This window comes from Toxorhynchites rutilus, chromosome 3, assembly GCF_029784135.1.
Source record: "Toxorhynchites rutilus septentrionalis strain SRP chromosome 3, ASM2978413v1, whole genome shotgun sequence".
Lineage (NCBI taxonomy): Eukaryota > Metazoa > Arthropoda > Insecta > Diptera > Culicidae > Toxorhynchites > Toxorhynchites rutilus.
In genome coordinates, this window is record NC_073746.1 from 263923774 (window position 1) to 263995187 (window position 71414).

The 71414-nt window shown below is 40.0% G+C and overlaps 7 protein-coding genes across 7 annotated transcripts in view; 5 read left to right on the top strand and 2 right to left on the bottom strand.

Moving 5' to 3' along the window:
• The first annotated feature begins 11922 nt into the window (after positions 1-11922).
• Positions 11923-13152, top strand: LOC129779575 (astacin-like). The gene is made up of 5 exons (XM_055787134.1): positions 11923-12067; positions 12124-12312; positions 12373-12690; positions 12754-12896; positions 12964-13152. The coding sequence occupies exons 1-5, from the start codon at positions 11923-11925 to the stop codon at positions 13057-13059; spliced, it is 891 nt and encodes a 296-aa protein (XP_055643109.1). The 3' UTR covers positions 13060-13152.
• Positions 13153-15642: 2490 nt separating this feature from the next.
• Positions 15643-16873, top strand: LOC129779872 (astacin-like). Its single transcript, XM_055787615.1, has 5 exons — positions 15643-15787; positions 15844-16032; positions 16093-16410; positions 16474-16616; positions 16684-16873. The coding sequence occupies exons 1-5, from the start codon at positions 15643-15645 to the stop codon at positions 16777-16779; spliced, it is 891 nt and encodes a 296-aa protein (XP_055643590.1). The 3' UTR covers positions 16780-16873.
• Positions 16874-27870: 10997 nt separating this feature from the next.
• On the top strand, positions 27871-29100 carry LOC129779391 (astacin-like). Its single transcript, XM_055786830.1, has 5 exons — positions 27871-28015; positions 28072-28260; positions 28321-28638; positions 28702-28844; positions 28912-29100. Exons 1-5 carry the CDS (start codon positions 27871-27873, stop codon positions 29005-29007), a joined length of 891 nt encoding a protein of 296 aa, XP_055642805.1. The 3' UTR covers positions 29008-29100.
• A 2118-nt stretch (positions 29101-31218) lies between these two features.
• Positions 31219-32556, bottom strand: LOC129774186 (uncharacterized). The gene has a single exon (XM_055777888.1). The coding sequence runs from the start codon at positions 32554-32556 to the stop codon at positions 31219-31221; it is 1338 nt and encodes a 445-aa protein (XP_055633863.1).
• A 75-nt stretch (positions 32557-32631) lies between these two features.
• LOC129774187 (uncharacterized) lies at positions 32632-35013 on the bottom strand. Its single transcript, XM_055777889.1, has one exon. It carries the CDS (start codon positions 35011-35013, stop codon positions 32632-32634), a length of 2382 nt encoding a protein of 793 aa, XP_055633864.1.
• A 17488-nt stretch (positions 35014-52501) lies between these two features.
• LOC129779765 (astacin-like) lies at positions 52502-53731 on the top strand. The gene is made up of 5 exons (XM_055787437.1): positions 52502-52646; positions 52703-52891; positions 52952-53269; positions 53333-53475; positions 53543-53731. Exons 1-5 carry the CDS (start codon positions 52502-52504, stop codon positions 53636-53638), a joined length of 891 nt encoding a protein of 296 aa, XP_055643412.1. The 3' UTR covers positions 53639-53731.
• Positions 53732-71125: 17394 nt separating this feature from the next.
• Positions 71126-71414, top strand: part of LOC129774188 (zinc metalloproteinase nas-4-like) — a 521-nt gene continuing 232 nt past the window's right edge. Inside the window, exons 1-2 of the mRNA XM_055777890.1 lie at positions 71126-71297; positions 71360-71414. The exon at positions 71360-71414 is cut by the window's right edge and continues 91 nt beyond it. Coding sequence (XP_055633865.1) covers positions 71126-71297; positions 71360-71414 — 227 coding nt within the window. The remainder of the gene's footprint in view (positions 71298-71359) is intronic.

Genomic DNA, 71414 nt, shown 5'->3' on the forward strand with positions numbered 1-71414 from the left:
CTCAACTAAATCTATAAATACAGCCATTCCATGCCAAACCGATATAGTGGTTCTCAGATTTTCGTGAAAATTTGTAGTTTTGTTTTTTATCGCAAAACATTTGACCCGTATTTTTTTATTTTTTCATTAGGGTGACCATTTCTATTTTAGGGTTGTCCGAAAAATCAACTTTTATCTCTTTTTTCCAAAAATGACATTTTTCAAAAATTCGAAGCTTTTGAACTACTAGACCGATTCAGATGATCTCGACATATCAAATTGAAGCCAACCACCTTTTTTAAAAAAATACTTCCTGCAGAAAATTCTAATTCTGCTCTCGTTATTATTGATTGTGTTCGTTTTCTATTGTTTTCATAGTCTCGCGACCAAAGGCGGTATATTTTTTTATATATTTTTTGTGAAAAGCTGAGGATTTTCCACATAACATATGTTGAAACCAGAGAGGTGTTTTTTTCGTTTTTGAGTTATGATTTTACAAAGTTAACCGGGGAGTCTGAGACGAGCGACGGTGCGGACTGGTCGTGCTCGTTTGCGCTCCGTGGTTTCTTTTCAAGTTTCAACGGCGTTTCGATTGAAAATGTTTAGCGTTTCGATAAACAGATGCACTAGTCAATATAAAAGTGTGTTTTCTGCATCGATACATTAAACTACAGTGTAATAAAACCCTGGATAGTTGCGTGAAAAGAGTGATCTAAAAGTATTTTGTTCGGCGGAGAGTATTTTTGTTTTGGTCGTGCTCTAAATATGTGTATTCTGTGTGAAGGTATCACCATATGAGAGAGCAGGAAAGAGCTCGGAAAAGTCCCTAAGACTGCCTAGTTGATTTCAGCTTAAGGGCTAAGCCCAATCGGAAATATTCCGTGATCGTAAAAACGTTTCGGAATCAGACGGCTCCAGATTGATCCGTCCGAGCGGAACTTACGATCACTTTTCTATTGGAATATTTCCGTTAACTGTCCTCCTTGATATCCTGAAATATCCTATCCGCAAATATCCTGAACTTCCTTTGCTTATTTTATTGCACTCGTCTGTCAATCTAATATCAATAATATTTGCTAAGCCCATTCATTGGCTTGCTTTAAGCGAGCTATTTTGGGATTTCTCCCGACCTTCGCTATTTGCACAGAGATAAACTCGCTATGGTGCCTAATCTTATTGCGCTCATCGCATATGGTGCGATGAGTTGTTCCCTGCTATATGCTTGTTGGATTCATTCTAACCACACGCTCTATCGTTATGCCATGAATCATGCGCTTAATCATGAACCGTGCGGCGACACATTTAATAAGCGTGAAATGCTAAGATGTTGTGGCAAATGACTATTTGCAAGAGTGACATATTTCTCTTTTGCTGCTGTGTTGGAATCTTAGCCGTTGAAATTAGAAATGTTCCGTATAGTGTGTATTCTGTATTATAGTACGAGATAGAGTGAGAAGAAATGTGTTTTACGAGAGGAACGACTGACAGCTTTTCCGGAGAGGAAATATGAATAAGAGAAGCACAGGGTGTGTTACACGAAGCCAGATAAGTAGAAATTATAACATTTAATATTTAAAATCACCAATCATATGGTTCAATTATCGCGTAACTTTTGGAGGCGACCTGTCTGCTTTGGTCGGTTCTCTTTATTGATTTTCTCTTTTGATAACCACGGCCTCGCTGGCAGATTTTGTGCCATTTCAGTTAGTTTAATAAACGAGATTCCGTTCTACACTCCCGATCGCCGAACCCATCAGAAAAAGCTTTTACTGCTGAGTTATCAACAAAAAAGAATGTAGATGAGGAGAGTCAATCGATGTGGATAGGTTTTTCCCGGAAGTAACCCGAGAATTCATACATATTGAATCGATTATTGTTTTTCTCAACCCGTAATCATGAATCGTTAAAAGTGAGTAAAAAATCATAGATCGCGAAACGTAAAGGTTTTACGTTGATCATCAACAGTGTATTTAAGTACGTAGTACATCGAGTAATTCATAAACTCCTTAATTCCTTAAATACTTCAGTTTACCTAATTCTTAATTTCTTAACTATGCAAATGGAGTTCGTCAAAGAGTACGCACGATGAATTACGGTATATAGTTCCAATCTTATCTGTTTTACTGAAATTCTCTTGGTTACCTTCTTAGGTTTCCCAAAGTTAAATCTACGCCGTCGCGATTGAAATTTTATAAAGAATACGTGTAATGGATTACGATACCTATATTTCTGCTCTTATTAGTGTTACAGAAATTCTCTCGGTTACCTTCTCAAGTTTCCCAATGATAGTTATAATATTTTGCCGATCCAAAGAATATTACAGGTTTTCCTTGTCAGGTTACCTAAAGATATTCTCTGCCGCGTGAATCCTCAGTGAATCCTGATTCTTACCTTTCTCCACTAACAACTATCCCCTCCATGGTAAACGCTAGGGAACCACGCTATAGAGGCGACCCTTCTGGCCTTCGAGCGGCGAATATCATACTAACATTCCTTCCCTTCCCCTGGTGACTGTAAGGACGTGGCCGGCGTCGTTATTGACCATTTAAAGCTCGAATCATCGAAGATTGCACAACGAGAATGATTTGATAGTCCCAAGCGTCATTCTGTGTGTTCTTTGTGCAATTTGGTTGGTTCAGGTCAATCACAGAGAGCAACTACGAATTGTACAGTCTACCCAAGCTCAAGCTATGATTTTTCAAAGTTAACCGATGGATAGCTTTGTTTAACAATACTACCACTTTTCACGAAAATCTGAGAACCACTATATCGGTTTGGAATGGAATGGATGTATATAAAAATGGAGTGTTGTTTGTCTGTCTTTCTGTCTGATTTTTATGGGCTTAGAAACTATTGAAGCGATCAGCGTGAAAATTTGCATGTAAGGGTTTTTGGGACCGGGGAAGTTCTTTAAGATAGTTCGAGTCCCTCCTCTCTCTCTAAGAGGGGGCTGCCATACAAATGAAACACAAATTTCTGCATAACTCGAAAACTAATCAAACAAATACAGGTAAATTTCGATGTAACATACATTTTACTTTCAAAATTGTACGTTGAATCGAAGCATAATAAAGGACCCAGGAACATAGCTTGCTATTACTTTATTGTTGTTGCTGTTTGGGTAAGGTTAGTAAATAATGATGAAAAAGGTCAACTAGACGATGAAGTCTATCTTTCTCATGATGATTTCCTCCATACTGTTGATTAAAGCATGATTAATTTAGAATGCGTAATCACAGAACCAGTTGTATCTCAGGATTGGTAAAAGGTACAAAAAATGTTTCTATATCAAAATACAGTTCACTTTGACACCTTTCTTCAATTCTGCTATTTTTCGTTTGGGCGGAATTGGGGGCAATTTTTTTTTTTATCCAAAATATATATTTTTATTAAGGCTCATATGGCGTCAACCTGACGGGGCCGGGAGTTCAATATTTCGACAATGTTTGCCTTATAACTATGTTAGTAATATGTAACCGATTACTCGCGGTTGGCTCGAGGTTAGTATTACAAGTGTTTTCGTAATTGTGATGTTGCTGTCTTCAATTATCTGTACCTGTGCCCGACACGGGATACTTCCTATTGGGATGCAGCTGACCATTAATCAGCAACGCCCCCCTAGTCTGTACCCCATATCTAGCGTGGTGCGTCTTCTCGAGGAATCCAGGATAGAATGGTCACTAGCCGGCGCAATCATCAGCTCGTGTAGAGTTGTCATGAGCGGTACAACCTTTGGCTTTTGTTGAATCATCAGTGGACTGCACAACCTTTGGCCCGTGTATCTGTAAAGAGTGTGTGTATGTATTGCCGCGACTAAGTAAAAGTTTATAGATCGAATAGGAGGGATACGAAACAGGGACACAACGAAGGAAAAATCATTAAACGTTGACATCGGCGTTCCTGAGGAACAGGTATAGATGAAGCAGAAGATCAGGATCACGGCTACCTAAGATATCCCGGACGGGGATATCCGATTGTCTGCCTTTTGCTCTCAGTGCTCTAGAGAGCTGAGAGCGAGCAGCATGGAACCGGATACACGACCAGACAATATGCTCGATGTCGTGGTAGCCATCGCCACAATCACAAAGATTGTTTGCTGCGAGCCCAATTCGATAGAGATGCGCGTTTAGGTTGTAGTGATTGGACATAAGCCGAGATATCACGCGAATGAAATCACGACCGACATTCAATCCCTTAAACCAAGCTTTCGTCGAAACCTTAGGGATAATCGTGTGTAACCAACGACCGAACTCATCTTCACTCCACATGCGCTGCCAACTAACGAGTGTGTCCTGACGAGGAATGTGAAAAAATTCGTTATAAGTAATTTGCCTTTCAAAAAGTGTGCCTTCTGAAGCGCCCACCTTAGCTAGCGAGTCCGCTTTCTCATTCCCCGGAATCGAACAATGAGAGGGAACCCATGCTAAGGTAATCTTGAATAATTTTTCGACCAAAACACTCAATAGATGTCTTATTCTTGTTAGGAAATAAGATGAGCGTTTATCAACTTTCATTGAGCGGATTGCCTCTATTGAGCTGAGACTGTCTGAAAAAATAAAATAATGGTCGATGGGCAATGTTTCAATTATCCCTAATGCGTAATATATCGCACCCAGTTCAGCGACATACACGGAACAAGGATCTTTGAGTTTGAAAGAGGCACTGGAATTTTCATTGAAGATGCCGAAGCCAGTGGACCCGTTTATGAATGAACCGTCAGTAAAGAACATTTTATCAGATCCAACTTTCCCATATTCTGCCGAAAATATCGGCGGAATAGAATCGGAGCGTAGGTGATCTGGGATTCCATGGATTTTTTGTCGCATGGACAGATCAAAAATGACAGAGGAATTGCAGAAGTAAGGGAAGCAAACTTGGTTGGAGATGCCTGGTGAAGGGTGCACGTCGTGGGTAAGGTACTCATGGTATAAAGACATAAAACTTGACTGAGGAGTCAGTTGGAGTAGATTTTCGAAGTTATCAATCACCAATGGATTCATGATCTTGCAACGGATGAGAAATCTGTAGGATAATTCTGTGAACCGAAAAGTAAGCGGGGGTACTCCTGCCAAAACTTCGAGACTCATCGTATGTGTCGAATGCAAACACCCCATTGCTATACGCAAGCAACGATATTGTATTCTCTCCAGCTTGAGAATATGAATCCTGGCAGCTGATCGGAAGCAAAAACTGCCATATTCTAACACTGATAATATCGTTGTTTTGTATAACTGAATGAGGTCTCCTGGATGGGCACCCCACCATGTTCCGGTTATTGTTTGGAGAAAATTGATTCTTTGCTGGCATTGGGGGCAATTGGGAGGCTTAGGGTCTTTTTCAGTGTAATCGATCCTATTGTCACAGTACCACTGAAGCAAATCTCGACTGTAGTGGCAACTATCAATCTGGCCAAAACTTCACCGGACGTCTCATCAGGCAATCTTTCCTATAAATTTTCGAGTCCATTGTCATGTTTGTGACGAGAGCCTTGGTTTTCAGTCTACAGTTGCAAATCCCTTGCCAAATCAAGAACATCCTGGCAAATTTAGCAGCGAAAACGAACTTAAATTTGCTGGGAACGTCTCAGTGGTCTTATAGCATTTCAGGCCTGGGAGCTGTCCAAAATCCATTTTCACGTACATCCATTAGCCATTAGCAAGCATTTTGCGTACTTCGTCAAAACCATGTAGTACAATTTTTGAGTTGTGTGTGTGACGATGTCGTAGTGCAAGAGTCCCGGGCTTGTGTTGATCATCTCAATACCTTCAACCCCAGCTTCCGATTGTATGTTCCACTAAAACGTGTCCTCTGATACATCGGAACAGGACAGTTGCACGTTCACGAAAACGTTTCAGCACATCATACACGTTTGATTTAGCCACTTTCAGCGATTTCGCGATTTTAGTACCAGACCAGACAGACAGAATTTTTTATGTAAGTGTCTAACATCAAATTTTGACGTAGGACGACGTCTTTCGGAAACATATTGGGGTACAAATTGAAAATCGAAAATCGAGCACATCGTGAAAATTGTCCAATTTCAAACGCTTATTGCTCAGTCATTTCATGATGGATTGATGAAATTTTTGCGTCAATCGATTTCGGCACTCCATAACAATTTTTTATATTGAAGAGAATAATATATGTCATGAAACTAACTATCGAACAATTGAAAAATCTCAACCCCTATCCTAACGGAAATACCCACTTCTGATTGGTCGAAATTGACGACACATGCGGCAGGTCCCTAACAGAGACATCAAAACCAAGCTGCCTGGGGGAAATCGGCATTGCAAATACATGAAAGTAGGGGGAACTTTTGTTCCTACCGAAATGTATTCCCTAACAGAGACCTCAAAATCAAGCTGCCTGAGGGAAATCGGCATTACAAATACATGGAAGTAGAAGGAGTATTTGTTTCTACCGAAATGTATCCCCTAACAGAGGCATCAAAACCAAGCTGCCTGGGAGAAATCAGCATTGCAAATACATGAAAGTGTAGTGTAACTGTAAAACACTTACCAAGAAATAACAGTGAACTGATAACGATAACGATCAGGGATGAAACAAGAGAGGAATCTAACTATTAATAAACGGTTCTATTCTACCTGCTCACGCTAGGCGAACGTCAAAAACGAACGATAAAGAGTAGTGATGTTAGATATTTGCCTACTATGTTATTATTCATAAGTAATCTAATATAAAATGATAGTGAAACCGAAGGGATAATCTAAAGAATCAATTATGATATTAATTTAATAGTCATATCATCAGGACAATAAGCATTTCGAGATATTATTACAAAGTGTCCGAAATATGATTCAGAACGGTACTCCTTCACAATTTTTTTTTTCTAAAAAGTAATGAAAATGTTATTTTCATTCATAATTTTTGTTAGAAAAATGTTTTCATTTCTTTCCTAAAATCGACTAGACAATATGAATACGTGTGAATACGATACTGCTGCTGAACAATTTAATTCCGTATAGTTGAAAAATCTACGGGTTGGGAGTCTCGAAAAAATATGGCGCAGAATGGGTACAGAACCTACGTGCGTTCGTTGGTGCCGAAAAAAGTGATGGAGAACGAGACAGAAAGAGGACATCAATATACACATTCCTCGTTAAAATTAAAAAGGTTTTTTTAAAAGTAATATGTAAATATAATATTTATTAATTTATATTTCTGATGGTTTGCGCTACTATTCCTTACGGAATCCATATTATATTATACAGGCATGTGTCAGTGCGTCTTAAAATTAAAACATGCGTACGTACGTGCGTCTTAAAATTTAAAAGAATATTGCAAGGGCATGTGGAAGTTGTCTACAAATAAAGTTCGTCCTTTATTTAATATTTTTTCCTGAAGTTGAATACGGACGACTTCAGCTAAGCCAACATGTTTTCTTTCGCTGTCAATCTTATTTTGCCTTAAAACTCTAGAATATGCGACCAGTCGATAATATTTCATCATAACAAGGCTCGGCCTCATGTTGCTGTTCGAGTTAAAAACTATTTGGAAAATGACTGATAGGAAATTTTGGTTCACTTGCCTTAAAGCCCAGACCTTGTCTTTTCCGACTACAATTTGTTTCAATAAACGCAAAACGCTTTGAATGGAATACGCCTTACTCCAGACAGGATATCAAAAATGGGCCGGGTGATTTGTAGCTTCAAAAGTAAACGCATCTTTCGCGACGGGATCCGTAACTGGACAGAAAAAAGTTAGCGTTCGGCAATACTTTGAGTAATGTATTAATGCATTTTATTATTCAAATTAATTCGTTTTTCATGCAAAACAACGGAACGAATTAAGTTGGACACCCAATATAAAACTATTAACTTAACAATAGTTCACACTTAGTACAACATACAAAAGGTACCCACTCATCAGCGCATTGGAAGCATTGTTTCAAAGTTGTTGGTTGTTGTATTCATCGCTGCTATTCTCAAAACGTTGTTTCTATCTATTTCGAAAAAATTAATATGATTGGTTTGTTAGCTAATGGCGCTAGCTACGGCGGCAAACCTTTTCCAACTTTTGAACAATGAACTATCTGTTTTCTTCTCGGTCCCCGAATATTCGACCATTCGGTAAACAACCAAGGAAATGTATTGTTGCTCACAATTTGTCTTGTTGCCAGAAGAAATATAAAAAAGACTGTCTCAGCAGTAATTGCTATCAGATTGGAACGATGAACGGCTGGATTCGTTTGGCAATACTAACCGTGCTGCTCTGCGGCATTGTGACTGCTCGGAGAGGACGGTTCCGGGTTCCAATACGGAAAGGGCATAAGCGTGGAGATCGTCATTTTGCCATTCGGCCTCACGATGAAGTTGGTTAGAAAGACAATTTTGAGTTTTTATCATATTTTGAGAGTTCTATATCATTCCAGGTCGTCGTATGCGCTATTATAAACGAAGCGTGAACAAGACATTCCCGTTCGAGCAAGGCATGGGCATCTATTTCCAAGGCGATATTATGCTGAGACCTGAACTGGAAGAGAATGCCATACGTTCAGACAATAATCCGAACGTAAGATGGCCTAATGGTGTTGTTCCATTCAAAATAACTGGAAAGTTCAGTAAGTGTCTAACATCAATAATGGAAACTTTAAAAAATCTAATTATTCCTATTCCTTCAGCTGCTAATGAGATAGCTATCATCAAGAAAGCTTTGAGTAACATTTCTGCTCAAACATGTATCCGTTTCGTTGATTGCCAAAATGGTCAAATATGTTTACCTATCGATAACAGTGCATCTGGTTGTTGGTCGTATGTTGGAAGGAGTGACTATCAACAATATAACAATGTGAATTTGCAGACTCCCGGTTGTATGACAACTGGTACCGTAACCCATGAAATTTTGCATGCTCTTGGACTTTATCACGAGCATATTCGTCCTGATCGTGATGAATATCTCCTAATTGACAGAAGCGCATTGTTACCAGAATACAACACAAGTAAGATTTCTTTTTCTCTTCTACTACGGATATCAGATCATTGATTCATATATCGATTTCCAGCTACTTTCTGGGCTGCCAATTACGAAAAGATGCAATACCCACAGGTTGAATTGTTCGGCCTTTCGTACGACTATGGAAGTGTGATGCATTATTCGAGATATGCAGCAGCAGCCAGCTCCAACAAGCCGGTATTCGTAAATAAAGTACGTACCTGTTGTTTAGCTAAACTTATGGGATGATAATGGTTAACGACGTTTAACATTTTTTCAGAAACCCTGGAACAAAGATTTCGGCAATGAGGTCGGTATGTCAGCAAGTGACATTACAAGGGTCAAGAAGATGTATTGTAACGCTCTGTCTGGATAGACAGCCTTGGATGTTGATCTTATATCCGGCTTTGTAGGTTTTACAGTCCAATTTCCCTATGATAAACTCTCAAATAAAACATATTTCGCAGAATCTTCACTTGTATTACTGTTTAAATTATAGAAAAAAAACACTCCTGGATGACTTCATACTAAAACATCTTTAATTATATTCTAACAAACCATGAACACTACAAATGGCTCTATAGCCTATACAGACAGAGTGGACCATGTGACAATCATTTGTATATTGAATTTACACAATTTCCGATCGCCGAATTCAAACCAACAAAACTTTTTATTGAAGCTAATAGGTTCCTTGTCGAAATGTACTTGAACCCGTTAGTGTGAGGTGTGCACATTCTGAGTATATTAAAAAGTAAACTTGTTCCACTCCGACTGAACGGATCAGTGAAAAATGCTGGTCTTCAGTGTGAATGATCGCAAAATGTACTATTTCAGAGTGCGATTTAGGCTGTAGCGGTGACAATGAATTCAAATTTGACGGTTCTATTGACGAATACTGTCTAAGATGATTGAAAATGGGAAGTTTATGCTTAACATGTTTGCCATGCAATGATATTTATGCCAGCAGTAGATGGCAGAGAGTATTATGCTGAACGCAAACAAATGTTTATGCAGTTCCAAACTCACAATCCTTCTCGCTCTAATTTTCATAGCGGAATGGCACACTTTGACTCACAAATGTTAATTGATTGAAAAATATTTCGAGATTGTTCAATCATAGTGAACCAACTCTTAAAAAATGCTTCATTTAGTTCAGTCAGAGTGGACCATGTATGAAGGGTGTGTCACATCAAATTGCATCACGGAAAAAACGCTATAGAAATTCGCCCAGTAGACCGATCCGATTGAAAATTTTAGACAGTAAAATAAAAACTATTAAACAACTTTTGGCATTTTCTTTTTATTCATACTTCGAGCCCAAGTCCGTATGCTCGCACCTTCCTCTTTACCCCGTCCATAAGGTTCTGTACAACGTCAGGTTGTAGTTTTTTTTGAACAGAAATCCATTTTCTCTTGAAGTCCGCCTCCGATTTGACAACTTTTGGGTTCTTCCGGAGGGCCTGCTTCATAATCGCCCAATATTTCTCTATTGGGCGAAGCTCCGGCACGTTGGGTGGGTTCATTATCTTTGGCACGAAGGTGACCCCGTTGGCTTCGTACCACTCCAACACGTCCTTTGAATAGTGGCACGAAGCGAGATCTGGCCAGAAGATGGTCAGGCCCTCGTGCTGCTTCAATAGTGGTAGTAAGCGCTTTTGTAGGCACTCCTTAAGGTAATCCTGCCCGTTTACCGTGCCGGTCATCACGAAGGGGGCGCTCCGCTTTCCGCAAGAGCAGATCGCTTGCCACACCATGTACTTTTTGGTAAACTTGGATAGTTTCTGCTTGCGAATCTCCTCCGGAACGCTGAATTTGTCCTCTGCGGAGAAGAACAACAGGCCCGACAGCTGACGAAAGTCCGCTTTGACGTAGGTTTCGTCGTCCATCACCAGGCAATGCGGCTTCGTCAGCATTTCGGTGTACAGCTTCCGGGCTCGCGTCTTCCCCACTATGTTTTGCCTTTCGTCGCGGTTAGGAGCCTTCTGAACCTTGTATGTACGCAGGCCCTCCCGCTGCTTGGTCCGCTGGACGAATGAACTTGACAAATTCAGCTTATTGGCGACATCCCGGACCGAACTTCTCGGATCACGTCTAAACTGCTTAACTACGCGCTTGTGATCTTTTTCACTGACGGAGCATCCATTTTTGCCGTTCTTCACCTTCCGGTCGATGGTTAGGTTCTCGAAGTATCGTTTTAGTACTCTGCTGACCGTGGATTGGACGATTCCCAGCATCTTACCGATGTCCCGATGTGACAACTCCGGATTCTCGAAATGAGTGCGCAGGATTAATTCACGACGCTCTTTTTCGTTCGACGACATTTTTCCAAATTTACGAAAAATTGACAGTGAAGCATGGCCAACGTGATCTATACACTCTTATCTGATTATAAGCGAAAGCTGAAGATATAATTCCTAAAAATTAAATTTCTACAGCGTTTTTTCCGTGATGCAATTTGATGTGACACACCCTTTACAATGATTACAATGATAGATTACGGCAATACTTTGAATAATGTATTATTGCATTTTATTATTCAAATTAGTTTGTATTTCATGCATGTTTTGCATGAACGAATTAAGTTGGACACCCAATATAAAACTATTAACTGAACAATTGTCTAATGATTACAACATACAAAAGGTACTCATTCATCAGTACATTGAAAGCATTGTTTCAAAACTGGATTTTACATTCATCACTGCGATTCTCAAAACGATATTTTCGAACGAATTTATTTTCAGTCCTGTCTATTTTGAAAAAATAAATATGATTCGTTTGTTAGCGCAACTAGTAGCCGATAATGATGGGCGGCAACCTTTTCCAACTTTTGAACAATGAACTATCTGTTTTCTTCTCGGTCCCAGAATATTCGACCATTCGGTAAACAACCAAGGAAATGTATTGTTGCTCACAATTTGTCTTGTTGTCAGAAAAAAATATAAAAAAGACTGTCTCAGCAGTAATTGCTATCAGATTGGAACGATGAACGGCTGGATTCGTTTGGCAATACTAACCGTGCTGCTCTGCGGCATTGTGACTGCTCGAAGAGGACGGTTCCGGGTTCCAATACGGAAAGGGCATAAGCGTGGAGATCGTCATTTTGCCATTCGGCCTCACGATGAAGTTGGTAAGAAAGACAATTTTGAGTTTTTATCATATTTTGAGAGTTCTATATCATTCCAGGTCGTCGTATGCGCCATTATAAACGAAGCGTGAACAAGACATTCCCGTTCGAGCAAGGCATGGGCATCTATTTCCAAGGCGATATTATGCTGAGACCTGAACTGGAAGAGAATGCCATACGTTCAGACAACAATCCGAACGTAAGATGGCCTAATGGTGTTGTTCCATTCAAAATAACTGGAAAGTTCAGTAAGTGTCTAACATCAATAATGGAAACTTTAAAAAATCTAATTAATCTTATTCCTTCAGCTGCTGATGAAATAGCTATCATCAAGAAAGCTTTGAGTAACATTTCTGCTCAAACATGTATCCGTTTCGTTGATTGCCAAAATGGTCAAATATGTTTACCTATCGATAACAGTGCATCTGGTTGTTGGTCGTATGTTGGAAGGAGTGACTATCAACAATATAACAATGTGAATTTGCAGACTCCCGGTTGTATGACAACTGGTACCGTAACCCATGAAATTTTGCATGCTCTTGGACTTTATCACGAGCATATTCGTCCTGATCGTGATGAATATCTCCTAATTGACAGAAGCGCATTGTTACCAGAATACAACACAAGTAAGATTTCTTTTTCTCTTCTACTACGGATATCAGATCATTGATTCATATATCGATTTCCAGCTACTTTCTGGGCTGCCAATTACGAAAAGATGCAATACCCACAGGTTGAATTGTTCGGCCTTTCGTACGACTATGGAAGTGTGATGCATTATTCGAGATATGCAGCAGCAGCCAGCTCCAACAAGCCGGTATTCGTAAATAAAGTACGTACCTGTTGTTTAGCTAAACTTATGGGATGATAATGGTTAACGACGTTTAACATTTTTTCAGAAACCCTGGAACAAAGATTTCGGCAATGAGGTCGGTATGTCAGCAAGTGACATTACAAGGGTCAAGAAGATGTATTGTAACGCTCTGTCTGGATAGACAGCCTTGGATGTTAATCCTATATCCGGCTTTGTAGGTTTTACAGTTCAATTTCCCTATGATAAACTCTCAAATAAAACATATTTCGCAGAATCTTCACTTGTATTACTGTTTAAATTATAGAAAAAAAACACTCCTGGATGACTTCATACTAAAACATCTTTAATTATATTCTAACAAACCATGAACACTACAAATGGCTCTATAGCCTATACAGACAGAGTGGACCATGTGACAATCATTTGTATATTGAATTTAAACAATTTCCGATCGCCGAATTCAAACCAACAAAACTTTTTATTGAAGCTAATAGGTTCCTTGTCGAAATGTACTTGAACCCGTTAGTGTGAGGTGTGCACATTCTGAGTATATTAAAAAGTAAACTTGTTCCACTCCGACTGAACGGATCAGTGAAAAATGCTGGTCTTCAGTGTGAATGATTGCAAAATGTACTATTTCAGAGTGCGATTTAGGCTGTAGCGGTGACAATGAATTCAAATTTGACGATTCTATTGACGAATACTGTCTAAGATGATTGAAAATGGGAAGTTTATGCTTAACATGTTTGCCATGCAATGATATTTATGCCAGCAGTAGATGGCAGAGAGTATTATGCTGAACGCAAACAAATGTTTATGCAGTTCCAAACTCACAATCCTTCTCGCTCTAATTTTCATAGCGGAATGGCACACTTTGACTCACAAATGTTAATTAATTGAAAAATATTTCGAGATTGTTCAATCATAGTGAACCAACTCTTAAAAAATGCTTCATTTAGTTCAGTCAGAGTGGACCATGTATGTATAAAGGGTGTGTCACATCAAATTGCATCACGGAAAAAACGCTATAGAAATTCGCCCAGTAGACCGATCCGATTGAAAATTTTAGACAGTAAAATAAAAACTATTAAACAACTTTTGGCATTTTCTTTTTATTCATACTTCGAGCCCAAGCCCGTATGCTCGCACCTTCCTCTTTACCCCGTCCATAAGGTTCTGTACAACGTCAGGTTGTAGTTTTTTTTGAACAGAAATCCATTTTCTCTTGAAGTCCGCCTCCGATTTGACAACTTTTGGGTTCTTCCGGAGGGCCTGCTTCATAATCGCCCAATATTTCTCTATTGGGCGAAGCTCCGGCACGTTGGGTGGGTTCATTATCTTTGGCACGAAGGTGACCCCGTTGGCTTCGTACCACTCCAACACGTCCTTTGAATAGTGGCACGAAGCGAGATCCGGCCAGAAGATGGTCAGGCCCTCGTGCTGCTTCAATAGTGGTAGTAAGCGCTTTTGTAGGCACTCCTTAAGGTAATCCTGCCCGTTTACCGTGCCGGTCATCACGAAGGGGGCGCTCCGCTTTCCGCAAGAGCAGATCGCTTGCCACACCATGTACTTTTTTGGTAAACTTGGATAGTTTCTGCTTGCGAATCTCCTCCGAAACGCTGAATTTGTCCTCTGCGGAGAAGAACAACAGGCCCGGCAGCTGACGAAAGTCCGCTTTGACGTAGGTTTCGTCGTCCATCACCAAGCAATGCGACTTCGTCAGCATTTCGGTGTACAGCTTCCGGGCTCGCGTCTTCCCCACTATGTTTTGCCTTTCGTCGCGGTTAGGAGCCTCCTTGGTCCGCTGGACGAATGAACTTGACAAATTCAGCTTATTGGCGACATCCCGGACCGAACTTCTCGGATCACGTCTAAACTGCTTAACTACGCGCTTGTGATCTTTTTCACTGACGGAGCATCCATTTTTGCCGTTCTTCACCTTCCGGTCGATGGTTAGGTTCTCGAAGTATCGTTTTAGTACTCTGCTGACCGTGGATTGGACGATTCCCAGCATCTTACCGATGTCCCGATGTGACAACTCCGGATTCTCGAAATGAGTGCGCAGGATTAATTCACGACGCTCTTTTTCGTTCGACGACATTTTTCCAAATTTACGAAAAATTGACAGTGAAGCATGGCCAACGTGATCTATACACTCTTATCTGATTATAAGCGAAAGCTGAAGATATAATTCCTAAAAATTAAATTTCTACAGCGTTTTTTCCGTGATGCAATTTGATGTGACACACCCTTTACAATGATTACAATGATAGATTACGGCAATACTTTGAATAATGTATTATTGCATTTTATTATTCAAATTAGTTTGTATTTCATGCATGTTTTGCATGAACGAATTAAGTTGGACACCCAATATAAAACTATTAACTGAACAATTGTCTAATGATTACAACATACAAAAGGTACTCATTCATCAGTATATTGAAAGCATTGTTTCAAAACTGGATTTTACATTCATCACTGCGATTCTCAAAACGATATTTTCGAACGAATTTATTTTCAGTCCTGTCTATTTTGAAAAAATAAATATGATTCGTTTGTTAGCGCAACTAGTAGCCGATAATGATGGGCGGCAACCTTTTCCAACTTTTGAACAATGAACTATCTGTTTTCTTCTCGGTCCCAGAATATTCGACCATTCGGTAAACAACCAAGGAAATGTATTGTTGCTCACAATTTGTCTTGTTGTCAGAAGAAATATAAAAAAGACTGTCTCAGCAGTAATTGCTATCAGATTGGAACGATGAACGGCTGGATTCGTTTGGCAATACTAACCGTGCTGCTCTGCGGCATTGTGACTGCTCGAAGAGGACGGTTCCGGGTTCCAATACGGAAAGGGCATAAGCGTGGAGATCGTCATTTTGCCATTCGGCCTCACGATGAAGTTGGTAAGAAAGACAATTTTGAGTTTTTATCATATTTTGAGAGTTCTATATCATTCCAGGTCGTCGTATGCGCCATTATAAACGAAGCGTGAACAAGACATTCCCGTTCGAGCAAGGCATGGGCATCTATTTCCAAGGCGATATTATGCTGAGACCTGAACTGGAAGAGAATGCCATACGTTCAGACAACAATCCGAACGTAAGATGGCCTAATGGTGTTGTTCCATTCAAAATAACTGGAAAGTTCAGTAAGTGTCTAACATCAATAATGGAAACTTTAAAAAATCTAATTATTCTTATTCCTTCAGCTGCTGATGAGATAGCTATCATCAAGAAAGCTTTGAGTAACATTTCTGCTCAAACATGTATCCGTTTCGTTGATTGCCAAAATGGTCAAATATGTTTACCTATCGATAACAGTGCATCTGGTTGTTGGTCGTATGTTGGAAGGAGTGACTATCAACAATATAACAATGTGAATTTGCAGACTCCCGGTTGTATGACAACTGGTACCGTAACCCATGAAATTTTGCATGCTCTTGGACTTTATCACGAGCATATTCGTCCTGATCGTGATGAATATCTCCTAATTGACAGAAGCGCATTATTACCAGAATACAACACAAGTAAGATTTCTTTTTCTCTTCTACTACGGATATCAGATCATTGATTCATATATCGATTTCCAGCTACTTTCTGGGCTGCCAATTACGAAAAGATGCAATACCCACAGGTTGAATTGTTCGGCCTTTCGTACGACTATGGAAGTGTGATGCATTATTCGAGATATGCAGCAGCAGCCAGCTCCAACAAGCCGGTATTCGTAAATAAAGTACGTACCTGTTGTTTAGCTAAACTTATGGGATGATAATGGTTAACGACGTTTAACATTTTTTCAGAAACCCTGGAACAAAGATTTCGGCAATGAGGTCGGTATGTCAGCAAGTGACATTACAAGGGTCAAGAAGATGTATTGTAACGCTCTGTCTGGATAGACATCCTTGGATGTTAATCCTATATCCGGCTTTGTAGGTTTTACAGTTCAATTTCCCTATGATAAACTCTCAAATAAAACATATTTCGCAGAATCTTCACTTGTATTACTGTTTAAATTATAGAAAAAAAAACACTCCTGGATGACTTCATACTAAAACATCTTTAATTATATTCTAACAAACCATGAACACTACAAATGGCTCTTTAGCCTGTACAGACAGAGTGGACCATGTGACAATCATTTGTATATTGAATTTACACAATTTCCGATCGCCGAATTCAAACCAACAAAACTTTTTATTGAAGCTAATAGGTTCCTTGTCGAAATGTACTTGAACCCGTTAGTGTGAGGTGTGCACATTCTGAGTATATTAAAAAGTAAACTTGTTCCACTCCGACTGAACGGATCAGTGAAAAATGCTGGTCTTCAGTGTGAATGATCGCAAAATGTACTATTTCAGAGTGCGATTTAGGCTGTAGCGGTGACAATGAATTCAAATTTGACGATTCTATTGACGAATACTGTCTAAGATGATTGAAAATGGGAAGTTTATGCTTAACATGTTTGCCATGCAATGATATTTATGCCAGCAGTAGATGGCAGAGAGTATTATGCTGAACGCAAACAAATGTTTATGCAGTTCCAAACTCACAATCCTTCTCGCTCTAATTTTCATAGCGGAATGGCACACTTTGACTCACAAATGTTAATTGATTGAAAAATATTTCGAGATTATTCAATCATAGTGAACCAACTCTTAAAAAATGCTTCATTTAGTTCAGTCAGAGTGGACCATGTATGTATAAAGGGTGTGTCACATCAAATTGCATCACGGAAAAAACGCTGTAGAAATTTAATTTTTAGGAATTATATCTTCAGCTTTCGCTTATAATCAGATAAGAGTGTATAGATCACGTTGGTCATGCTTCACTGTCAATTTTTCGTAAATTTGGAAAAATGTCGTCGAACGAAAAAGAGCGTCGTGAATTAATCCTGTGCACTCATTTCGAGAATCCGGAGTTGTCACATCGGGACATCGGTAAGATGCTGGGAATCGTCCAATCCACGGTCAGCAGAGTACTAAAACGATACTTCGAGAACCTAACCATCGACCGGAAGGTGAAGAACGGCAAAAATGGATGCTCCGTCAGTGAAAAAGATCACAAGCGTGTAGTTAAGCAGTTTAGAGTGCGATTTAGGCTGTAGCGGTGACAATGAATTCAAATTTGACGATTCTATTGACGAATACTGTCTAAGATGATTGAAAATGGTAAGTTTATGCTTAACATGTTTGCCATGCAATGATATTTATGCCAGCAGTAGATGGCAGAGAGTATTATGCTGAACGCAAACAAATGTATATGCAGTTCCAAACTCACAATCCTTCTCGCTCTAATTTTCATAGCGGAATGGCACACTTTGACTCACAAATGTTAATTGATTGAAAAATATTTCGAGATTGTTCAATCATAATGAACCAACTCTTAAAAAATGCTTCATTTAGTTCAGTCAGAGTGGACCATGTATGTATAAAGGGTGTGTCACATCAAATTGCATCACGGAAAAAACGCTGTAGAAATTTAATTTTTAGGAATTATATCTTCAGCTTTCGCTTATAATCAGATAAGAGTGTATAGATCACGTTGGTCATGCTTCACTGTCAATTTTTCGTAAATTTGAAAAATGTCGTCGAACGAAAAAGAGCGTCGTGAATTAATCCTGTGCACTCATTTCGAGAATCCGGAGTTGTCACATCGGGACATCGGTAAGATGCTGGGAATCGTCCAATCCACGGTCAGCAGAGTACTAAAACGATACTTCGAGAACCTAACCATCGACCGGAAGGTGAAGAACGGCAAAAATGGATGCTCCGTCAGTGAAAAAGATCACAAGCGTGTAGTTAAGCAGTTTAGACGCGATCCGAGAAGTTCGGTCCGGGATGTCGCCAATAAGCTGAATTTGTCAAGTCCATTCGTCCAGCGGACCAAGCAGCGGGAGGGCCTGCGTACATACAAGGTTCAGAAGGCTCCTAACCGCGACGAAAGGCAAAACATGGTGGGGAAGACGCGAGCCCGGAAGCTGTACACCGAAAAGCCGACGAAGCCGCATTGCCTGGTAATGGACGACCAAACCTACGTCAAAGCGGACTTTCGTCAGCTGCCGGGCCTTTTTTTTATTCTTTATTATAGAGACTTTCAGCCGTAGGCTGGTTCATCTCTTTTGATGTGACAATACGAAGGAAGGTCCTGATGGGGCCATCCCAAGCGCCAGGGACACCGTATCCCGGATCCCTTAGCATGTTGTTTATTTTACCCCCTTTTTGTTGTCCTTGTCCGTGCCTGGTCCATTGTTGCCGGTTCCGCTTTCGTTTCCTTCTAATTATCTCGCTTCGTCGTATATCTCCTTCTATCCTAACCTTCGCTTGGTCCTCGATTATGTCTGCTTATACATATTTATGTCTTTTAAGTAGACTATCACTGCTGAAATTGTGGATGCGTCGTTCCCTAAGGCTTCCCTGATGCTTTCAGGGATCCCGTACAGTGCTCTTGGGCCCTCAAACTGGGGGCATTGGCATATGACGTGTTCCACTGACTGGTGGACATGACATAGCTCGCACTGGATTCGGAAGTCGCCCCTATTTTTGCCCATGTTGTAGGCGAATCCCGCATGTCCAGTCCTTAGTCTGGAGATTACTTTCTGATCACGGTGCCCCAACGTATCTTCCAATTTGGAGGTATCCACATAAATGATGTGTCCGGACGTGCGTCACTAATTGTTTTTTGTATCCACGGGCGAGTCGGTCTTTCCGAATCCAGCGTTATTACCACGCTGGCCGAGTCAGATAGCACCAGTATTGGGCGGTCCGACGGGTAGGTCGCGGCGATGAATGCTGCTGCTGCCTCTGCTGAAAATACATTGCACATGTCTGGGAGGCGGTAATTAATAGTGAGGTCTGGTCCCGTCACTCCTATTCCAACTCTCCCTAGCGCTTTAGAGCCGTCCGAGTAACGAATGGTGTGGTTTGCGTATCGAGTGTTTGACAGTTCTGTAACAATATTTCGGGCAACCACAGGATTAGAACCTACTTTAAATTTATCCTTAATTGTCGTATCTATTTTCAGTCGTTTCTGATCCCAGCCCCTGGTTCCATTCCAATGTATTCCTGACACCAGTGGCAGCTCTTGGCCAGCCGTTTCGTGAAGGAGGCGGTTAGCCTCGACGAGGAGGAAACCCTCCCCGTTCGGCCCATCTGTTTTGTTTGTGAAACCAATTGCTCGGTAGCATGCTACTTTTTTCAAGAAGAAGCGGAATGGAAGTTTGCCGCTCTCGACAGACGCTGCGTCCGCTGGGGTGGACGGAAGAAGACCGGAGGTGATTCGGATGGCGCGATGGTATGTGGGAGCGAATTTATCCAGCAAGGTTTGAAACCCTAATATCGTAAGCTCCAGGCCGTAAGTGAGACGGGAGTTTACTATGGCGCCGCAAATATTCAGCCTTGTGTCTCGGTTGGTGTTTGCGTGCCGGCCAGCAAGACATCTGAGCAGGTTTATACGGCTGCGGCAATCATTTTTAACGTTGTCACAGTGCTGGCCGAAAGATAGTTTCCGATCGATGGTTACCCCGAGGATCCTTATCGTTTTTTTTCTGGGGATGTTAAAACCATTGATTCGAATCGGGGTGTCGATGATCTTGTGATTGGAATTACATATATGGGTATATTCGCTCTTGGAGGGAGACAGTTGGAAACCTGCTAAAGAAGCCCACGAGACGGCTTGAACGAGTTTTCGCCTAATAAGTTTAACGGAGGCGCCCATCACCATTAGAACAACATCATCCGCATAAACGAAGATTCGAATGCCTCTTGGTAGGTTCTCGAAGATACCATTCATCTTCACAAGAAAGACTGTCACGGCTAGCACGGAGCCTTGAGGAACCCCAGTTTCTTCTGTAAAAATCTTCGATTTTTGGTTTCCGATGATGACTTGAAAAGAACGGAGGCGCAGGAAGTCCTTCCCGAAGTGTAACGTGTTTCCAGCGATCCCCCAGCGGTTCAGCTGTTGCAAGACAGTTGGCATCCAGGCTCCATTATACGCTTTGGCAATGTCCAGTGCAGCTAGTTCGGTGTGAAGGTTTTCTGTCCTTTGCCTCCTCCAGGGCGTGACTCAGAGTGCCTAGGCATGTGTTGGTCCCGCAACCTGGACGAAACGCGTGTTGCCGAAAGTCTAGCAATCGGTTGTAGGATAGATGCTTGGTCAGTCGGCGGTTAACCATCCTCTCCATGATCTTAGAGGCACAACAGGTAAGTGATATGGGGCGGTAGTCGTCGGGAGAGCGTCCGGTTTTGCCTGGTTTTTTAATCGGAACAACCAGACTATGAGACCATTCTGGAGGGAATTCGCGTTTGGTCCATATCCGGTTGTAGATTTCCAACAATTTCGCCTTACCTGCTAAGGTGAGTTTGTCTAAGAGCGGGTAACAAACCTCGTCAGGTCCAGCTGATTTACCCTTGGCAATGGCTAGTGCCAGGGTGAGTTCACGGAGGTGGAATGGCTGATTTAGATGCGGATAAGGATCATGATCTGGGATTTCTAAATTAGATATCGAAGTTGTCGTGACTGTGTTTCTTCTTACGAAGTCCTCGGAATAGCCATTCAATGCCGACAGCGAATGAAAATAATCCCCAAGGGCATTTGCAACTGTGGGGGGATCGGTGATGTTTCCGTTCGCCATGGATAGAGTAATTCCTTGGCATTTCCTCTTCCCTGAGAGGGCATTGACCCGCTACCAAAGCTCGGCCGAGGCTAGACACACCGTCGATAAACTTCTCCCAGCTGTTTGATTTTGCGTTGCGGATTATCTTCCTACACTCGTTTCGAACTTGGCGGTAGGATTCAACTGTTGTTTCTTTATGCGGGTGCCCAATGGGAAGTCGCTTGTTTGCCCGTAGAGCCTTCCTCCTCGCTTTTACTGCAGCTTCCACTTCAGGGGACCACCATGGGACTGCTCTCCTGCCGGGGACAGAGCTACTCCTCGGTATTGATGTGGATGCTGCTTCGAATAACCCTTTTGAGAATTGCCCCATATTTATTGGTCCGGGGTTTCTACCATGGTACAGAAATTCGTCAACGTTGGATTGATAGGCTGCCCAGTCTGCTTGATCGTACCGCCACCGTGGTCGCCTAGTGAGGTTTGTCGTCGGTCCGGATGATGATGGGGTAGTGGTCGCTCCCCATTGGTTCGGTATGCGTTCGCCACAGTAATCGGGGTAGTAGATTAGGACTTGTAAAGCTCAAATCTATCGTTGCTTCAGTACTACCACGCACGAAAGTTGGAGATTCGTCGTTCAACGCTACCAGGTCCGCTTCTTCCATGACCTCTGCGATGTCGATCCCGCGCCGATTGTGACTGTTGCTACCCCATGTTTGATGGTGTCCGTTGAAGTCCCCTAAAACGAGGGTTGGGCCGGTTATGTTCCGCAGGATGTGGATTAGTTTGTTTCGTAGATTTGGGATTTTCTGATTCGGCAAGTATATCGAGATGATTGTCACGGGAAACGAGTAGTCAATTTTCACAGCAATCGCTGAAAGCTCTGTGTCGAGATCCAATTCAGAGAAGTGAAAAGGTTGCCGGATTCCCATTGCAACAGAATGGTAGAAGTTTTGTTGCTCGTTTAGTACCCAGCTGTATCGACCACCCAAGAACTTGTTCAATTTCGAGATGTCAGCTTTATGGACTTCCTGTACGGATAGCACAGTTAGTGCGAACTCTTGTTCTAGTAGTTCGACGTCGCAGAGGTTGTTGAAGTACCCGTTTACGTTCCACTGGACGGCTAGCGTTGTGCCCGTGGGATAGTTTCTTTTGGAAACCGGCACTGTGTTGAGTGATGGTCCGGGTGTGGAGCTTGGAAGATAGTGTGTGTGGTTATTGAAGTCGTCGATGAATGGTGAGGTGTTTGAACTTTTTGAGCGAGGAGCGGACCCCGACAGAGCTCCACCGACAGAAGGTATTCGAGAGGGACCCGCTGCCGACAGAGGGGAGGGAGCCGCGGAAAAAAGTGTTGAGGATTCAGAGTCTGGTGTTGAGTGATTGCCGGTCTTGGCGTTCCGTGATTGATGTTTGTTTATTTCTATTGTCATTTGAGGTGGCTTAGTACTTCGCCCCGCGATTCTTGCTGATCGTCGGGTGGGTTTTTTTTCTTTCGAGGATTCGAGGAGAGCCGCTGAGCGCTGGGGGATGATCCCTAGTTCCGGTTCGCCTATGACTTCCGCACTAGGGGGGCCCCAGCTGTCCAGGGCTGTGTCTTTCATGTGTCTCTTTTTGTCCTGCGAGGTATACGGGTAAGGTACCCGCTTTTCCGTCTCGCTTTCATAGATTCTTCCCTCGCTGTCCTACGAGGAATACGGGAATGAAACCCGCTTGTCCATCTCGCTTTCATATGTATTTCCCTCGTTGTCCTGCGAGGAATACGGGGATGAAACCCGCTTGTCCGTCTCGCTTTCACATGTATTTCCCTCGCTGTCCTGCAAGGAATACGGGGGTGGAACCCGCTTGTCCGTCTCGCTTCTAATGGTTCGCCATACTGGGTTAGGTGAACGATCGCTCTGTTTTATTGAACGAGTTGCGGACCCCGACAGAGCTTCACCGACGGTAGTAATCCAAAAGGACCCCGCTGTCGGCAGAGATGAGGGAGCCGCGGGAAAAGTAGGGGATACTCGTGAAGGTCCAGCAACTGGTATTATGTAATTTTCGATCTTTGCCATCCATTGGTCGTATTCATTGGCATCAACTGTTGCGTTTGGTGGGATGGTATTCCGCCCCGCGATTCTCGCAGATCGTCGAAGAGATCTTATTTTACAGAAATCAGGGAAGCACGCCGGGCGTCGGAGGGTGTTCCCCAGTTCCGGTTGACCTGTAACTTCCGCACTGGGGGGGGCTTCGACTGCCCAGGACAACGTCTGTCCGTTTTTGTCCCACGCTGTCCTGCAAGGGATACGGGGTTAAGACCCGCTTGTCCGTCTCGCTTGTTTTCGGTGGATGTCGGGGGTTTTCTGCCACTTCCGGTTCTCCAAAGACATCCGCACTAGCAGGGTCGCGGCTATCCAATGTGGTATTATCGGTGATGGAATGGTTGTTTATTTCGTCGTTTAGGTTGTTTACATTGTCCTCTCTGTCTTGTCGAGGATTTTTGTTCACTTTATTATGTTTAGATACCATTGAGGTTTGCTCAGTGATGGTCAAGTGTGTTCTGATGTACTAGAGAGGACAATAGTGCGTTCAACTTACAGAAGTACATTTATCTCTTCCAGAGTTTCGTCGTCCTCTGGTTCATCGGAGGAGACGTGAAAGTCCATACTGAGATCTCTGACCGATTGGGTGTTGTCTACTTCTTCGTCGGAAATTTGGATCGCTTGATTAGTGGTAGGCGATGTACATTTCTTGTACTTTTTGGGTGCGGGTTTGTTGAACGGTGAGTTACTTTGTTTGGTACTAGTATTGCAAGAAGCGAGCTCTGGAGGTCTTTCCTCATTGGATTTTTCTTCGGTCCGACGTCCTTCCTTGCTACGCTTCTGCGAGTTTGATCGTTGGGATGATCTGGACCGTGATCTTCGGCTGGTTGCCGTCTCCTTGTTGGGTTCTTTCAGCGTCGTTGTGCGGGGGGTACTTGGGTTTCTGGGGGTAGTTGCGATCTTAGTGTTTGGTTCGTGTGTGTTGGTGGCGATTAAGGCAGCTTCTAACTCGGCAATTCGCGCATCCTTCTCGGCGAGTTGTTTGAATTTCGTTTTTATTGCAGTTATGAGGGCATCGATCTTTTTGTCACGTTTCGTTGCTTCTTGTTGAAGGAGTTTGATTTCTTGGTCTTTCTTCTCAGTTTCGGCCAGCAATCGTTCAAATTTGGTGTTGATTTGAGCGAAGCGGGCGTCGTTGCTTTCAGTGACTATGGTAGCAGCCGTTTTGGTACGGTTGAACGAGTCGTATATTCTTCTGGCAGCCGGGTAGTTGATGCCCTGGTCTACCATGAGGTGCTGGATTTCAACTTCTTTAGTGTATACGGGACATTTCTTGCTACTTACTGCGTGTGAATCACTTGTGCAGTGTTTGCAGTATGGATTAGCTATACATGGTGTCTCTGGAGCATTTATGTGGTTACCGCAACATATGCCACATACCGGGGTTCCGATACTGCAGCGCTTCCGCGAGTGGCCGTATTCATAGCAATTGTAGCACAGCATTGGTGTTGGGTAGTATGGCCGGGTTCGTACTCTGATCCAACCAAAATTTAATGCTTTGTGGTACCACGGTCCCATTAATAGTGAGAATCAGAGTGGGCGTGGGGACTTTATTGCTACCTTCTTTTCTGGTGATTCTTCGTACATCTTTAATTTTTTGGTCTTTCAGCTCTTTTATTATTTCTTCTGTCTCATATTGAGTGGTTTCCGGGCAGTAGACGACACATCTACACTGGTTCAGAGTTGGGTGATAATCGATTTTTATTTCCGTTCCGTCTTGCAGTTTGGTCATTGTTTTTAAGGCGTCGATTTGTTCTTGGTTCCTCATTTTAATTATATAGGAGGTTCCTTTATTTTCGGGTCTTGCGTCAGGAATTTTTGTGCCCAAGAATGCTTCCACTGACTTGCGTATTTCGAAAGGCTTTTTAGGTAGTGCTTTCGATACACCTTCCAATCGTAGTATTTTCAACTCACCGTAATCACCGTTTGGGTCGCCCCACAAGGGAAAGCTTCGTCTCGTATAAGTACCATCTTTTTTATTTGCTGGTCCGGGGTCCCCGGGATCCCCAGGATCCTTATAGGGGTTGAGGGGGGGGGGGGAACCCCCCGTTGCCATGACGGGAGGTCACCTTCGTGCCAAAGGAAATGAACCCGCCCAACGCGCCGGAGCTTCGCCCAATAGAGAAATATTGGGCGATTATGAAGCAGGCCCTCCGGAAGAACCCAAAAGTTGTCAAATCGGAGGCGGACTTCTAGAGAAAATGGATTTCTGTTCAAAAAAAAACTACAACCTGACGTTGTACAGAACCTTATGGACGGGGTAAAGAGGAAGGTGCGAGCATACGGGCTTGGGCTGGAAGTATGAATAAAAAGAAAATGCCAAAAGTTGTTTAATAGTTTTTATTTTACTGTCTAAAATTTTCAAAAGGATCGGTCTACTGGGCGAAATTCTACAGCGTTTTTTCCGTGATGCAATTTGATGTGACACACCCTTTAGGCCGCCAAATAACTACCTTTTTTGGGACGATACTTAATGTTTTTTAACAACTATCATGCGTCAAAGTATTGCCAGAGAGTAATCAACATTTCTGAGAACAATATTGAATGATAAAATTAAATGCTTTGAAAATCGCAGGGCATTACACTTTATGTTCGTTTTTCTCGAAATCATAAAAATGTCACATAGTCTGGTATGACTTAACACCGACCAATTCGTAGATGCTCTCCGTGATTGACCTGAACCAACCATATTGCACAAAGAACACACAGAATGACGCTTGGGACTAGGTCAATGATTAATTACATATAATTATTATTGTTAAGTCCTATTCGAATATTGGAAACAGAGCTATTGATTTTTGGATGAGTTGTAAAATTTTTAAGCATTTATGAAGGCTCGATGCAATTTATAAGGCTTGAAACATTTAGAATCCGGATTCACAAAACAGTTGTATCTCCAGATTGGTTGAAGCTACAAAAAATATTTTTTTATATCCTAATGCAGATAATTTCTTTTTGTATTCAGAAAAATATTGAAATTATTCCGTTACAATTTTAACGAATTTCCGTATTTTCATGTTTCTTCCATCCATATTTTCCATCAAAGTTTGGACTCTCTGTTGGTCAGTCTCAGCGCCCAATTCATTCCACGATGTTTTCATGTCTGTAGCATCCCGAGTCACTTTGACTTCACCCTTATTTAATTTCCGCCTGACAATTGCCCAATATTTTTCGATTGGGCGTAAGTGGAGGTATTGGAATTGGACGGATTGAGGTCTTTTCCAATGCAAACGAACCCATTGTCACGGTACCACTGAAAACCTTTTAACTGTAGTGGCAGCTTACCAATGCTTGCCAAAACCTCATCGGACCTTTGTGAGCCGTAAGGGAGTATTCTAATCTAGAAATTTGAAAAAAATCAACAATTTTCTTCTTCATATTTCTGAAGTTTAGGCATTCAAGAAAGGACTTTTCGAAATTCCCATTATTTACCGAATTATTTTTTTTTCTGATGCGGTATCTAATCTAGTGCGACCTAGACCCAAAACTTCAAACGCGTTTTTCTCGGAACTAGTTTTTCCAAACTGGCATACACAATATCACAAGTTCTACTGAACCGGTTTATGTTGAATTCATATGAATACAATTTGTATGCATCTCTCTATCGCATTAACCAATAAAAAATCTTTTTTTTTTAATTTTACTATTTTCAAAGTAAATATATAATAAATATATAATCTTTATATATAAAAGAAGGATTTTCCCACGTACGTGTAAAATATCATCACGGGAGAACGGCTGATCAGATCTGCGCTATCCGTATATTTTGCGAGTTTATCTTTACCCAAATTACAATGATTACAATGATAGATTACGGCAATACTTTGAATAATGTATTATTGCATTTTATTATTCAAATTAGTTTGTATTTCATGCATGTTTTGCATGAACGAATTAAGTTGGACACCCAATATAAAACTATTAACTGAACAATTGTCTAATGATTACAACATACAAAAGGTACTCATTCATCAGTACATTGAAAGCATTGTTTCAAAACTGGATTTTACATTCATCACTGCGATTCTCAAAACGATGTTTTCGAACGAATTTATTTTCAGCCCTATCTATTTTGAAAAAATAAACATGATTCGTTTGTTAGCGCAACTAGTAGCCGATAATGATGGGCGGCAACCTTTTCCAACATTTGAACAATGAACTATCTGTTTTCTTCTCGGTCCCAGAATATTCGACCATTCGGTAAACAACCAAGGAAATGTATTGTTGCTCACAATTTGTCTTGTTGTCAGAAGAAATATAAAAAAGACTGTCTCAGCAGTAATTGCTATCAGATTGGAACGATGAACGGCTGGATTCGTTTGGCAATACTAACCGTGCTGCTCTGCGGCATTGTGACTGCTCGAAGAGGACGGTTCCGGGTTCCAATACGGAAAGGGCATAAGCGTGGAGATCGTCATTTTGCCATTCGGCCTCACGATGAAGTTGGTAAGAAAGACAATTTTGAGTTTTTATCATATTTTGAGAGTTCTATATCATTCCAGGTCGTCGTATGCGCCATTATAAACGAAGCGTGAACAAGACATTCCCGTTCGAGCAAGGCATGGGCATCTATTTCCAAGGTGATATTATGCTGAGACCTGAACTGGAAGAGAATGCCATACGTTCAGACAACAATCCGAACGTAAGATGGCCTAATGGTGTTGTTCCATTCAAAATAACTGGAAAGTTCAGTAAGTGTCTAACATCAATAATGGAAACTTTAAAAAATCTAATTATTCTTATTCCTTTAGCTGCTAATGAGATAGCTATCATCAAGAAAGCTTTGAGTAACATTTCTGCTCAAACATGTATCCGTTTCGTTGATTGCCAAAATGGTCAAATATGTTTACCTATCGATAACAGTGCATCTGGTTGTTGGTCGTATGTTGGAAGGAGTGACTATCAACAATATAACAATGTGAATTTGCAGACTCCCGGTTGTATGACAACTGGTACCGTAACCCATGAAATTTTGCATGCTCTTGGACTTTATCACGAGCATATTCGTCCTGATCGTGATGAATATCTCCTAATTGACAGAAGCGCATTGTTACCAGAATACAACACAAGTAAGATTTCTTTTTCTCTTCTACTACGGATATCAGATCATTGATACATATATCGATTTCCAGCTACTTTCTGGGCTGCCAATTACGAAAAGATGCAATACCCACAGGTTGAATTGTTCGGCCTTTCGTACGACTATGGAAGTGTGATGCATTATTCGAGATATGCAGCAGCAGCCAGCTCCAACAAGCCGGTATTCGTAAATAAAGTACGTACCTGTTGTTTAGCTAAACTTATGGGATGATAATGGTTAACGACGTTTAACATTTTTTCAGAAACCCTGGAACAAAGATTTCGGCAATGAGGTCGGTATGTCAGCAAGTGACATTACAAGGGTCAAGAAGATGTATTGTAACGCTCTATCTGGATAGACGGCCTTGGATGTTGATCCTATATCCGGCTTTGTAGGTTTTACAGTCCAATTTCCCTATGATAAACTCTCAAATAAAACATATTTCGCAGAATCTTCACTTGTATTACTGTTTAAATTATAGAAAAAAAACACTCCTGGATGACTTCATACTTAAACATCTTTAATTATATTCTAACAAACCAAGAACACTACAAATGGCTCCATAGCATGTGTCTGGATCGACCCGATCCACCAACGATAGCTCAGGGAATTTATCACAAATTCACTTTCGAACCAACAATTAAAAACGCTTGGTACTTGACAAACTACACGGATTTATTAACAGGAAGTACATTTATTTTTATATGTGAACGGGTTGACTACTGGACTGAGGCTAACTAGACTTTCAACCATTTTCCCTAACTTCCTTTCTCAACTCTATATCTATTTCCTATTATTTCATTTAAATCTATACTTTCTATTTAATTTACACAACCATTTGAAATTCAAAGACAACAATCACTCTATAGATAACAAAACATTACACTGACAATTACCCTATCGCCTTCTCTATTTACATACACTCATACACATATCTTTGCCATAATTCGCATTTTGCCAGTGGCGCATCATCCATAGGGGGCTGCCAACTCCGATATCCTCGCCCACCCAGAAATTAGATTATTTCTGAAAATATATAAAAAAACCTCTTCGACTTGGGATGGGAAAGGAAAGAATGTTTCTGATACGCTATTAAATGTCAGTGTTGTCTGGCATAGGAAGTAGACAAATTTTCTCCACTGGTCTTTTTAGTAACACTGTAGCCGTTCTCAAAGTTACTACACGAACAATTCCATCTTCTCCTGGGTGTACTTGTTCAATTCTGCCCATTTTCCACTTCATGGGTGGTTGATTATCATCTTGTATCACTACTAATTTACCAACTTCAATTGCAATAGGAGGACGCCACCTTTTAGTTCTGCCTTGCAGCTGACAAAGATATTCACGTCTCCACCTCTTCCAAAAGTCCTGAAGTTTCCGTTGTATTTGCTGCCAATTATTCAAACGATTCAATGGTGCTGCCGAAAAATCTGGATCAGGTGTTGATTGAAGCGACGATCCTATCAGGAAATGTGCTGGTGTCAGCGGTTCCAAGCGGTCCTAAATCATTTGGATCATCTGATAACGGTGTAATAGGTCTGGAGTTTAAGCATCCTTCAATTTGTACAAGCAGTGTATACATATCTTCATGTGATACTGGGGTGTCTCCAATAACTCTCAATATATGGTGTTTCGCCGATCGAACTGCTGCCTCCCATATACCTCCAAAGTGAGGAGCACTAGGCGGATTAAAATGCCAGTATATGCCTTCTTCTGCACAAATTTTCGTCACCTTAGCGTGATGTTGGGAATCTTTCAAAAGTTTCAAAACTTCGTTGAGTTTGTTCCTTGCTCCAACAAAATTGGTAGCGTTGTCGGAGTAAATATCTGAGCACCTACCCCTGCGTGCTATAAATCTGCGAAGTGCCTGTATGAATCGATCTGTTGTCAAATCTGACACAAGTTCCAAATGTATCGGCTTGGTACATAAACAAACAAAAAGTGCAACATAAGCCTTTATTGCAGTTCGTCGCGGTGCGGGACGGATAAAAATTGGCCCGAAATAATCAACGCCTGCCTTCGAAAATGGTCGAGACACAGTCACGCGTGGTGCTGGAAGTTCTCCCATTAGTTGTTGTGCTGTGGTAGGTTTTGTGCGGTAACATTTGCGGCATAAGTGAACTACTTGTTTTGCCACACTTCTGCCTCCTAGAGGCCAAAATCGAAGGCGAATTACACTCAGCATTAGCTGTGGGCCAGCATGGAGCAAATTCCGATGGTAATTTTGCATTATCATTCGAGTGATTCGATGCCGAGCAGGTAAAATTATGGGATGTTTACTATTTTCAGATTCCTTTGAATGAGCCAAACGACCGCCAACCTTGAGAAGACCCTCTTGTGACAGGAATGGATGAAACCATCTTAACGGCGATTTACTGGATACCGTTCCACCATTGGCCAGTGCCTTCCATTCGGCAGCAAAAGTCTCGCGTTGGACCAGGAGTATCAGTTGGTTTTCTGCATCTCGAAGTTCAGTCGTAGTGATGAATGGATAAGTTTCCTTTTTCGGTGAGTTTTGTAGAATTTTCATTAATCTTTTCCATATTGCAGTATGACGAATCAACGTTGTTTAGGAGGAAAATTTCGACAGATACCGATAGCCGATGAAATCTTCTTCTGTGGAAGCTGCAACAACAGCAGCTGTACGCCGACGTTCTGTGTAGCCATCCTTCCGGTTTATGTTAGTCGTGGATTCTGGCCAATTCTCGAGACCCTCTGCAAGCCAACTGGGACAATGCCACCAAAATTTATTGGATACAATATCGCTCGGAGAGATGCCTCTGGATATGAGATCGGCAGGATTGTGTGTACCCGGAACATACCGCCATGCACAACCCTCTGTTATGTCTTGGACCTTGGCCACCCTGTTTGCGACGAAGGTAGTCCAGTTATTCGGAGCGGAAAGGATCCAGTTCAAGGTACACGTGGAATCTGTCCAGAATGTAGATCTCGCTTCTACCTTAATAGCCTTCTGCACCTTTTCAAATAGTTGTGCTACAAGCAGTGCCCCACACAGCTCGAGCCTCGGAATTGTTTGCGTTTTCAGCGGGGCAACCTTAGATTTCGACGTTAGGAGGTGAACTTGCGTATTTCCTTCTAGGTTTTGACTTTTTACATAAATGCAACCACCATACGCTTTCTCTGATGCATCCGAAAAACAATGGACCTCCACCGATACAGCGCCGGGAATTATTATACATCGTTTAATTTTTGTCTCTCTCAGGAGTGGAAGTTGTTCATAAAAGTTTCGCCATTTCTCGCCCACCGTTTTGGGTACCGGTTGATCCCATTCCAATAACTTCTCGTTCTCGTCACGCAATATCCAAAGGAATTGCATCAAAATTTTCGCGGTTGTGATTGTGGCTCCTATTATTCCGAGAGGATCAAACAAAGTGGCTATGATTGAAAGAATCCGACGTTTGGTAAGTATTGTTTCATCGTCGGTCGTGGAAAGTTTAAAATCGAATCGGAAAACATCTTCATCAGGTAACCAGGTAAGTCCTAATGCTTTAACTGATGGTTTTGTATCCAAATTAATACAATTTTGTATTGCCAGGTTCTCTTCAGAGATTCCTGTTAATATTTCTGGGCAATTGCTCGCCCATTTCCTGAGAGAAAATCCACCACTTTTCATCAGGCTTTCCAGTTGCATTCTCAGGTTGCGTACTTCTGTTGGATTATTGCCTCCTGTGATGATGTCATCCATGTAGATGTCTTCAATGATTACCTTGGCAGCTTCTGGAAAATAATCCTGTTCAGCATTTGCCAATTGCTTTAGCGTACGAGTGGCTAGGAATGGTGCCGGTCTCGTTCCATAAGTGACCGTGTTTAGCTCATATGTTGCAACGTCTTCTGCCGGTGATGCTCGCCATAGGATCGATTGCAACGGTCGGTCCTTGGGATGCATATTTATTTGTCGAAACATTTTCTCGACGTCTGCTACAACCATTATTTGTTTTGTACGACAGCGTAATACTATCGATCAGAGTTCCTCTTGAATGGTTGGTCCTGTCATCAATGCATCATTGAGAGAAATATTCGTAGAAGTTTTGCAAGAAGCATCGAAGACCACGCGTACTTTAGTGGTGCTACTCGACTCCTTGACCACCGGATGATGCTGTAGATAGCAACGTTTAACTTCTCCGTCATCAGTTATTTTTTGCATATGACCTAAGCGACAATATTCCGTTAGAAAAGAAATGTATTGATCTTCCAATTCAACATCTCGTGCCAATCGCCGTTCCGTTGCCTGAAGACGGCGAAGCGCTATTTCCTTTGAATCTCCCAATTGATCCACAATGCCTTCGTGCTTGGGTAAACATACGGTATAACGACCGTTGGTGTCACGCTGAACCGTATCAGTGAATATTTCCTCGCATCGTGCCTCTTCTGGCGAATAGTTTGACGTCGAACCAACTTCCTCACAGGACCAAAATTGTTTCATAAGCGATTCTAAATTATCTGAAGTCGATGCATTGCAATTTATGTGTAGTGGCTGGCCAATAGCTGTTGCACCGCCACACACCACCCATCCGAAAACTGAATCATTCAGGGCAGGTAAGTGATCACCCAATGCTATCTTTCTTCCCCCATGGAAGAAGTCGAAGAAGAATTCGATACCGAGTATGATATCAACAGGTTGGGATATTAGGAAGGAAGGATCGGCCAATTCTATTCCTTGTGGTATTTTCCATCCAGTAGTGTACACTGTTGCAGTTGGAATGTTAACAGTGACCTTGGGGAGCACCAAAAAGCTCATTCTGCGTGAAAAATTTGATAAACGCGACCTGACCTTCGCCCTCATTCTTTGCTTCGCATTTGAAGCTAGGGATCCAATTCCTAACACCGAAATGTCTACCCTGTCTCGGTGTACCCTCAGCCGCTGACTTAATTTCTCAGTAATAAAGTTACTTTCTGATCCGGAGTCGAGAAGCGCTCGAGCTGGGAATCGTACACCTTCATTACCTTCAACGATAACGATTGCTGTTGCTAGTAGAACCTGTGATGAACATCTTTGGGCAGTATTTGAAATGGATGAATCCGTGGCTGCCACGTTAGCCATTTGTGAGGTGGAAGGTTCCTTACCGCCGGAAGTGGAAGCGCATGGTATGGCTGTTGATGTTGGTTTTGGATTTACTTCTCTTTGCGTTTTGAAGCATACCAAGGAGTGATGACGCGCTTTGCAATGTCGACATGAATATTTGGATTGACATTCCTTTGCTTTGTGGCCATGTCTGAAACAATTCCGGCAAAGAGAACGCTTGCGAAGTAACGTATCTCTCTCTGCGACTGACATCCGTTGGAAAGTACTACATTGGTATAGTGGATGATGGCCCTCACACGTCACACAGCCACTGAAGGTTTGTACTGCGCTATAGGATGTCCTCTGAACGGATGGCTTCTGCTTGGCAGCGGGTGGAATTTGATGCGCAAATTTATCTACTGGCTTCGACGGTAGAGACTCCAGGATACGAACACGTCGCTGTAGAAAGTCTGTCAGGTCCTGCAGGGTGTCTTGCTCTTTCGTGGACGAATATTCTTCCCATCCTCTTCGAGTGGTTGAATCGAGACGAGAAGTGAGAATGTTCACTAGCAACAGTTCTTTATAATCGCCGGGCTGTACAACCTGGTCCAATGTTTGTACGATTCTCTGGAAACCTTCTAGCAAACCTTGCAAATCAGAAGTAGATTCTCTGGTGAGTGTGGGCAACTTGAAGAGCGATTTTACTTGAAGCTTCTTCAATTGCTTGCTGTTGTTGTACCTCTTTAATAACATATCCCAAGCAATTTGATAGTTAGCCTTCGTGATTTGCAAGGCATCTATCAGAGCTTTTGCTTCTCCTTGAAGACAACCCTTCAAGTAATGGAATTTTTCCACCTCCAGAAGATCCGCATTGAGGTGTATAAGAGAAATGAAAAGATCTCGAAAGCTGTACCATTCCTCGATGTTCCCATTGAACGTTTGCAATTTAATTTGCGGAAGGCGCACGTGATCTAGCGTTCCCAACATAGATGCATCGTGGCCACGAACGGACTGATCTAGAAAACCTGGCTCCTGTCTATCTTTAGCCTTATCCATCAGGAAGGATTTAGCAAAGTAATAACGCTCACTAAACTCCTGTCGTTCTTTCTGATAAGAATCTCCTTCATGTGATTTGACATCAACCAATGTCTCTCCAAATCTCTCCCAAAGATCATCAAGCTTCTCTAGGCGCACGTTCACTTGGCTGGCGGATGTCTCTTCTTTGAACGTCTCAACAAATATCCAAATATCGTTGAACGTTGCTTGGATTTCTTTCAGTTTGGTAACCAATTGCTTCAATGATGGCGCCTTCTTTGCCGTGGAACTGGATGCAGGCGGCATTTTACCTCAGCGTTTTGTGAATCCGGTAAATTAAAAGGGAACTGGTGTAGAATTCTGCAATATCCTAGCTTCGCTAGGCATATACTGTATAACTGACCTTACAGAAAAACAGTTTGAACCCAATGCAGAATTCGAAACTGAAGAATGACGTCACTCAATTCCAGCGAAACTATTCGCTTGCCAAATTGACCAAATTTCAGGAATATCGCAACTCAATTGCAATACCAGGGATACGTGTGAGAAATCAGTCGAAGAGGGTATAAAACTCAATCAAAAACGTGTATTTTCTGAAGATAGCTTCGTATTTTGTCTTCCTAATTCGGCTGGACATATACTGAACGTAGATTTTTTTACTACACGGATTTATTAACAGGAAGTACATTTATTTTTACATGTGAACGGGTTGACTACTGGACTGAGACTAACTAGACTTTCAACAATTTTTCCCTAACTTCCTTTCTCAACTCTATATCTATTTCCTATTATTTCATTTAAATCTATACTTTCTATTTAATTTACACCATTTGAAATTCAAAGACAACAATCACTCTATAGATAACAAAACATTACACTGACAATTACCCTATCGCCTTCTCTATTTACATGCACTCATACACATATCTTTGCCATAATTCGCATTATGCCAGTGGCGCATCATCCATAGGGGGCTGCCAACTCCGACAGCATGTGCAGACAGAGTGGACCATGTGACAATCATTTGTATATTGAATTTACACAATCTCCGATAGCCGAATTCAAACCAACAAAACTTTTTATTGAAGCTAATAGGTTCCTTGTCGAAATGTACTTGAACCCGTTAGTGTAAGGTGTGCACATTCTGAGTATATCAAAAAGTAAACTTGTTCCACTCCGACTGAACGGATCAGTGAAAAATGCTGGTCTTCAGTGTGAATGATCGCAAAATGTACTAATTCAGAGTGCGATTTAGGCTGTAGCGGTGACAATGAATTCAAATTTGACGATTCTATTGACGAATACTGTCTAAGATGATTGAAAATGGGAAGTTTATGCTTAACATGTTTTCCATGCAATCATATTCATGCCAGCAGTAGATGGCAGAGAATATTATGCTGAACGCAAACAAATGTTTATGCAGCTCCAAACTCACAATACTTCTCGCTCTAATTTTCATAGCGGAATGGCACGCTTTGACTCACTCTCAAAAAATAATTCATTTTGTTCAGTCAGAGTGGACCATGTATGTATAGGCCGCAAAATAACTGCCTTTTTTGGGACGATACTTAATGTTTTTTTAACAACTATCATGTGTCAAAGTATTACCAGAGAGTAACTAACATTTCTGAGAACAATATTGAATGAAAAAATTAAATGCTTTGAAAATCGCAGAACATTAAACTTTTTGTTCGTTTTTCTCGAAATCATAAAAATGTCAGTCCGGTCTGACTTAACACCGACCAATTCGTAATTGCTCTCTGTGATTTACCTGATCCAACCAAATTGCACAAAGAACACACAGAATGACGCTTGGGGCTAGGTCAATGAAAAATTACATATTATTAATATTATTAAGTCCTATTCGAATATTGGAAACAGTGCTATTGAGTTTTGGATGAGTTGTAAAATTTTTAAGCATTTATGAAGGCTCGATGCAATTTATAAGGCTTGAAACATATAGAATCCGGATTCACAAAACAGTTGTATCTCCGGATTGGTTGAAGCTACAAAAAATATTTCTTATATCCTAATGCAGCTAATTTCTTAATCTATTCAGAAAAATATTGAAATTATTCCGTTACAATTTCGACGAATTTCCGTATTTCCGTGTTTCTTCAGATATCTTCCATCAAAGTTTGGACTCTCTGTTGGTCAGCCTCAGCGCCCAATTCATTCCACGATGTCTTCATGTCTGCAGCATCCCGAGTCATTTTGACACCCTTATTTAATTTCCGCTTGACAATTGCCCAATATTTTCAGATTGGGCGTAATTGGAGGAATTGGAATTAGACGGATTGAGGTCTTTTCCAATGCAAACGAACCCATTGTCACGGTACCACTGAAAACCTTTTAACTGTAGTGGCAGCTTACCAATGCTTGCCAAAACCTCATCGGACCTTTGTGAGGCGTAAGGGAGTATTCTAATCTAGAAATTTGAAAAAAATATTTTCTTCTTCATATTTCTGAAGTTTAGGCATTCAAGAATATACATTCAAGAAAGGACTTTTTGAAAATCCCATTATTTACCGAATTATTTCCTTTTTTCTGATGCGGTATCTGATCTAGTGCGACCTAGACACAAAACTTCAAACGCGTTTTTCTCGGAACTAGTTTTTTCAAACTGGCGTACACAATATCCCAAGTTCTACTGAGTCGGTTCATGTTGAATTCATATGAATACAATTTGTATGCATCTCTCTATCGCATGCACTAATAAAAACTCATAATTTTTCAATTTTACTATTTTTAAAGTGAATATACAGGGTTTTCCAACTTTAAATTCCGAAAGTAAATTGAAATAAAACACACTTAGAATTCGAATTTCGATGAAACATTTATTTCAAATTAAAGTTTGGTTTATGCCATTATGTGTGAAATACAACATCATTCAAATGTCCACCTAAGGCTTCCTCGCACACCTTGATCCGGACAGGTAATTTTCGATGACTTTTCGGTACATATGGGGCGGTATCTCGGCCATAACTTCACGAATGTTATCTTTCAAATGTTCAAGAGTTTGCGGAGAGTTGGCTTAGACACGGTCTTTTGCATAACCCCACAAAAAAAAGTCTAGCGGGTTCATATCGCATGATCTGGACGGCCAATTGGCATCACCAAAACGCGAAATTATGCGTCCCTCAAATTTCGTTCGCAATATGGCCATGTTCGGTCGTGTTGTGTGGCACGTGGCGCCGTCCTGCTGAAACGACATGTTTTTTTTTATACTTTATTATAGAGACTTTCAAAAAAACCACATGTCATCCGTATCCATATCTTCAATTTGTGGCAAAAAGTCGTTTAACATGCGACCATAGCGCTCACCATTCACAGTTACCGTCTCACCGTCCTCATTTTCAAAGAAATTCGGCCCGATGACTCCACCAGACCATAATGCGCACCAAACAGTGACTTTTGGCGGATGCAATGGCCTCTCAACAATCACGTGTGGATTTTCTGAGCCCCATATACGGAAATTTTGGGTGTTTTTTTTTTTTTTTTTAAATATCGTTTATTTATAATAAGTATTTACAAAGTTAAAATTTCATTACTCATTCAAATTCAATATGAATTCTAGTTCATCCAAATCAATTGCATTGTTATTGTTAATGTAATTTGTATACTTAATGAAAAGTCGCAAGATTTCACTTTTTGTTGCTGCTGCTATGTTGCCCAGAACTGGTCGTATTAGTTGGTCAAAACTGAGACGCTGCCAACCGCCGAGTGTCGTTGTCAATTTTTGTTGCGTGTATCCCCACGCGGCAGTTACTCTAGGGCACTCGGAAAATTTATGTTTTAAAGTTTCAATTGTTGTCCTGCAGTGCTGACAATTTTGGTCGTTAGCTCTTCCAATGATGTTCCATAGTCTCCGATGCTCCGTCTTTTCGTTGATCAATAGGTAGAGGTCGCTCCGCTGACTCGACGACAATCTTTTTGTTGAAGCGTTTTTCCAAATTTGTTTCCAGTTCAGGCCCGGTTCGTTTCGTTCCACTCTTGGCAAATCAGACCGATTCAGATAAAAACTGTGTATTCGGTCACTGGTTGGATTCCGTTGTATATGCTGCGGCAGCAAGGAATATTCCTGACACAGGATTTTAAGGCATGGAAAACAGGGAGGAGGAGGGATAGTTTGGAATATGAATGATTGGTAGAAGGGAATGGAATCAATTTCTTTCAAATGCCGATTAACAAGTAGCGGTTTACTTTTCATCGCTGGTAGTTGCAGATTTAGTCCGCCGTTCTCTCTCCTGCGTGCTAGCTGCTGCATTAGTACTCGTGCTGGCAAACCACGAAATAGAAAGCGCCCCATCATCGTAGTCAACTTTGCAGTGTGAACGTTTTGTGGTGGTAATATTGACGCAATGTACCACACCTTTGCTGTGACGAATGTATTCAGCACTATCACTTTCTGCTGCATATTCAAAGATCGCAAGTTTTGCATCCATATAATTTGGGCGATTCTAGATAATAGTCTGTCCCAGTTCAGCTTTGCCATAAGATGTAAAGAATTAGCGAATATAACGCCCAACACCTTAACATTCTCTGCAGTCTGCAACCCTGGTATCGACAGCGGCTCATCATTGATACAGCCGACGTCGATAGCCACCGTTTTTCGTCGATTTAACTTAGCCCCAGCCAAACGCTCAAAATCGTCGAACAGCCTGAAAATCCGATCGATTGCTGGTATTGAGGTAGCGATCACCGTAACGTCATCAGCGTATGCAACACACAGATCACTATTACATATACGCTCCAGGCGTGTGAGAAGTGGATTCAGGTATACCGCAAAGAGAATCATCGACAACGGATCTCCCTGGCGTACGGATCGTTCTATGTGAATTGGCTGTGACAAGTGTCCATTCATTAGCAGCTTGGATGTAGAAGCCTTCTTTACTCTCGTAAGCCAGCCAACGAAGCTCTGGTTTATTCCCAGAGCGAGTAGGGTCCGATACAGGAACTCATGCGAGACCCGATCGAACGCGTGCTCCATGTCGAAAGATATCATCTTCCCTTTCAGTCTCCTTGCATACAGTTGAGCGATGCGGTCTTTTAACGATAGTGTAGCTTGATAAATAGACCGATCATTCCTAGCGCACTTCTGTACGTCACTCAGAGCACGATGAGTCCGAAGTATTGCTTCTAGACGGATTTTCAGTACTCTGCTCAAAATTTTATAGTCAACGTTGAGCAGGCTAATCGGACGGTAAGATCTCGCCGTTACATCGCCACCTTTATTTTTTATTAGAACGATTGTGCCGTCAGTGAAAGCTGCGGGTAACTCATCTCTCACAGCTTCGTTGATTATGGAGAAGAGTTCACGGTATATCACGTCGTACGTACGCTGGTAGAACTCAACCGGTATCCCATCGCTGCCCGGCGATTTTCGTTTCTGCGACGTTCGGATGGCATGCTCGATTTCATTGATGGTGATCTCATCCATCAGTGCAGCATTAGCTTCGTCATTCTCGGGTATCGCCCTCTCGCTTCGGAAATTCTCTTCTGTTGCCTGACTCGTTTCTTTTGCCGCATACAGGTTCACGAAATACCGAAACATGTGCTGCTCAATTTCGATAGTACCTTGAATTTGTTCTCCTCGCTCGTTCTGCAATTCTGTTACAGCTGTGTTTTTTCGTCTTCTATCTCCTAGTTGGAAGGTAGACAAACTCTCCCCCGCTACAAACGTCTCGTTGATGCGTAAAATTTTTTTCGTAAACTTCCGCTGTAGTGAAAGCATTTGTGCTTTTACACGGTTGATTGTTACTAGCATAGCGGGATTCTGGTAGTAACCATCATAGGCAATTCGTAGTTGCGCGTGTAGTCGTTGGTTCTCAGCGTTGAAAATATTAAAAATTTCCCTTGACTTCCAACGATAAAACTTTTTGATTTTAGGTTTCGCGTATGACATCCACCACGTCAACCAGCTTGGGAAATTCCTCCGTTGACGTGTCCAAAACTGCCACCGAATTCGAAAATCTTCTACATTTTCGGCAGTTAGAAGATGCGGATGAAGGGACCAGTATCCTCGACCATGTTCGGTGCCGAGATGGGGAAAGCAGATGCGTGCTATTAGCGCTTTGTGGTCCGTAAAGGAACAAACGTGTGTTGCTGCGCTTCGAAGTTGTGCGCATAGCCCTGCGCTTACGTACATACGATCGAGCCGGGATGCCGCATTGTGTGTAACGTATGTGGGTGAAGGCATCGCAGGGTACAGCTTAACCCACACGTCTTGAAGCTGCAACTGTTGAACGGTTGCTTGTAGTGCTGGGCTTGAGTTGGAACTCTTGAGTCGCACGGACGAAGTACACAGTTAAAATCGCCAGCGAGAATGACGTGTTGTGTGTTGTATCGGAGATAGTAAGCGAGTGTTCCATTGAAAAATCGCTCTCTATCCGCACGAAAAGCTGTACCCGATGGCGCATAAACGTTGCAGAAAGTTATGTTCTGTATTCTCAATGCAATGAGACGGCCATCCAAACTCTTTTCGACATGCGAGAATTGTATATGTTCCTTTAGCGCTATTGCCGTTTCCCGTCTTGTGTGATCTACGTTGCAAACGATGTTGAAGTTAGAAAGAGATAGCTGTTCATTTTCTACTTCCTGCAAGAACACGATGTCTAGGTCTAGCGCTCGGACAAAGGTCCGAAGTGCGTCTATCTTTGTTGCGTTCGTTATCGTGTTGATGTTGACGGACGCAATATTGTAGCTGAAGCGGTCAGTCATTATGATGGTAGATAACTCTCTTCCCGCTTGTCGTCTTCGTCCTCTAAGAGGTGCTTCTTGCCTTGTAAGCGAACGCGGAGATTCCTTGTAGAGCGAGTTGAGCCAACTGATATATCGGTGTCGTTGCCATCGGACTTGCCGCTAACAGTTTTGCGTACCACTCCACTGTTAACAGGAGGTTGCTGACCTGTGGTATCGGTCAACGACCCACTGCCCGATGGTTGAGTCGAACCCGAGGTAGAGGGTAATGCAGGAAAATTTTGTTCGTTACGGATCGGTGATGGTAACAGCTTATGCTGAGAATTTTTGTTTGGCGGCGGCATGCTTGCCGGTTTTATCGTGTTTTTATATATTTGTTTCGTACTTAATGCGGGATAGTTCGGATTTTTATTTGCTTGGTTCGCTTTTTTCAGCGGTATAGATGGGACACTAGTCTGCTTAGCGGCCTCGGCATACGACTTTTATATGAGCAGCTTTTTATTCTGCACACAAGTAACCCCAATGTGGATGTATTCACGGCAGTGTCGGCAAGTTTGTCGTTGACCGAAGTACGATACCTGAGTCATCTCTCCGTTACAATCATTTTAACTACTCTGATGCCGGTCGGTGTACCGGGGAAGAGAACATCAGTTCCGTTGAGCTGCTCCCGAATGGAGATGACGTCACCGTACCTTGCGAGTACCTCGGCGATTTTTTTGTCAGACACGTCTTCGGACAAATCATAGAGCTTCACTTCCACTGCGCCCTCCTCTAGCGTAATTTTCAGCGGATAACTTTCCCCGTCTACCGCGATCTCGTGTTTATTGTTGTGTTCTTCGCAGATTCGTTGCGCTAATGCGAGGTCAGTGACTTTGACGAATGTTACACCGAGAGCTCTGCTGTTCTGTATTCTCAGCACTTCATCTTGTTTTAGACACAGAACGGTAGCACAGAATTGGTGCACTTTAACATTGTCCGGTTTTTTCGGTACATTCGAAAAATCTATTCGGAATGTGTTTTCTCGGCGACCCATCGCGAAGTCGTTTGTCCGTGCAGCTACACGGAACGGCTCAGCGATGAGCACGAAGCGTTTATGATGAAAAAAAACGACTATACTGGTAATATTAGCTTTTGTTCGACTTCCACGTAAAGATAGCAAAAACGCGTCTGTTTAGCGCGGAAGTTGAGCACTCACTTAAACATTCCCCTGGGAACTGAAAAATACATTCATGCGAAAGAGTTCATTTTAATGTTTTCTATCCATGTAACACTGCGACCAAATATTTTTCAATTAAGTGCTATTAACAGGTGGTTATCGAGTTAGCATTAACCACTGGTGGGCTTCGAGTATCGAGGAAAATCGGGAAAGAACTAATCGTTGCTGAAAAATATTCTGTCAGTTTCCCTGGGAATTCAAAAATACATTGATGAGAAAGTGTTTATTCTAATGTTTTCTATCCATATAACAATGCAACCAAATACATTTGGTTTTGTGATTTTTCAATCGATGGTGTTCACATAGCCACCGAGCTCGAAATGTGCCTCATCGCTGAAGAAAATTTGATGCGAAAATTCAGCATTTTGCTGCTGTTGTTCGTTCACCCAATCGACGTATACCCGACGCATTCCATGGTCACCACGCTCTAATTTTTGTACCAGCTGGACTTTATATGGATGTAGGTGCAAGTCCAAATACAAAATTCGCCACAATGATGTGTTTGACAAGCCCAATTGCTGAGCACGCCGTGGAATCGAAACATTCGGGTCATCCTCCACACTGGCAGCAACAGCAGCAATATTTTCGGCCGAGCGCACATTACGATGATGCACAGGTCTCACAATATCCGCTACGGATCCAGTTTGTTCGAATTTACTCACTACCTTAGCGATTGTGTGCTCTGTAGGCCGTCCATGACGACCAAAATCCGTCCGTAATGCTCGAAAAACATTTGCCGGTTTTTCATCATTTTTATAGTATAATTTAACAAAATTAACACGTTGTGCGATGCTAAAACGATCCATATTGTAAAATGGCAGACATTCAACTAACGATATGACGCTTTGGTTGACAGCTATATCAAACGATTGTCAGCGCAGGGCTGTATACTTTCGGAAGCCCGAAATGGAAAACCCTGTATAATAAATATATAATAATATATAATAAAGTAAAATCGAGAAACGTAAAAAAAGTTCCAAACAGCATTCAAATGGCCGTCATTTTGTCAAAAAACATGTTTTTGACTTGCCCGAGGTTCATGCGATAGTGACATCTTTACTGATTCAGAAGCTGTTCGATTTTTTTTTGTTTCAGATAAGCAGAAAGGCTGGAATCGTGTACGCACAACTTTTTTTTTATTTTTTCCGTACAATTTTTGTTTTATTGTTGAAAGATAGATAAACAAATAACTATATATTGGATAGTAAAAACATTCTTTGTTTATTTTTTTCGGAACTCGAAATAACGTCTGAAATTTGAGCATCTACACTAGAATACCCCCTTAAAAAACGGAAGGAGACGTTTCTATAGGTACTCTTCCCTATTCATCTGGAGTTCACTGTCTTGTTTGTGACGAGAACCATCTGTCCACAGCAGCCAATCTTTTGCCAAATTGCGAGCTTCCTGGCAAATTCATCAGCGAAACGAACTCAAATTGGCTATGGACATCTCCGGTGGCCTTATAAAATTTCAAGTCTGGGAGCTGTTCAAAATCCATCTTCACGTACGTTTCGTCATTAATCAGCATACATCCCTCGTTCTTCTTCAAAGCCTTGTAGTACAACTTTTGAGCGCGTCTTTTGCCCACCAGATTTTGCTTCATTGTCCTGTTTGGATGCATTCAGGCACAGAAATTACAATAACCTGCTTGCATAGGGATTCTTCGTTTTTTTTTGGTCAGAGTTGTGTTTTTGGCGATGTCGTAGTTCGAATATCCCGGGTTTGCCTTAATTGTTCTCAATACCCTTAACCCCAGCTTCCCATCGTAAGCTCCACTATGACGCGTCCTCTGATCTATTCTGAACATATTTGTACGTTTAGGGAAACATTTCAGCTTATCATACACGGTCGGTTTAGCCACATTCAGCGAATTTGCGATTTTGGTACTTGACCACGCCAGATTTTTAATGTGGGAGTCCAAAATCAAATCTATTCTCTCGATTTTCATCCTGCACAACTTTTCCGTCGTAAGATACAGATTTTCCAAACAATTTTATGTCAGAAAATTTCAGATACGCCTACTACGACCGCTGCTATAAAATTAACAGTGATTCCTATACTGAACGGATTTGTATGCTGGACATATCGCAAAAAAACAGAAGTGAGATCATGCTAAGTCTCTTTATTGAACAGTGACCTGATGTTGTGATATACAATTTCAAAAATCCAATAATTCGTGTTACGTGTGAACAATTCATTAACAATTGAAAAAATCGGCTACTGTTTTGAATGTCGTCGAATCTATATTCATTCTGAAGAATGCTTTAATAAACATTGAATAGTTATTGCTTAAGCTGCATCATAAACACGCATACTATACATCAGTGGCGCCACGCACCTCCCAGTCGACGCCAATGATGTGTATTCAGTCGGAACGGCGTGGAGAAGTTATAGCGGATATAGCACCAGATTTTCCATTTATAACGGGAGACGGACTAACGGCTTGGATCAATTGAAGGACCTATTCCCTGACCTGAACTCTTCGGCGCCTTTAAGCATTATTAACATTATTTTTAAATATTTTCTCGAGGCAGTTTATTCTGACATCGAGACGGTGCTCCGAATTTTCCTGACGCTTCCAGTTATAGTGGCATCGTGCGAACGCAGTTTCAGCAAGCTTAAATTGGTTATTAACTATCTGCGTTCTAAAATAAACAAGACCGACTCAATGGCTTGGCAATTCTTTCGATCGTGAAAGAATCGCCAGCAGATCTTGATCTAGATGCAATTGTAGATCATTTTGTTCCAGCTAAAGCACGCAATGCAAAGTTTTGACTAGAGAATAAGCGAAGCTGCGAATAAACTGCTCAAAGTGAACATTGATATAAGTGAGTAGTTTTCTCAAAATATCACAATCTCAAAACTAGTGAAAATATCGAACCTGGAATTTCCTTTCCTGTCGCACCGGCAGTTGGGAAAAATGTTGAACATTCACCATTCAACCGTCTCCAGAGTGTTGATGCGGTTCTAGGAGCGGTTGACGTTGGACCACGGCAAAGGAGCTGGAAGAAAACCAGGACCGGAGAACAAAAAGACGGAGGGAAAGGTGAAACGGATGATTAAAGCAAATCCCAACGTCTAAAGCCGTGATTTGGCTAAAAAAATCGGCATGTCGCAGAGCTACGTCCAGAATGCAAAGAAGAGAGCTGGACTACATACATACAAGGTACAGAACTTCCCAAACCGCGATGAGCGGCAACAAAGCTCTACGAGAAGATGCTGACAAAATATGGCTGCTGTGTGATGGACGACGAAACGTATATAAAAACCGATTTTAAGCAAATTTCGGGGTTAGAGTTTTTCATCGGCAAGAGCAAGTTCGATGTGGACGACAAATTTAAGAAGAAGAAAATGTCGAAGTTCGCCTCCAAATATCTCGTTTGGCAGGCCATCTGCTCTTGCGGACTGAGGAGTGAGCCTTTCGTGACAAAGGGCACAGTAAATGGCGAGATCTACAAATCTGAGTGCCTCGAAAAGCGCCTTTTACCGTTCTTGCAGCAGCACGACGAAGCTCCGCTATTTTGGCCAGATTTGGCATCATGCCACTATTCTAAAAGTGTCCTGAAGTGGTATGAGGCCAATTCTGTCTGTCCAAAGGACATGAACCCGCCAAACTGTCCGGAGCTGCGCCCGGTGGAGCAGTACTGGGCAATAATGAAGCGGGAACTTCGGAAGAGCAAGAAGACAGTCAAAGACGAGAAGGACATGTTAAGAAAAAGGAAAAAAACTAAGAAACTGGTACCGGATGACACTGTAAAGACTTTGATGGAGGGCATCAAGCGAAAATGCGTTCAATTTTACACTCAAGGCTCCATCGATTAACTTTTCTTTTGATTTTTGAAGTAAATATATGTATAAAACTATCCTAAAATTTTGGTTTGATTCTAAACATTATAAGAAAATTGGCATGACATTTTCGCAATTTTCGTGTCGCAATAATTTCGTGTTCGCCCTTTAAGCTTTGTTCGGTTGTTAATCATTCCATAATGAAATTAGGCATGTGGAGGACAGTTCAGATTTTATGAAAAATCATGACATCTGAACTGTCACTGTTACTGTGTCACCTTAACATGACAACATTGCTCCAGCAACACAGTCGTCGCACCTCTCTCTAACATTTTGGTACAGGAACGATGGAAACTAGAAACGGACGGTCTGTCATAGAGAGGTAAACAAAGCAAACCAGAAGCTAAAAGGAAACGATTTATTAGAAAAACCTGTAAAAAAAGTGATTGATTGGAAAACCTGAAAAGAAAATTGGATTAACTGAAAAGAAAAGAAAATATTGAAAAACAAAACTCAAAAAAAAATCTTTCACATGAACATTTCCATGGAGAAATTCCTCACTAAATATCGGGTTTCTCAATAGGGACGCTACAAAAGTAGATCGACAGGGCATCAAATGTAATTTCACATGAATAAAGAATTTTATTGATATCCAAAACCGTTTTTGTTTAATTGAAAAAAAAAACTTTTGCAGCGTTCTTATTGATACTTAATAATTTGCCGCAAGTTGAATGCGGACGTATTTAACTAAGCCACCATGTTTTTTTTCGCTGCTATTTCATCTAGAAATACTTTCGCGAAGCATATTCACGCTTCAGTGGAGCACAGTTTGAATTATTTTGTTTCATACTTATGCAGAACGAAAACCTAAACCAATCCCTCTTTTCTCCTTATCGTTGATTTATTTCTTACTAGCTGACCCGGCAAACTTCATCCCACCCAAAATTTATTTTTGACGTAGGACTACGTCTTTCATTTCTATACCGGGGTGTAAAATCAAAGTTTCGAAAACGAAAGCGTTACGCCGGAGACCGAGATTTTGAGCATTAATAGCTCCTAATAAACTGAACGAAATGGTATGATGAACACTTCATTCGAAAGATAAAATGTCTACGCGTTATATACTTGTTACTTTTTGATCCAAAAACTTGTTTCAATAGTCTTAAAATTGATTTCAAAACAGGCTATTGAAATCACCAATCGGTATATAAGCGAGCGCCACTCGGAAATCCACTCAGTTCTAATTGAACAGCGATTGGAAAAATAATCTGCCAGTTCCCCTGGGAATTGAAAAATACATTCATGCGAAAGAGTTCATTTTAATGTTTTCTATCCATGTAACACTGCGACCAAATATTTTTCAATTAAGTGCTATTAACAGGTGGTTATCGAGTTAGCATTAACCACTGGTGGGCTTCGAGTATCGAGGAAAATCGGGAAAGAACTAATCGTTGCTGAAAAATATTCTGTCAGTTTCCCTGGGAATTCAAAAATACATTGATGAGAAAGTGTTTATTCTAATGTTTTCCATCCATATAACAATGCAACCAAATACATTTGGTTTTGTGATTTTTCAATCGATCGCAATTAACAGGAAAGCTTCTGAAAGTTATTCTTTTTCGGCGAGGAATCAAGAGATCGAGGGATTCATTACCTAGCCTGACCTGACCTGAAAGACATGCAGTTTGTTTGGAACTGTGAGGGAGGGCAGAAAAGCCAGGAGGCAGGAGGCAGGAGGAGAAGAGAAGGTGACCAAGAGAGTATCAGCATCGAAAAACGGTTCCGCTTGAGACATCGGAGCAGCCACCACACACACATACACGCGCGGAACTATTTTTGTTTGGTTGCCATCCAGTATCGAGAAGATTCCGGAAAGATATTATCGTTGCTTAAAAATAATCTGCCAGTTCCCCTGGGAACTGAAAAATACATTCATGCGAAAGAGTTCATTTTAATGTTTTTTATCCATGTAACACTGCGACCAAATATTTTTCAACTAAGTGCCATTAACAGGTGGTTATCGAGTTAGCATTAACCACTGGTGGGCTTCGAGTATCGAGGAAAATCGGGAAAAATCTAATCGTTGCTGAAAAATAATCTGCCGGTTCCCCTGGGAATTGAAAAATACATTGATGCGAAAGAGTTTATTCTAATGTTTTCTATCCATATGACACTGCAACCAAATACATTTGGTTTTGTGATTTTTCAATCAATCGCAATTAACAGGAAAGCTTCTGAAATTATTCTTCCCCATCAGTAGAAAATTTTCGTATACAATATTGTATGCGCGCGCAACGGAAAATGTTTCGCCTCGCGAAAATTATATAATTTTCAATTGATTATTGCTCAGTCGCCGAAATTCATCGTAAACCACACCTTCTCTCGATTCAATCATGCACAAAAAGCATACTTAAGTGTTATTCTGGTGGTGAAACGCATTCATTTTTCGTGACGACATCGACAAGGCAACATCGTTATTGAACGAGCTGAACGAGCGGAACGAGCTGGACGAGCTGGACGGCGAGGGATCAAGAGATTCATTACCTGGCCTAACCTGACTTGAAACACATACAGTTTGTTTGGAACTGTGAGGGAGCGCAGAAAAGCCGATCCATCAGAAGAAGAGAAGACGACCGAGAAATTATCAGCACCGAAAAACGGTTTCATTTGAGATATCGATGCGGCCGCCACACACATATATACGTACGGAACTTCTTTCGTTTAAATGCCATCCAGCATCGAGAAGATTCCGGAAGAATATTATCGTTGCTGAAAAATAATCTGCCAGTTCCCCTGGGAATTGAAAAATACATTCATGCGAAAGAGTTTATTTAAATGTTTTCTAACCATATAACACTGCGACTAAATACATTTGGTTTTGTGATTTTTCAATCAAGTGCAATTAACAGGTGGTTATCGAGTTAGCATTAACCACTGGTGGTGGACTTCGAGAAGAGTCCGGAAAGATATCGCTTCTGCAAAATAATCTGCCAGTTCCCCTTGGCATTGAAAATAACATGCAAGCGAAAGAGTTTATTTTAATGTTTTTTTAATGTTTTTCTGCGACCAAATACATTTGGTTCTGTTATTTTTCAATCAAGTGCAATTAGCAGGAAAGCTTCTGAAGATTATTCTTCCCCATCAGTAGGATATATTCATATCCAATATTGGATGCATAAAACCTTGTACCTCTAACGTCTCGTTTTCGAAGTCCCCCAAAATATTCATTTATTCTTTCATTCAGAATGGATTCAGATTCAATTTCAAACAAATGATCACTAAATCAACGATAGTCCTACGTCACCATTACCATAGATATAACCCACTTCCTGTTTTTGTAATCAATACCTCCAAACGTTCACGTTTTCTTACTTTCGATCATGAGTCCAATCGCAGAACTGTTCATTGATTCATCTTCTAATTGACCCTTTACAATTTACATTTACTATACATTTCCTAGGACTTCTACCAAAACTCGTCATTGTCATATCAGATTATTTTCAGATACAATTCTCGTTCAAGATTTTTCAATCACTTGCAAATAACATGTTTCCCCGTTACATCGAATACATGTTTGATACAGAAAATATGATAGAATGAAGACAGCCCTAAATCGGATAATTCCTTCTTCGAGTTTTGCTCTTATCAACACATTCGGCGATCCATTTTTATTTATCTAGATAGAAGAAGATATAGGAGTGCGTTTTATCACATTAAAATCCATTTGCACTTTCAAACAAAAATCAATTTCGTTGGCCAAACATCAAATGGACATCAATTGTCACTATGTAACTGTAGAACATATTCGAATTGAATTTCCCGAATTTTCCCATTTCCCTTCAGAATTTTCCGAAAAGTTTCAATTGTCATGTTTGGTTGAAATATGTGTTATATTTTTATGTGATCCCCTCTCCATTCCATAGAAGGGAGGGATGTCATACCATCATAGAAACATTTATCGAACCCTAAAAACTTTTTATTCCAAGTTTGATTCCATTTGATTGATTAGTTCTCGAGTTATTCAGTCCCTCTCCCCTTCAGAGAGATGGGAGCATTGTCAAACTACCATAGAAACAATTACTGCCCCCTAAATCCTCCACATCCGCCAAATTTGGTTCCGTTTGCTAGATTAGTTCTTATGTTATGCATAAATGTATGCTTCATTTGTATGGCAGTTTCTCCACCCCTTAGAGAGGGAGGAGATGTGTCTATCCAACACAAAAACATTCATTACACCCTAAAACCTCCACATGCCAAATTTGTGTTCGTTTGCTTGATTAATTCTGGAGCTATACTGAAATTTGTGTTTCATTTGTATGGTAGCACACCCCGCCCCCCTTAGAGAGGGAGGAGGTGTGTCTATCCAACATAGAAACATTTATTGCACCCAAAACCTCCACATGCCAAATTTGGGTTCGTTTGCTCGATTAATTCTCGAGTTATACTGAAATTTGTGTTTCACTTGTATGGCAGCCCCCCTTAGAAAGGGGGGAGGGGTCTCGAACTATCGTAAACACCTTCCTTGGCCCAAAAAAAACCCTACATACCAATTTTTACGTCGATCGGTTCAGTAGTTTCCGAGTCCTTAAGGATCAGACAGACAGACAGACAGAAATTCATTTTTATATATATGGATAGATAGATAGAAGATAATTGTTTCTCGCTTATTTCTCCGGTTATTCTCTATCTACCGACAGTCGACACAGGAAACCCACAAGAAACTTATTGGGTGTGCTGTTTAATTCGTTCCGTTTCTGCAAGATGAAACAAGCTGCTGTTTTTGCTGAATCGTGAAGTGTCCACATCTGTCAACCATATGTTGTTCAGAAGTCTTTGCACAACCAGTTCAGTTTGATTGATTTTATGTTTCCATTGGAAGAAAAGTGCAGTAGCAGCGCATCGAATGCTTGAAGAAGTTATGGTGACAGCACCTTCAGATAGATTTTGTAGGAAATAGTTTGTACGGATCGAAAGTGACGATTTTTGTGTGAAGAGTCTGGGTCAATCGAAAAAGTTTTAAAAAATTAGAGACTTTACTCGGACGGAATTCGGGTCAAACGCTTGAAAAACCATTGAGAGTAACTTGACAAGCTATTTCTAAATGACTCGAAGCTCGAGATGTCGAAACACGATTTTGCATCTCCGAAATGTTGCTTGAACGACACGCACGAAAGAATGGTGCCATAGTAATACTCTGTATTTGGTTGAATTAAAGGTTGTGTTCAGAGTGTGAACCTCTATTAGCTACTAAAATCAGGTCAAACCGTTTCAAGCTAGCTTTTTGTCGAAAGATGTCCGGATTATGCGACCAGACACGAGTCGATAATATTCTATCATCACACGGCTCGGCCTCATATTGCTGTTCGAGTTAAAAACTATTTAGAAAATAGCGGATGGGAACTTTTGGTTCAATCGCCTTATAGCCCAGACCTTGCCTCTTCCGACTACCATTTGTTTCGATAAATGCAAAACGCTTTGAATGGCATACGCTTTACTTGAGAACCGAATGTCAAAAATCCAGATTCATTTTTGGCTTCAAAAATAAACGCTTCTTTCGCGATGGAATCAGTAAATTACCAGAAATATGAGGAAAAGTAATGACTAGCGATGGGCAACACTTTGAATAATTCACTAATGCATTTTATTATTCAAATAAATGTGTTTTTCATGCGAAACAACAGGGCGAATTAAATTGAACACCCAATACAAAACTATTAACTTAACAATTGTCTACATTGATTACAACATACAAAAGGTACTCATTCATCAGAACATTGAAATTATTGTTTCAAAATTGGATTTTGCATTCATCGCTGCTATTCTCAAAACGATGTTTTCGAACGAATTCATTTTCAGTACTATCTATTTTGAAAAAATAATCATGATTCCTTTGTTAGCGCAACTAGTAGCCGATAATTATGGGCGGCAATTTCCAACTTTTGAACAATGAATTATCTGTTTTCTTCTCGGTCCCAGAATATTCGACCATTCGGTAAACAATCAAGGAAATGTATTGTTGCTCACAATTTGTCTTGTTGTCAGAAGAAATATAAAAAAGACTGTCTCAGCAGTAATTGCTATCAGATTGGAACGATGAACGGCTGGATTCGTTTGGCAATACTAACCGTGCTGCTCTGCGGCATTGTGACTGCTCGGAGAGGACGGTTCCGGGTTCCAATACGGAACGGGCATAAGCGTGGAGATCGTCATTTTGCCATTCGACCTCACGATGAAGTTGGTAAGAAAGACAATTTTGAGTTTTTATCATATTTTGAGAGTTCTATATCATTCCAGGTCGTCGTATGCGCCATTATAAACGAAGCGTGAACAAGACATTCCCGTTCGAGCAAGGCATGGGCATCTATTTCCAAGGCGATATTATGCTGAGACCTGAACTGGAAGAGAATGCCATACGTTCAGACAACAATCCGAACGTAAGATGGCCTAATGGTGTTGTTCCATTCAAAATAACTGGAAAGTTCAGTAAGTGTCTAACATCAATAATGTAAACTTTAAAAAATCTAATTAATCTTATACCTTCAGCTGCTGATGAGATAGCTATTATCAAGAAAGCTTTGAGTAACATTTCTGCTCAAACATGTATCCGTTTCGTTGATTGCCAAAATGGTCAAATATGTTTACCTATCGATAACAGTGCATCTGGTTGTTGGTCGTATGTTGGAAGGAGTGACTATCAACAATATAACAATGTGAATTTGCAGACTCCCGGTTGTATGACAACTGGTACCGTAACCCATGAAATTTTGCATGCTCTTGGACTTTATCACGAGCATATTCGTCCTGATCGTGATGAATATCTCCTAATTGACAGAAGCGCATTGTTACCAGAATACAACACAAGTAAGATTTCTTTTTCTCTTCTACTACGGATATCAGATCATTGATACATATATCGATTTCCAGCTACTTTCTGGGCTGCCAATTACGAAAAGATGCAATACCCACAGGTTGAATTGTTCGGCCTTTCGTACGACTATGGAAGTGTGATGCATTATTCGAGATATGCAGCAGCAGCCAGCTCCAACAAGCCGGTATTCGTAAATAAAGTACGTGCCTGTTGTTTAGCTAAACTTATGGGATGATAATGGCTAACGACGTTTAACATTTTTTCAGAAACCCTGGAACAAAGATTTCGGCAATGAGGTCGGTATGTCAGCAAGTGACATTACAAGGGTCAAGAAGATGTATTGTAACGCTCTGTCTGGATAGACAGCCTTGGATGTTGATCCTATATCCGGCTTTGTAGGTTTTACAGTCCAATTTCCCTATGATAAACTCTCAAATAAAACATATTTCGCAGAATCTTCACTTGTATTACTGTTAAAATTATAGAAAAAAACACTCCTGGATGACTTCATACTTAAACATCTTTAATTATATTCTAACAAACCATGAACACTACAAATGGCTCTATAGCATGTGCAGACAGAGTGGACCATGTGACAATCATTTGTATATTGAATTTGAACAATTTCCGATCGCCGAATTCAAACCAACAAAACTTTTTATTGAAGCTAATAGGTTCCTTGTCGAAATGTACTTGAACCCGTTAGTGTAAGGTGTGCACATTCTGAGTATATTAAAAAATAAACTTGTTCCACTCCGACTGAACGGATCAGTGAAAAATGCTGGTCTTCAGTGTGAATGATCGCAAAATGTACTATTTCAGAGTGAGATTTAGGCTGTAGCGGTGACAATGAATTCAAATTTGACGAATCTATTAACGAATACTGTCTAAGATGATTGAAAATGGGAAGTTTATGCTTAACATGTTTGCCATGTAATGATATTTATGCCAGCAGTAGATGGCAGAAAATATTATGCTGAACGCAAACAAATGTTTATGCAGTTCCAAACTCACAATCCTTCTCGCTCTAATTTTCATAGCGGAATGGCACACTTTGACTCACAAATGTTAATTTATTGAAAAATATTTCGAGATTGTTCAATCATAATGAACCAACTCTTAAAAAATGATTCATTTTGTTCAGTCAGAGTGGACCATGTATGTATAGGCCGCAAAATAACTGCCTTTTTTGGGACGATACTTAATGTTTTTTTAACAACTATCATGCGTCAAAGTATTGCCAGAGAGTAACTAACATTTCTGAGAACAATATTGAATGAAAAAAATTAAATGCTTTGAAAATCGCAGAGCATTAAACTTTATGTTCGTTTTTCTCAAAATCATAAAAATGTCACATAGTATGGCCTGACTTAACACCGACCAATTCGTAGTTGCTCTCCGTGATTGACCTGAACCAACCATATTGCACAAAGAACACACAGAATGACGCTTGGGACTAGGTCAATGATAAATTACATATTATTAATATTAGTAAGTCCTATTCGAATATTGAAAACAGTGCTATTGATTTTTGGATGAGTTGTAAAATTTTTAAGCATTTATTAAGGCTCGATGCAATTGATAAGGCTTGAAACATTTAGAATCCGGATTCACAAAACAGTTGTTTCTCCAGATTGGTTGAAGCTACAAAAAATATTTTTTTTATATCCTAATGCAGATAATTTCTTTTTCTATTCAGAAAAATATTGAAATTACTCCGTTACAATTTAAACAAATTTCCGTATTTCCGTGTTTCTTCAGATATTTTCCATCAAAGTTTGGACTCTCTGTTGGTCAGCCTCAGCGCCCAATTCATTCCACGATGATTTCATGTCTGCAGCATCCCGACTCACTTTGACACCCTTATTTAATTTCCGCTTGACAATTGCCCAATATTTTTCGATTGGGCGTAAGTGAAGGTATTGGAATTGGACGGAATGAGGTCTTTTCCAATGCAAACGAACCCATTGTCATGGTACCACTGAAAACCTTTCAACTGTAGTTGCAGCTTACCAATGCTGGTCAAAACATCATCGGACCTTTGTGAGGCGTAAGGTAGTATTCTAATCTAGAAATTTGAAAAAAATCAACAATTTTCTTCTTCATATTTCTGAAGTTTAGGCATTCAAGAAAGAACTTTTCGAAAATCCTATTATTTACCGAGTTATTTCCTTTTTTTCTGATGCGGTATCTAATCTAGTGCGACCTAAACACAAAACTTCAAACGCGTTTTTCTTGGAACTAGTTTTTTCAATCTGGCGTACACAATATCCCAAGTTCTACAATTTGTATGCATCTCTCTATCGCATGAACCAATAAAAAATCATATTTTTTTAAATTTTACTATTTTTAAAGTAAATATATAATAAATATATAATCTTTATATATAAAAGAAGGTTTTCCCACGTACGTGTAAAATGTCATCACGGGAGAACGACTGATCAGATTTTGCGAGGTTATCGTTACCCAAATTACAATGATTACAATGATAGATTACGGCAATACTTTGAATAATGTATTAATGCATTTTATTATTCAAATTAGTTTATTTTTCATGCAAAACAACGGAACGAATTAAGTTGGACACCCAATATAAAACTATTAACTGAACAATTGTCTACATTGATTACAACATACAAAAGGTACTCATTCATCAGTACATTGAAAGCATTGTTTCAAAATTGGATTTTACATTCATCACTGCTATTCTCAAAACGATGTTTTCGAACAAATTTATTTTCAGTACTATCTATTTTGAAAAAATAAACATGATTCGTTTGTTAGCGCAACTAGTAGCCGATAATTATGGGCGGCAATTTCCAACTTTTGAACAATGAATTATCTGTTTTCTTCTCGGTCCCAGAATATTCGACCATTCGGTAAACAATCAAGGAAATGTATTGTTGCTCACAATTTGTCTTGTTGTCAGAAGAAATATATCGATAACAGTGCATCTGGTTGTTGGTCGTATGTTGGAAGGAGTGACTATCAACAATATAACAATGTGAATTTGCAAACTCCCGGTTGTATGACAACTGGTACCGTAACCCATGAAATTTTGCATGGTCTTGGACTTTATCACGAGCATATTCGCCCTGATCGTGACGAACATCTCACAATTGACAGAAGCGCATTGTTACCAGAATACAACACAAGTAAGATTTCTTTTTCTCTTCTACTACGGATATCAGATCATTGATACATATAACGATTTCCAGCTACTTTCTGGGCTGCCAATTACGAAAAGATATAATACCCACAGGTTGAATTGTTCGGCCTTCCGTACGACTATGGAAGTGTGATGCATTATTCGAGATATGCAGCAGCAGCCAGCTCCAAATAAAGTAAATAAAGTACGTACCTGTTGTTTAGCTAAACTTATGGGATGATAATGGTTAACGACGTTTAACATTTTTTCAGAAACCCTGGAACAAAGATTTCGGCAATGAGGTCGGTATGTCAGCAAGTGACATTACAAGGGTCAAGAAAATGTATTGTTTCGCTCAGTCAGGATAGACAGTATTGGATGTTGGTCCTATATTCAGCTTTGCAGGTTTAACAGTCCTATTTGCCTACATCGTTGTAATGTAAAGATTCGCAATTGAATAATAATATGATAAACTCTCAAATAAAATATGTATCGCTTAACCCTTGTTTGTATTTTTGTTGTGATTATAGAAAATAAGTGGTGGTTAGTAATGTGTTCCAGTAACACGGGGCTCTCATTAGAATCGTAACAATTTCGTATGCCACGATCATTCTGCATTTCATTTCCACGAAAATGCTTTATTTATCATCTAAATTTATATTTTCGCCTTCAAAATAGGCCCCTTCCGAAGGACTTCAATACTGTTCACGGGTCCCACGAAGCGGTAATTTGAATTTCGGAAATAGAGAAAAGTCACACCCATGCTTCGTCGACAGTAATTAGCGTTGAATGAACGTGAGCTCATAATTTAATCATTCAAGCATTCTTCAGTCACTTGATAACGATGAAATATTGAAAAAAATTGTGCTCTTTTGGCACTAGTCGTGCTGCGACTTTTGTCATGTCCAAAACATCAATCTAAATATGACGAACGATCTCGTGGTAATGTTCAATTCCCGGACTAGCTCTCTAAAATTAAATAAATAAAAGATCTCGATGATTGTCACAGATAGTAGGGTAGGAGCACCTATTATCGCAATAGTACCAATTATGGAAACACGAGTGAGCCATTTTATTTGTTTAGAAAAGATATATTATTTTTGAAGGCTCTAATACAGTAGCGTAGCGTGACCGGGTGACACCCGGGGCGGTCACTAGGATGTCACCCCTCCAAACTTATCTAAACATTAAACGTATTTCTTATGATATTAGATAGGACGAACAAGAAATCATAAAATCTTCATGCGTTGGTCACTGGAACTGACAGTTCCGATTGCTTCCTGTTAAGTGCGCTTTCGCCCTCTTGTTGTGGGCTCAATGAATGCGCAGCAATAACGATACGGGGCTCAACGTGTTAAACAAATCTGCCCCATAGTTGATCGCAATTTTTCAGCGCTGATTAGCCTCTCCACGAGATGCCACAGAAACGTACACGGTTAGATACAGATTCAAATTAACTGTAAAATTTGGAATCGGTTTATGGCAGTCCCACTTCATGATGAACTGTAACACATCCAATGTAATCTCATTGATTACATCATTAGAATTAATTCCAGCGGCCATCAAATGACTTCGGAGTCTTGATATCTTTAGCAAAAGCTTCCTTTCCGAAACTTCGTGGTTGCCAGTTTATCAAATCGAATTTTTCAGTTCGCTGTCAAGTACTTTTCTAACATGTGTCGAGTTTGAGTTGCTTAAAAATTCCGGTTTTTGTAATTCCCGATGAAAATGACCAATGTACTCCAACATTCCCTCTTCCATCGTTGGATCGGGTCCGGAAGATCTTTCGCCTGGTTTGCTCATTTTATCTTATCTAATTATCTAGAAGTATCTTAGGAATTCTCCATTATCCAGCAAATTTTGAATCAATGGATTTAATAAAACCTCCTTAATGGCCATTTCGACTAGAATGTTCCTTTCGACAGCAAGAATAATTACCAGTGCATTGAGTCTGGCCAGAACGTTACTCAGAGATGATCCTTTGGTTTGGAAATATTCTATACTAGATCATGCGGTAGAACGCATCAGAAGTACAGATAACACAGAAGTATTAAATCATAACTTTCTGGTAGGAAAGACCGTGCACTTGATCCAGTATTTGAGTCGCACAATACTCCAGAGGCTGTGATCACCCCATAAATTGGTTTCACAGCAGTATAATGAGCACTCCATCGAGTTTGCGACAATCTTTTGACAACACACCTGTGTGGCTCAGAAACATTTCTCAGCGATCAGTTGAAGCTGCAAAAAACGAGTAAACAGATTAAACAACTCTAATAATGTCACACACTGTAGATTCTTAGCGAAATCATGTTATCCGTATAAGCCCAAAGAGTTGTCTACAAACCCTATGGATACGGCTTTTTTGTTTTGCTTTCTTAACAAAACTGAACTCCTTGATTTGATCCTGACATGGTTGGTGCGTTCGATGGCCTGCGAACGGGACTTCATGAAAGCTAAACCCTGACCTTCCAATTGTTGAAGGATGCCGTTATTGAAATCTGCAGTTTTCCCCACCCAAAACGAAAAAGTAGGAGTGGGTTATATCTATCTTCTATATATATAAATGGATTTCTGTCTGTCTGATTCTGATGGACTCGGAAACTACTGAACCGATCGACATGAAAATTGGTATGTAGGGGTTTTTGGGGTCGGGGAAGGTTCTTATGATACTTCGAGACCCTTCCCCCTCTCTAAGGGGAGGCTGCCATATAAATGAAACACAAATTTCTGCAATACTCGAGAATTAATTAAGCAAACGAAACCAAATTTGGCATGAGGATATTTAAAAGTGCAATAAATGTTTCTATGGTGGTTAGACACTCCTCCCCCTCTCTAAGGGAGGCTGCCATGCAAATCAAATACAAATTTCTGCATTACTCTAAAACTGATCAAGCAAATGGAGCCAAATTTGGCATGTGAAGGCTTTTGGGGTCACGAAACATTTCTATGGTGAATAGACACTCCTCCCCTCCCTATGAGGAGAGGCTGCCATACAAATGAAGCACAAATTTCTGCATAACTCAAGAACAAATCAAACAAATGGAGCCAAATTTGGGATGTGGGGGTTTTTGGATACGAGAAATGTTTCTATAATGTATGTCTCCCCTCCCTCCTCTGGAATGAAGAGGGGCTCCCGTAAAAATAATACACATATTTCAACCAAACATATTCCAACCGAACATGACAATTGAAAATTTTCGGAAAATTCTGAAACAAAATGGGAAAATTCATGAAATTCAGTTTGCATATGTTCTACAATTACATATTGACAAGCGTTGTTAGTTCATTTGTTGTTTGCGCTAACGAAATTGATCTTCGCTTAAAAGTGGAAATGGATTTTAATGTGATAAAACGCACTCCTATATCTTCTTCTATCTATATAAATAAAAATGGATCGTCGAATGTGTTAACAAGAGCAAAACTCTAGAAAGGAATTGTCCGATTGAGGGCTGTCTTTATTCTATAATATTTTCGGTATCAAACATTTATTCCATGTAACGGACAAATCTTGCACGATAATTGTGTCTGAAAATAATCTGATATTATAATGTCGAGTTTTGGTAGAATTACTGAAATTTTATGGTAAAAAATAATTTTAAAGAGTAGATTAGAAGATCAATCAATGAACAGTTCTGCGATTGGACCGAAGAACGTGCGCTTAGTATGAAAACGTGGATGTGATAACGAAAAATAAATTTTGGGTGGGACAAAGTTTGCCGGGTCGGCTAGTTAGTAATATAACCTTAGACCTGGCTTAGCAATCATTTGATTGAAGTTGCATCTAAATCAATTCTCAATAACTGGTCGAATATATATTTTGTTTTCCTTTGGAATTGTCTTGCGTTCTGTTGAAATATATGCGAAATAATATTCATTCGTCTGCGGTTTGACACTCAAATCATCAAGACAAGCTTATTACATCCTCCGTACATTCGAAATATCTCTTCCGTGATATAAAAAATCATCACGGGAATATCTAGTTAACCTAGTTAACTTAGTTAAAATTTACACCCCAGTACAGAAATTAAAGATGTAGTTTATTACGAAATAATGAACATAAAAAACCCAAAAAGGATCCTATAGCATGGACTTTTCTATAGTGACTTATTTCGTAAAATAATACCATAAGTAATAACCGGTTACCTTTATTCAAAATCATGATTTATTTTCAATATAGTACACTTGTCATGGTCATGGGTGTCACCCCTCTAAGGGTGACACCCGGGCGGACAGACCCCTCCGCCCCCCCTCTACACTACGCCAATGCTCTAATATGATTTTTAAACATCAGAAATCTCTTCTTTTTTTTCGTCTGTATCATAGTGATTTTCAACTCATTTGGCTGGTTCGTCACTTTTACTTCCATTTTTGGAAGAATGTCGGGAGTGAGAATTGAACTCATGACCTTTAGCGTGAGAGGCCACTACGCCAGATCGCCTCCTAAATCTCTTCTTTGTCGATTTTTGCTAATGGTACTTGATTCTCTAAAACATTTTTTTCTTTTTCATTTTTTGTTGAAAAATCTAGTTTGAGAAAAAATGTGTCCCATTGATACTTGCTTCTTAGCTGAGGAATATGCGATCGAAATAATGAGATTTTTCTGCTGTGAAATTGCTGTTTTGATGCAAATACAGTGTAGACGCATTAATTACAACCTTCTTGATGTTGTGATTTGACCAATTTATACGATTTTATCGAAATAAAAATGTATTTTTGTGTTACCATAATTGGTACAATTTGACATCTACGTGCCGATTCTCGCATTATCGAAAGCTTCCCTGTTCCTATTATGGTTGTACGAAATCGCTGCAGAGCTGAAAAGCAGAGCTACTATGTTCCCATTATGGCTGTACGTTGTTACGTTATGGTTGTTATGCTATTATGGTTGTACCTCACGTTTTCACGCTGTGCAATTGCATATCATAGGTCGCTTTTGAACGCTAAGTAGTGTAGTGAAATAACACTATGCTTGTCCGATCAAAGCATATTTGTTTGATCCACTCTATAGAAAATTAAACCTTCGGTGAGTGATATCCTTTGTTCAGTTCCTGAAGAGAAGCGAAACTGCATCACAACCCTCGCACCTTTGTGATTCTCCTGTCAGCTACAGCCTAGCAACCAATTTTCCAACCGGAAAACACTCAACGACAGTCTAATCAAAGATGAAACTGATATTCGGCATCCTGCCTATCCGGTCAATATTTGGTATAAGGCTGAATACCGGATATTAAAAAAAGAATAATTTCTCATTAACAGAAGACAAATTATAATCGGAGCTTGAAATGCTTGGTAATTCTTTTTTGATTTGTAGTTAATTAAATGTACCCTCTCTCAGATTATCATCCCTGAAGTTCTTATATATTTTTTTTAAATTTTGAATACAAAAAATTGGTTGATGTTCTTTGCATATTCAAATTATGTGGCACAAATCAAGTCAAATAAGAGAATGGTTCAAAACAAATGCAAAAATTAGGCAAAAATTGTCGAATAATGAATAATGAATAATGAATAATTAGTCTTGTACAGAATTTATTGAAATTTTCAAAACCGCCTTCTTATTTGAGAATAATCGCATGATTGAAAGAGTATTCATTAGAAAAAGGGAAAATTTTCATTCTATCAAAACGTTTCCTATAAAAAAATGACCTACAGGAGCGTTCTAGGAATCAAATGAATGCTGATTGATAAGGTTGATTGGATTTACTATTGACTTGGTTAACAAAACACTGTGCTAATCTACAAAATCTTAAAAAAAGGAATAAATTGATTTTATTTTCCAGTAAAAACACCTACACTCAAAAAGATAGAAGCATTCAAGTATTACACCTCAAAACATGAAACTTTAAATGAAGCTTTAAAATTATGTATATCCCATCTTCATGTGTTGGTTTTTTTCACAAAGTTACAGCGTTTCTAAATTCACTTAAAAATTTCAACTTCTCGCTCCGTTCCCATAATTTATGTCGAGTGTAGAAATGTGTAGATGTGTAGAGTGTAGAAAAAAGAAAGTGTAGAATAAGTATGACATAATACACTGCCGTAATCTCGCGAAGTGACGCAAGCGCCAGAGGGAGAAACTTTCAGTACAAGACTTTTCACAAAATTGCATGTATAATCAACACACGCGTACATTACGAAAATCTGATCTGTACAAATTGTACAAAAATGCAGTTTTATTTGAGCTATGTTACCAACGCCAGTTTGTTGTGAAAACAGCAAATTTTAAAATTAATTGGCGTTCATCCATCAAAGTATGGGAGAATTTGTTTCCAAATATTTTCTACAACATGCCAACATGCAACAAATATTTTCTACAACCGTTGAGTGGAGCATGAGGTAGCATCAGAGAGAAGAGTTTTACACATTTTCCGTCTTTGTAGCGTGTGTCGAGCTTACGCCATTCCGTTTTCAAGCTTTTACGGGGTCATTTTTCCACATTTCTATACTCAACCGCTTACCGCCGCACAACGGTCAACACTCAATGAAGCCCATAATGTTGCCTTTTCCGGATACCTGTTCCTTTCTTTTTTGACGTAGGATTACGTCTTTCGGGAACATATTGGGGTACAAATTGAAAAACGAATATCGATCGCATCGTGAAAAATGTCCAATTTCAAACGCGTATTGCTCAGTCATTTCATGACGGATTGATGAGATTTTTACATCAAAACATTGCGGCACTCTATAACAATTTTTCACCCTGAATAAAATAATATATATCATGTAATTAACTATCGAACAATTGAAAAATCTCAACCCCTATCCAAACGGTACTGATTGGTCGAAATTGACGTCATTTCTTTTTCGCCTGCTTCGCTTCTTTCGTTCCCCGATAAGTCAAATATTTGCATGGCGAGCGAGTGGGGGGCGCCTATTTCTCACATACCAACTGATATAAAAGGACGGTAGCATTTTTGGATTTCTCATTCGCGTTCAACGCTCAGATCGGCAAACATCTGGGCTTCTAGTGTGCAGTGCTCTACAAATCATCCAACACCATACGGTGCGGCAACGGAGAGGAAGCCATCGGCAACCAACGATGGATGCGGTGCGGCAAAGGGATCAAAGAAGAGGGAGCAGCGGAGAGCATCGAATTAAATCTAGTGTGCATTGCTGGCGCGCTCCTCTTCACATCAACAATTGGATGCGGCAAAGGAGGCAGAGGAGCGAAGTACATTGCATCGCATCGTATCACACCCGCTATCCGTCGTTTAGCTCGTCGTGGTGGTGCTAATCAAACCCTCGCAAATCGACGCACAGAAGCCGATGGCGCCAAAGTCAAGGAAAGTATCAGCGAATCCGTGAAAGCTACCGCTCCCAAAACTAAACTGCTACATCCGACTGAAACGCAGCAGATTCCGTACAACCCATTAAACCATTCCAGTCCTTCTCAGAACTATCAATTTGTTTTGAAACAAAAGAGTTTATTTTACTGTTTTTCACTTACCACAAAAACTGTATAAAAAATGATCAAAAATACTGTTTATTGTTACACGTCAAAGGATTACGTATTTCGGGAACATATTGGGGTACAAATTGAAAATCGAAAATCGAGCACGTGAAAATTGTCCAATTTCAAACGCTTATTGCTCAGTCATTTCATGATGGATTGATAAAATTTTCGCGTCAATCGATTTCGGCGCTCCATAACAATTCTTTATATTGAAGAAAATAATATATGTCATGAAACTAACTATCTAACAATTGAAAAATCTCAACCCCTATCCTAACGGAAATACCCATTTCTAAATGGTCGAAATTGACGACTCATGCGGCGAGTTCGGGGGAAATCGGCATTGCAATAACATGAAAGTAGGGGGAACTTTTGTTCCTACCGAAATGTATTCCCTTACAGAAACATCATAACCAAGGTGCCCGGGGGAAATCGGCATTTCAAATATATGCAAGTCGGGGGACATTTTTATATTGCAAGTAAGGTGAGTGATACGATTAATTCTAGCAAATAAAATTTAAATTTGGAACTTTAATGTTGGTTGCTTCGTGAAATTTCATATCAATGACCGATCATGTATTGCGAGAAATTTAGCACAAGTGTAAGTGTATTTGGTAGCAGTTGTGTTAAAAATGACTTGATAAAAACCATGGTGTGTTCCCGCTCGAGAACGGGTCGTTTGGTTTAAGCTGTCTGTTTTGTTGTGTTCATTTTCATCCAAGGAAAGTTTATACGGCGAGAAAAATTGAAAAAATGGAGAAATATTAGAAGAAGTGATTGCTCTACATATAGTATTAGGTGTTGTTAGTCCAATTAAAATTCGCATTGGGTTGAATAAATACTCATAAAGTGAAAGTTATAAAAGAAAATTGCCTTTTCCATTTCAAATATGTTTTCTCTATATTAAAGTAACTAGAGACGTCGGTTAATCGTTCGATTAATTCAAATAATCGAATATCTGAAATTATAATCGAGTAATTTTGTATCGAATAATTAAAAATCAAAATATGAATACATTGAAAAATTGTCAATGTAATCGCGATTAATGAAAAAAGGAATATTTCTGAAGGTTAATGCATTTTTCGGTTAAGAATTAGGATACATCAATTTTTTTATCCAACCATCTAACATAGACAACCCGATAGACCACGCGACCAGAATGACAACGTCATACGTGATTATTACAAGAAATAAATATTCGCTCGATTAATCGAACATTGAATGACAATTATTCGAGTGATTCGAATATTTTGCCTCAACGATTAATCGATAATCGAATAAGTGAAAAATTTAAACATCACTAAAAGTAACATGGTTTTACTGATGAGAAAAACTGATAATTGTATTCGGTATTGATAACTATCTTATATTAAATTGGTGAGTTTTTTTTCTTTATTTTATCCATACATAATACAGGACGCATCTCGTCTAGGGACACAGAGGGCGGTTTTCATCATATCTCGCTCCACTTCGGTATCTTTTATCTGATACGCACCATCCAACGACTGTTCATCATCCTTCTGTCATCATCACTCGGTAAACACTGGTGGAGTGAACAAACAATACCTAACAACCAAACAAAACGGCCCTTTTCAGGAGGCCACCAAATCATTATCAAAGAGTTTAACGATGTAATTGTTCAAACATATCCAAAATCAACATATAGCCTAACGAAATCCTACGTCCTACTGCGGTCGTGTCTCGGACACAACCCTCCTATCACTTTTTATAAATATGGAAGTCTAGCACGTTCTCAATAAAAATTCACTGCAAGCGATGAAGATCTGAAATTATTGACAGTTAGGAAAGTGCCTGAATGCAGGCTTTTTGAAATTCATTCGTGTTGTTTTCGTTTGATATACTGGGCAAAGTTCACGCGTCTTGACTCTCGTGTTATACTCATTATAACAGATATAATGTTGAGTATCAACAGAAGAGGATTCATCCGACACTGGGAAAAAGTTAATTTCTCCATTCGAGAATAAATTTTGATAATTTGTGGCACTGCTCAAAACTGCTTCGAATACAAAATATTTAAATCGTTATAAATAGTGATAGCTTCTTGAAATTTCATATCACTTCCAATTGGTTTGCGATTGATGCATGATGCATGGCGCGTCGGCTGGCCAACCTCTGTCCGTTTCTCTTTTGCTGCCGTGATGAACGTTTGCTTCTGAATGCATCTAGTGGTAAAATAAGATTTAGCACACATTTGGGCAGTTAACTAGATGTGCCCGTGATGATTTTTTGACGTAGAACTACGTCTTTCATTAAGGGTGCCAAATCAGAAAACAGGTCACGTTTTTATGAAATAAAGTTAACGTTAATAACTGTTTTTGCCGCGAACGGATTACATACTAAACGAATCGGAAATCCCGTAAGATTTGTTTAATATGTTATACATTAGAATCCCCTGGTTTGTAAATAATTAAAATTCATGAAAACTTTAGGCGTTTCCATTTTCCCATACATTTGTTCTGTCCATTTGTGTGCTTCCCCGAACAGAGCTGTCAATAACGAGCAACTTATCGACGACAAACGGAGGGGAAATCGTAGGATTCAAAGTCTCCGTGAACAAAGGAAAAGAAGAAGAATGAAGGGGAATACTTGCCTAGAGTATAAACAGTGGATCTCGCTGAGACAAACTTTCATTCGGCATCGGACTGTTGAGCAATCCAGTTCACTTTGCTTTCGCTGCGCTTCGATCTAAGATTGGACCCCACCAGTGGTAATCCAACTTGGATATCGTCATTTGGTTTTTCTGTTTCTCGCGTTATTCGTATCGTGTGTTTTTATCAGCGTCATAAATTGGACGCTTCGCGTAGTGTGTGATGAGTAAGAAGAAGACGAAGGCAGGCTCGAGACCTGCAAAAAACAAACGCATTGCCAGGGGCAATAAAATTTCGAGGCAAGCGTCATCTAATGATGCACGCGATGTTGGTGCAGTGAAAAGCGCTCGCACTGAACCGAGTCCTCGGGAGTGGGACACCGCATCGAATAACAGCGAAGTAGGCGATTTCGGCGCGTCGGTCGAAAATGTAAACGCCGTTACCCAGGCAGCAACCAAAATCAAGCTCCCTCCGCTGGTGGTGAAGGCGGTCGCTCTTGACAAACTCATCAGCGAATTCGCATTGATGGGTGTTACAGCAGAATACAAGCTGTGTGGCATAATTCAGTCTTTTTTCCAAGCAGTTAACATAGTTTTTTTTCCGTCATCATAAGGGCTTCGTTGGTGCCTTTGAGAATGCATCAAAGCATTAAACTGACGTTATGGCGAAGCAAGCGTTAAGGTTGTGCGCCGATAAATTATTTGGGGAATACCAGGCATCTTGAATGTCTTACTGGAATGTTATAAGTTATTTGGGTTTGCGTGCCAGTCGCAAAACAGCCTTCAACTAGGATTGCATTTGCGCTAATATTGACCATAATGAAGCATTGCTACTGCTACTACTCGAAAAGGTTGTTATTAACAAAAAGAGTTTATTTCACTTGTTTAGTCACCAAGAAAGTGAATGACGTTCTGGAATTTTGTATGTGATTAGGTTTCGCTTGCCAGTAGCAAAATTTCCTCCACTAAGGGTGACAGCTGCGCTTCTCTCGAGCATGAGAAAGTAATGCAACTTTTTTCGATGCCAGTAATATTAACAGAAGCGTTTCTTTTGAGAATAGCGTAAAATTATGAGAAGTATTTATATTACTAGTAGTTTCAAGCCACAAATGTATGGCTCTGTATGCATGCTATGGCGAACGCTTGTTTGGCACTTGGTTTACGTTGTACGAACGATGCCTAGAGGTGCGATTCCTTTGAGGCAATACTAAATAAGATGTAGCATGATATTTTATACTTGCAAGTGTTGTCATTGTTGTTTTTTCCATGCGGTGCCAAAGATATATTGATGTAATTATGAGATGTGGAATAATGGTGCTGGTGCAACATGTATATAATCGAGTCTATTTCAATTGCGAAAAAGGCCACCGGAATAGCGTTCGAGGTATGAAATAAATTGCGACATACAATCAGCTAGTATATTGTTTTGCGAGGGCATGAATGAATCATCAATCAATTATCATCAACTGATTCTACAATGAAAAATCCATTTCAGAGATTATTCTACTAAGCTTGTTGTTTCTAAAATTTCACAACATCATATAATAATATCCGAAGGTATGAACAAGCGACTTATATAGAATAACAGTGTAGTTCTACGTCAACAATGCGGTCGTATCTTGGACACAACCTCCTGTAATTTTTTTATATCAAGGAAAATATATTTTGGATGTACGAAGAATTTTATAGCGCTTGTGTTGATTATTTGAGTGTCGAAAGTCAAAAAGAGACCACAAACGAAAGAATATTATTTCGTATACATTTGAACAGACCGGGAAGGGAAAATAAAATATCCATTCATCCATTTATTGAGAATTGATTTAGATGCAACTTCAAACAAATGATTACTAAGACAATGGTAGTCCTTAGTCAGCCTTGCGTTTATATCACAGATATAATCCACTCCTATTTTTTCTCGCTTTGGGTGGGAAAAGCTGCGGATTTGATTAACGACATCCTTCAACAATTGGAAGATCAGGTTTTGTTGAGAAAGCAAAACAAAAAAGCCGTATCCATAGGGTTTGTGGCCAACACTTTGGACTTATGAGGACAACAGGATTTTGCTAAGAATCTACAGGGTGCGACATTTTTAAAACTGTTCAATCTGTTTACTCTTTTCCAAATCACATACCTGGCAACGAACTGGAAAAGTCGATTTGACAACCTGGCAACTACGAAGTTTCGAAAGTTCATCTTGAAGTGAGACTTCCAAGAATGGGATCCAAATCTTAAAGATAATTTGAGAACTCAAGGTCATAAATGATCTAATATGCATCACATGGCGAAATAATTATTATGGTTCACCACAGACAATGTTTCATACAAGGATAGTAACACCGAGGCAAGCTAGCTATTTTAACTTAAGTTTAATAATACAATGAAAGGTGTTTCTTATTCTATTCAGCTAAATTTAAAAAACTAATGAGAAAAGAGAACCGACCGACCGAATTATACTTCTGTACGGGACGGACGGTTTTAGTCATAAGATTTTTATGCACATTTATGAACATTTATGAACAATTTAATGAATACAATAAAACCAGCGAATTTCGAGTTTTTCGTGTTAATGTTGGAATATCTATTCATTTTTTTTCAACAGCTTACTTTTGATTTCAGTTCACTATCTGGGTTCTTTCTGACATTATAACTCTTACAATTCGTTTGAAATTCAGATCGTTCATATAACAAACGGTTTTCTAGAACCACTATTTGGAATATTTACTAGGATAAATTTACGGATCTCTGAACAGTTACAAAAAATCAATTCGAAAGCGGTTGTCCTCAAAGTCCTACGTCAAGTTCCCGGCCATGCCTATAGACACAGATCCTTCAACTTTTTTAATCAATATAAAACCTATTTAATTGACCATATGACGAGTTCTTAGTAACTGGTGTGGAATGAAGTCAATCAATCTCGTGACTAGGACTGCGATATTGCGTAACTTTAGGGAAACGAGCGAGAGAAGCGTGATACAACTTAACATGCAACCAGTGTTACCACATTTTAATCTGTACCAGAAGGGTTAAAAATATTTCTCATCTGTACTTTTTCGTCCAAAAATCTGTACCAAATATCTGTAGGGTAGAGGGAGGCAAGTTGGCAAGAGAGGCCAATGAAGGTAGCACCACCTACTTTATCCTGAACATACATCATAACAAGGCCAAACTTTTTACTTGGTAACTCTGCCGAAAACGTTATCACAAATAAAGTGAAAAATAAAAATGTGAAAAATCGCGATTTTGTTATTTTTCCGTTTTTTCAAATTCAGTTATCCACCTTCTGAGGAAAGTTAAAATTTCAAAATAATTTAATATATGATAAAGGTACTCTATTGTACATAATCTATTTGTTTCTGGCAAGGTTTAAACATGAATTTCTTTCAGCTTAATTTTTTATTGAAAAAGTCGCTTGGGGGCAAGTTAGTGAACTGCAACATTATGTTAATTTCTGTTTTTTTATTGGTTAGATCTTATAAGCGAAAAAGAGACCAATGTTGGTCGGACACCAGTTTGGAGAATGCTATGAAAGCTATAGAAGTAGGTTCGTCTGTTCTGGATGCTACAAAACAGTTCGGTGTGCCAGAATAAATTATGAGACGCTATGGACGAAAATATCCAGACATGGAGGTTAGATCTTAAATTCAGCATTTGCGTTTCCATGTTCTTTATGCAAGAAATATTATATCTGTATAAATTTCAGGATACGCCGTCCAATAAAGGCCGCTTAAAAGCCACCTCCTACATGTTATTCTATAACATTTAAGCCACCCTATGGCAATGAATACTGGTCAAAAGTGGAAAAGGAAAACAAAACCCCAAAATCATGCATGATTCCGCGTGTGAATGTAATTTTAGCTGCTTCCATATTAAGCATTTTGAGTAGTTTAATATCAAAATTCAATTCGCTGATGGTTATATTTCGATTTGTGAGTTAACAGAGAAACGATATTAGGTATGTACGGAAAAGTAAATTCATTTTTGAGTGGAAAATTTAAATTATTGAAAAAAAAATTACTGGTGGGGTAAAACGGACAGTTGCCAGCTAGTGTGAGATGGACTGTGAAAAATCTGTTTAATCTATAGCTAAGGAATGCCCTGCGTCTATAAACGGAAATCAAATCACCAAATGTGGACTGTTTAGAAGCTGACTAGAACCAAAAGCAAAATAGTTGAGAGTCTATCCGTTTACACTACTGGAAGGCACGATATCACTTCTAGGTGGATTAATTCGATTTTTTCATCATTTAACGGACATTCGGGATGAGTTTAGATATTGGTGGAATAAAATTATTCCTCTCGCGATCGATAAACCTCTACGCTTCATATATTACAAAACTGTCCATATTACCCCCACTGTATGTCCATATTACCCGAATCGAAAAAAAAGTTATACTTTTCGGTCTGTTTTAATTTCAGTAAAAAACATTGAAAAACACTTTTTTGTAAAATATTTGGCCAATTAGGTAGAAAAACAGTATATTGAGTTACAAGAAACTGCATCAAAGTTTTAGGGCATTGAAACATTGAAACATATTTCTGATAGAACATGCATCACTTTCAATTCGGGCCCGAAAGACGAAATATATTTACCTATCGATAACAAAGAAACCGGCTGTTGGTCATATGTTGGAAGAAGTATGACACAAAAAAAGAATATGCTGAATGTGCAGAGTCCCGATTGTATCACCATCGCTACGATTGTCCACGAAATCATGCATGCTCTTGGATGCTATCACGAACATGTTCGCCCGGATCGTGATGATTACGTATCAATTGATACGAGTGCTTTGAAGGAAAAATATCAAAAAGGTAGGTTTCTTCGTTCTTCATACTATTATAACAAAGATAACATATATATTACGAACCTTAAGATCAATCTTATTGGGATGCCAACTACGCCAGGATGTCATCCAGCCAAGTTGATCT

What these genes read in the sequence shown, in the direction of transcription:
- LOC129779575 (XM_055787134.1), top strand. Translation starts at nt 11,923, where the DNA reads ATGAACGGCTGGATTCGTTTGGCAATACTAACCGTGCTGCTCTGCGGC. An exon ending in CAAAATAACTGGAAAGTTCA is followed by an intron (nt 12,313 to 12,372) that starts GTAAGTGTCTAA and finishes TTATTCCTTCAG; the next exon opens with CTGCTGATGAAATAGCTATC. An exon ending in GTTACCAGAATACAACACAA is followed by an intron (nt 12,691 to 12,753) that starts GTAAGATTTCTT and finishes ATCGATTTCCAG; the next exon opens with CTACTTTCTGGGCTGCCAAT.
- LOC129779872 (XM_055787615.1), top strand. Translation starts at nt 15,643, where the DNA reads ATGAACGGCTGGATTCGTTTGGCAATACTAACCGTGCTGCTCTGCGGC. An exon ending in CAAAATAACTGGAAAGTTCA is followed by an intron (nt 16,033 to 16,092) that starts GTAAGTGTCTAA and finishes TTATTCCTTCAG; the next exon opens with CTGCTGATGAGATAGCTATC. An exon ending in ATTACCAGAATACAACACAA is followed by an intron (nt 16,411 to 16,473) that starts GTAAGATTTCTT and finishes ATCGATTTCCAG; the next exon opens with CTACTTTCTGGGCTGCCAAT.
- LOC129779391 (XM_055786830.1), top strand. Translation starts at nt 27,871, where the DNA reads ATGAACGGCTGGATTCGTTTGGCAATACTAACCGTGCTGCTCTGCGGC. An exon ending in GTTACCAGAATACAACACAA is followed by an intron (nt 28,639 to 28,701) that starts GTAAGATTTCTT and finishes ATCGATTTCCAG; the next exon opens with CTACTTTCTGGGCTGCCAAT. An exon ending in AGCCGGTATTCGTAAATAAA is followed by an intron (nt 28,845 to 28,911) that starts GTACGTACCTGT and finishes ACATTTTTTCAG; the next exon opens with AAACCCTGGAACAAAGATTT.
- LOC129774186 (XM_055777888.1), bottom strand. Translation starts at nt 32,556, where the DNA reads ATGCATCCCAAGGACCGACCGTTGCAATCGATCCTATGGCGAGCATCA.
- LOC129774187 (XM_055777889.1), bottom strand. Translation starts at nt 35,013, where the DNA reads ATGCCGCCTGCATCCAGTTCCACGGCAAAGAAGGCGCCATCATTGAAG.
- LOC129779765 (XM_055787437.1), top strand. Translation starts at nt 52,502, where the DNA reads ATGAACGGCTGGATTCGTTTGGCAATACTAACCGTGCTGCTCTGCGGC. An exon ending in CAAAATAACTGGAAAGTTCA is followed by an intron (nt 52,892 to 52,951) that starts GTAAGTGTCTAA and finishes TTATACCTTCAG; the next exon opens with CTGCTGATGAGATAGCTATT. An exon ending in GTTACCAGAATACAACACAA is followed by an intron (nt 53,270 to 53,332) that starts GTAAGATTTCTT and finishes ATCGATTTCCAG; the next exon opens with CTACTTTCTGGGCTGCCAAT.